Source organism: Mesocricetus auratus, unplaced genomic scaffold (genome assembly GCF_017639785.1).
Source record: "Mesocricetus auratus isolate SY011 unplaced genomic scaffold, BCM_Maur_2.0 Super-Scaffold_2245, whole genome shotgun sequence".
Taxonomy (NCBI): Eukaryota; Metazoa; Chordata; class Mammalia; order Rodentia; family Cricetidae; genus Mesocricetus; species Mesocricetus auratus.
The window spans coordinates 19,346,151-19,417,983 of record NW_024429180.1 but is presented as its reverse complement, the minus strand read 5'-3'; the positions used below and the strand labels follow the sequence as shown (position 1 = coordinate 19,417,983).

The 71,833-nt window shown below is 41.6% G+C and overlaps 2 protein-coding genes and 2 long non-coding RNA genes across 6 annotated transcripts; 3 read left to right on the top strand and 1 right to left on the bottom strand.

Moving 5' to 3' along the window:
• The first annotated feature begins 18,401 nt into the window (after nt 1-18,401).
• LOC121141248 (transmembrane protein 92-like) lies at nt 18,402-20,653 on the top strand. The gene is made up of 4 exons (XM_040748384.1): nt 18,402-18,500; nt 19,564-19,586; nt 20,216-20,411; nt 20,558-20,653. Exons 1-4 carry the CDS (start codon nt 18,402-18,404, stop codon nt 20,651-20,653), a joined length of 414 nt encoding a protein of 137 aa, XP_040604318.1.
• Nucleotides 20,654-23,225: 2,572 nt separating this feature from the next.
• Nucleotides 23,226-31,763, top strand: LOC110340900. 3 transcript variants are annotated; one of them, XR_002382732.1, is made up of 5 exons: nt 23,226-23,355; nt 24,985-25,169; nt 27,559-27,618; nt 30,421-30,598; nt 30,716-31,763. It is a non-coding gene; the product is annotated as an uncharacterized LOC110340900 (long non-coding RNA). The 3 variants fall into 3 exon arrangements; XR_002382734.1 differs by lacking the exon at nt 23,226-23,355 and adding an exon at nt 23,605-23,645 and having other exon boundaries at nt 25,070-25,169; XR_002382733.1 differs by lacking the exon at nt 27,559-27,618.
• A 6,260-nt stretch (nt 31,764-38,023) lies between these two features.
• On the bottom strand, nt 38,024-65,346 carry Ednrb (endothelin receptor type B). The gene is made up of 7 exons (XM_040749962.1): nt 64,619-65,346; nt 47,457-47,569; nt 47,120-47,324; nt 45,684-45,833; nt 44,732-44,865; nt 43,876-43,984; nt 38,024-40,567 (listed from the first exon to the last, which is right to left on the bottom strand). Exons 1-7 carry the CDS (start codon nt 65,096-65,098, stop codon nt 40,433-40,435), a joined length of 1,326 nt encoding a protein of 441 aa, XP_040605896.1. The 5' UTR covers nt 65,099-65,346; the 3' UTR covers nt 38,024-40,432.
• A 24-nt stretch (nt 65,347-65,370) lies between these two features.
• LOC121141546 lies at nt 65,371-71,601 on the top strand. Its single transcript, XR_005878498.1, has 3 exons — nt 65,371-65,640; nt 70,894-71,100; nt 71,311-71,601. It is a non-coding gene; the product is annotated as an uncharacterized LOC121141546 (long non-coding RNA).
• The last annotated feature ends 232 nt before the right edge of the window (nt 71,602-71,833 follow it).

Below are 71,833 nucleotides of genomic sequence, written 5' to 3'. Positions count from 1 at the left end.
AGGTTTCCTTTTGGCAAGTTTTATCTGATCAAATGAAAAGCATTTGTTAGTCTTATAAGTTAGTTAGATTGAATAGTTATGCTTGTTGATGAATTATTACCTCTTTTATTCAAGAAGTCTATTTTGTTCAAATCTAATCTTTATCAATTTTGATGATATCCATAGTTTCTCTTCTTCTGTACAATGCCACTTATTCATTTCTTTAGCTTTGGTATTTGATTATAGAAGTCTGCCCAATATTTGCTTTATGGTTTCTTCTGAAATTTTGTCTTATCTTCTAAAACTGTCCTAATATCTAGAGCAATATGTTTTGTTTATAACAGGCATTAGATCCTTTAATTACTCTGGGGAGGGATTTCCCCCATAGTGACAGGGAAAGAATGAACCAAGTTTGATATGGGCGCCTGATAGAGGCAACCCAAGGCTTTTCCAGATGGCAAAGGGTTACCTTGTCTGTCCCTTGTTGATCTTCATTCATTGGTCTAATGTCAACCTTTGCCTTTTCAGAAGTCAAGGCTTTCTGTTTAGATTAGAAGAAACATTGTTTCTAGGGATGCCCTATCTACAATCCCTTTTTAGGTGGCCTTGCCACAGTTAAAATACCTGACATTTTGACTTTCAATCTCTAGAAATCACCTCTCTTATGCAATAATCATCTTGGTTATGAGATTCAATATTGATTATATCTCAGATCCATTCCTCTCTGGGTTCTGATCTTGCCTTTAAAGGTCTAATTATCCTTTTTCATTGTGAATTAACATTTTTGAAAGACAGAGATTCAATTGTTATTTGTGTAGCTTCTGAATTTGGTATCATTCTATTTGCTCCTGAAGTCAATCTTTGTAAACAAACAAACAAACAAAAAAAAAACAGTGAAAGTTTCTTTTGGGCCCTGTATAACTTTAGTAAATGACTAAATTTAGTAAATTCTGTCCCAAGCATTCAAAGCTGCTGCATGGCATAGAACCAAGGTGTGGTCATCATATAGAGACTGACTTTGTACATCAGCATATTCACCCTTTTCAGGAGATTGGTCTTGGGAGATTTCAATGCCTTTAGCCCAATTTAGTTGTTCAGTGGTTCTAACCTAATCTTTCCACAAGGTCCTCCACTATAATTGAGGATTAGGTTCCAGTACTGCTGTAACCAAGTCTCTCCAGTCTTGTGGAACAGTTCTGTTACTAGTTGACCTTGAGTTTAACATCTTTTTTACAAAAGGCAAGTACATACCATATGAGATTATCATTTCCTTAAATTTCCTCAAATCTAACATTTCCACAGGAGGCCAGTCAGCTCTTGCATAGCCTTTGGGATACCTGTCATTTGGCAGTTGTTCCTGTAAGGTGACTAGATAAATTAAGATTGGTTGGTTGATAACCTTGGGCGGTTCCTCACTAATTTTATGATAGTGAGATTGATTCTCCTTTAAATTCCTCTAACTGGGTCTCAATATCTCTATGATACACTTTAATAAGTTTTTCTGAGACTTGTATCTTGGCACTCATATCAACCAACTTCTTTAGGGATAACACAAGAATTATCAAAGTAATAACTAACATTATGTCAATCTCAGTTAAGTTGATTATCCCTTCATTTAATTGTTCCACTTTTAAACCATCCAGTGTGTAATCAAACAGAGACCTAGTTCCCTCCATCTTAATAGTGTTTCTAATTTTTTTTTTGTTTCTAATTTTTTAACATGGGAAAAGACCTCCCTTTCTTTTTCTGTTTAACTCTTTTCTCCCTTCAATAATTCTGAATTGTCTCCCCAAATCTGAAGATAATGGTGAAGATGATGGTGAAGTGCGAGGCTGACTGCTGTTGTGTAGAACAGCAGAAGCCTGCGTGGATGTCCAGGCAGCTACCTAGTGTGGCAGCAGCTTGAGGAGGGGTCCAGGGAAAACCCATAACCCACTGGGAGGACGCCCATTGTCTGAAAATTGTACACGGGGGATAGTAGGGCAGAAGCAGGTATGGCAGGAGCTGTCCAAAGGCAGAACTGGTTGGTGATGAGGGGCCAACTCCAGCAGTGTTTGGAGCCCAAGTGCCTGTGGAGTTTGCTGCAGAGAGGCTGCAACAGAAAACTCCCAGACTTGCTTAGCGGGCTTGGGAAAAAACAAAACAAAAGGAAAACCTAGCCTGCAGGACTGTGACTCTGGCAAGAGCCTCAGCTCGTGTAACTCCAGAGTGTGCCAGTGGCTGCAAAGCCACAGGTTAGTGGCTTTTTGGGGAACTTGTGTCCCAAAAGTTGGAACCAGATGGAGCGTTAATCTAACTAATCTTAATTAATAAAAACCCAGAGTCAGAAATGGGGTAAAAGCTGAGAAGATCAAAGAGGCAGAGCAGCAGCCACCAGAGACTTCCTACCTCTCTCAGTTTTTCAACCAAAAGGAGCAAAACTCTGTATCTGTCCTTCCTTATAACATCCTTTCTCCACAGGCTCAGCCTGATCACTTCCTGTCTCCTGTCTGTACAGACCTCCAGACCTCTATGGTTAACTAATGGCTAGCTCCACCCTCTGATGTCATGGCAAGCTTTATTTTTCAGAACCCAAACAAAACATCACACAACAAATTAAAGTGGGCTATGGAACTGAACAGAGTGCTCTCAAAAGAAAAATGGTTAAGAAATCATTTTAAAATGTGCATGACCCTTAGCTGTCAAGAACATGCACATTGAAACTAAGATTTCATGTTATCCCAGTGTAAATGGCTGTGATCAAGAAAACAACATAAAATGAGGGGGTGGCATGGAGAACAAGGAACCCTCATGAACTGTTGGTAGGAATAAAAATTGGTATAGCCCTTGTGAAAATCATTGTGACAGTTATTTAGAAAACTAGGAATTTCTATCGTATTATTATCCAACCCTACCCCTCTTAGGCATATATGCAAATAACTATTTTGTGCTATAGAGACACATGTACAGCAATGTTCATAGGACATGGAAACAGCCCAGATGTCCATTGGCTGGTGAATGAATATTGAAAATATGGTACCTATACAGAGTTGTATTTTGTTCAGCTGTGAAAAGTGAAATCATGGAATTTGCAGATAACTCGATGGAGCTTAAAAACATTGTACTGAGTTAAGTAACCCAGACCCAGAAAGGCAAATATCTCGTGTTCTCACTCATACGTGAATTTTAGCATAGGATTTCTGTGTTTAGTTTGTAGTTTTGACAGAACCTAAGAAGCTAGAAAGGGACCATTAGTCCTCACCAATGGTGGGGGAGATAGATCTTAAGAAAGGGGGATAGTAGAATGCAGAGATATGGAGATGGGAAGGCGATAATGAAGAGGGAATTTTAAGTGGGGAGAGGTTGGGCAGATGAGTACCAGAACTTAATGGTAAGACCCTATTGTTGAAGACCCCAGACAAATTGGTCACAGGTCATGGATAGACTTGAGTTGGTACTGAGAAAGAAATAGATAAAATTCAGAAGGAAGATAATTCAATCCCTTTTTCTATGAATCTCTAGAGTGAACAGTTTTAATCTTAGAGTCTTAGTAAGAGGTGGGCTTTCAAAAGAGACATCTATATATTTATCTGTATTGCCTGTAATTTCTACTGAACTGATAGACCTACCACCCAGTTCTCCAAGACCAGTAATAAGATGAAAGCATCATGGTCTCCTGGGCTTCAGAGATCAGCACAGGTCCCAGCTGCAGCAGGACCATGAACCCAGAGATGGCCCTTGGGTCTGGATGTCACCATGGCTCCAGTGACAGCCTAGGCCATCTGGGTCAGTATTACACTACTGGCAGCATGGCCCCACACTCAGAAGAGATGGCCTCCACCCCTCACCACAGGTATGGGAGAGCCATCCCTGAATGGCGTGGGTGTAGTGCTGGTCCTGCTCCTCGCCTGAGTAGGGTGGCCCCAGCAGTCCAGACTGATCAAATTAGCCACTACACTGACCAACAAGACACCCAGCATCTACGCAACCCTGGCCTGCTAGAGTGTGTGAAGTCTTGTGGAAGCATGGCCGAGGGGTTTTCATTTCTTCGGGCAACTGCAATGTATACATGAGGAGTTTCAGTGAGGATCCAGGGTTGATGGTGTCCCAGAAGCCAGGCGCCTTGAACCTGACCGACAACTGATTACAATGAGCATTTGCAAGCAAAGCAGAGTGGATAAAAGGGCACACCACAGCCTCCAGTGCCACTAGGAGGAAGGAAGACGTGTTAGAGAAGCGACAAAGACAGAGGAGTGACGTGGATTTTTTGTTTTTTGATTACTAGTTTAAAACTTTTCTTTTGTGGGGGATGCTACAGTGGGTGAGGCGCAGATATGGAGGGATTGGAGAATGAGTGGTATTTGAATTGGTGTGCGTGATCTGAAACTCCCAAAGAATCGATTTAAAAATTGTGTTAAAGAAAAGAAACAGCGCCCGATATCGCTTGGGTCTAATTCCCAAAATGCTGGAAGCTGTTTATAGACCCTTAGACTCTAGCTGCAAGAAAAAGAACTGGTCCTTCAGTCTTCTCCACACGAGTACCTAGATTTCCCTTGGCATCGTTAAATCCTGGCTCATAAGATGCATTCCAGAAATACATAATGGAATGTTGAGGTGGTTTCAGAATTAATTTACATGACAGAGAAACTTTGTGAAATAGAAAGATGTAGTTGACTTTATTTTTCCATGTCAGAAGGAGAGGAGTTTGTTATATTACATTTCATTGAACATACCTAATATGTTCAATGTTCTCATGAACTTTTGAACAGTAAATGAGAAACACCGTGGAGAGTCTGAGGTCCCGTGCACCCTGTAGTAGGAGGGACTTTGGTAAACTATTGCAGGTCTCGTGTTTGAAGGAGATTGGAATGTGTCCCCCAAGGCTTCAGGTACTGGCCAAAGGAAAGTAGAGTTCTTAATACAATTGTAACAAGAAAATTACTAGGTAAAACTATGAAGATTCTGACAGTGAACAGGCTCCCGTGGTTTCACGGCATACTTCATATGCTGTAAAAATAGTCAGATGATTGTTTTATGTGGTATTTTAAGAAAGCTTTTATATTATGTTTCCTTTGGTCAGCAGGTCACTTCCTTGAGTGCCATGGATAGGTAAGTGATATGTAAATGGGAATTAGAGGCGCAGAGTCATAGATTTTGTCATATAAAGCAAGGTGACTTGAAAGTTTATGTTAATTGCCAAGTCTACAAACCCATGACATGACTACTGAAATAGCTTGTTGTTTATGTTTCTGGAGATCAGACACGAGGCCTCATGTATCCTAGGCTGGCACTAGGAGTTAACATTGTTGATGACACTGTCATTGCCTTTGCATTATGGAAAATCATTTGCTTTCGGCCCTGTCTAGGTGAATGCTGTAATGTTCTCTGGTTGATTGGACTGATCTGACGTTAGCAGCCTGCTACCACCTTTGGATTAAGAACAGACTCCAAACCATTATATCTTAGGGAAAGAAAACAAAACTTGTGAGCCTTGGAAATGTTACGACCGAAGTAACTTTTGCAGCATTTTAAATGTCACCCCAGGAATTCTAAAACAGGTGTATGTGGTTTGTGTCACTGTCACACTCCCAGTTTAACTTTATAGTTTCCATTCTTTACTGAACAACTATCTCAAGAACCTCCATATATCTCTCTGTCTCTGCCCCCCTCTCTCTTTTACTTCCTCTTCCTCCCCTCTCCCTCTTTCCTTCCTTCCTACATCAACATTTCTAGAGGCAAATAAGTTAACTAGTAAAAATGAATACTATGTTATGCCACTTGTTTAATATTTTAATATTCATTACTTTCTTTTATGTTTCCAATCGCTACCTTTCAGATGCTAAGAAATATAAGCACATAAAAATAACCCTGGGGATGATATATATTGCTTTCAATGCATGTCAGGGACTTTCTGGGGACTCAGCTGAGTCTCAGTGTTGAGAAAGTAATCTAATAATTCCTAAACAAAAGGACATGCGGTAACCTCAGAAGACAGAATATGGCAATTGTGAAACATAGGTTCAATATTGGCAACTTCGTGTGGCAGGCCCTTAGAACAGGGCTATTTGTTCCTAAAGAAATCAGGTTGAATAAAAACCGAAGTAAATGGCTCTAGGGATGCTCTGCATGCAGGAATCCACGCAACAAATCTTTTTATAATGTCGGTGCTGAAATTCCAGGTCAATGTAAAGCCTAGGAAGTGAAGTGTAGGTAAAACACGGAAACTGATCATGGGAAAATTGGATCCAGTCTGCAGGTGGTCTCAGCATAGGTGAATTTTGGTGATCAGTCCACGATGGTCATACCAGCACAGTGAAGATTCCCTTTGATTGGCAGCTTGACTGGATTTAAAATCACCATGGAAACACATCCCTTGGTGTGTGTATGAAGACATTTCCATAAAGAGCTTATGTGGCGGGAAGACTTGGTCTGAATGTGACCAAGTGGGCTGGGGGTGCAGACTGAACAAGAAGGGTGAGGGCGGTGAGCACCAGCACTCACCTCTCTCTGCTTCCTGATTGGACCCAAGGCCAGGGGCATCGTGCTCCTGCTGCCATGGCTTGTCCACCATTGTCCCTTCTTTCCTGCTGAGTCAAAAGGAGCCTTCCCTTGCTTTTGTCAGGTACTTTGTCATAGCAATGAAGAAAGTGACTGTCACAATCACTTATGTAAATGAATGCGTGTTCCCTTTTCTTCCCACACTTTCGTTACAGAGACTTTTTATTTCAAGGCTATAATCTTGACATCAGCTGTTGTCTGGGAGAAGAAAGACGGTGAGTCAGATAGTGTGGACACCAGGGTGGGACAGTTCAGTCTCTGACAGAGATTTTAAATTTATATTCATCCCTATGATGGCCTCATTTTAAAACTACTTTAAAATTACCTGTTCATTAACAGCATTTTCTTAGTGAAATATTTTTGAATATGCTTACATACCAACATGCTGATAGCAATTCTTACTACAGCAATATCTGTTTATTCACTCGGTTATTTATTGAGGACATCCTAAACACACATTGCATATTGTTTGCTGGGACCAAAATTATTCCTGTCTCCATGGAACTTACTTTCTAGATGGAAAGACTGACATTAAGTCAACATGGTAAGGATAATGTCGAACATGAAAAACCAAAACCCAAACCAAACACACACACACTCTCACACAAATTCACACACACTCACACACAAACACACACACAAACACACACTCACACATACACTCACACACACGGGGGGAGAGAGAGAGAGAGAGAGATCTGTGTTTATTAGCCCATGCCAGTTTTATGTCTAGTACTAGATTCCCAAGTCATTCTCAGGTTTCTTTCTTGTGGAAAGAATTTAAATTTTTCGTTATGTGATATAGTGAGTGAAGGCACTATTATTTCTTTGTGGAAAGGTCAGACAGGACATATTTACTTTTAATCTGATGAAGGTCACTTGTCCCCTGTTCTTCGCATGTAGAATTAGCATTGTGGGGGTGGATTTTTATACAGGTTTAAGGATCTTCAAGGAAGTAAATCCTGAAAATCCACTCAAGAATCTTTGTAATGAATCTGGATGTTTAAGGTCATTGGTTTCCATAATAGCGGAGTTAGGAGCAACCACCGGCCCACTCCCCTGAGAAACAATCTTCCCTAGTGTAAATAATAATTTAAAGTAAATAGATAAGTAAACAAATAAAATATCTGGAAATAGGATAAGGGGATCCAGTAAATAAAATAAGATATCCAGAAACAGGATAAAAGGAAGCCCTGTATTAGTAATGGCAGTGCATTTTGGGGCATTGGATCTGTGATCTCTCTCTTTTCCAGCTAACTGTGGTAGAAGTTCCACTCTGGGGATGCACAGATAAAAACACACGACTGCTTTCAAACACCTCTACCTCTACCCTAACCCCATGCGTAGGCTGTTGCATCTGCCCTGGAAAGGGCAGAGCTTCACTGTTTTTACTGTCTGCCTCTGCTTTTGAAGAGGATACTCGGGAGGGAAATGAAGTTGAAGGCTAGTGTTCCCATATTCAGCACAGGTTCTAAACCAGACAGCTCCAAGTTGCTCAGTGTGGAGAGTGTCAGGAGAGGCCAGGTGAAAAGGAGAGAGACCACGTATCTACCCTGATCACAAAGCAGAAGCATCGTTCTGAGAGTGAGGGCCACTCTCGCTGCCTCCAGCTCTGGTGGGCTGGAGATTTCACTCAGTAGAGAAGGGCTTTCTTACATACAGAAGACTGGCACTCTCCCCGAAGGGGGTTATGGATTTATATGGAGAACATGGGAATGTGAGTCTATATGTAGCCTGGGAAACAGAAGATCTGGGATTTCTTAGAATAAGTGAAAGAGAGAAATGAATCCTGGAGATCAGTGTGCTGGCAGACAAATATCCCTTGACTTAGGACAAGGGCATGTGGAACATTCATGAGATGAAAAGGGGTTGAGTGTGATTGCAGAGAGGAGAAGAGAAGGAAGTCCCTATGAGATTTGGGGGAAGCAGATCTCGGTACAGGCAGAGATTCATAGGGAAGAAGGGTGTATCTTTTTAAATTGTTTAATTTTGAACCTCTTTGCCATATAGCTCCTCAGATTTTCTTGAAGAACCATAGTGAGTATTTCAACCAGACAGTGACATTGATGGAGTCAGGGTGAAGAATGCTGTTCTTGTCTGACCACGCTCACCTTCTCTTTGCTCCCACTTCCTTCCTGTCCCCAAGAAAGTACAAGTCTGTGCTTTTCTGAAGGCAAATGACCAGAGAGCGATTAGCTCAAGGTAAGTGTTTTGCAGTAGTTTGACATTACATAGAAGTCTTATGAAATTGGGTCAACATAACCTAAAAAGTACAAAATGCTATATAATTCTTCTTTTTATTTCTTCACTTATTTACTTATTTATTGTGGGGGGGGCATGCGTGTGCATGCGTGTGTGCGCACAGGTACGTGTATGTGGGCGTGAAAGAACAACATGTGAGAATTGCTTCTTTCCTTCTACCATGTAGGTTCCAAGGATCGAACTCAGGTCCTCAGACTTGGTGGCAAGTGCTTTTGCCTGCTGGTGCCCTTGATAATTCACGATATTAATCTAATACCCAGTTGTAAACAATGTAGACATTTCTTTAGACAATGTCATGCTAATTAGCTGGGCTAGCCTTGAACTCATGATTTTCTTGCCTTAGCCTCTCCAGTGTCTGAGACTGCAGAGGGGTGCCCACTTTGCTTGGGAGTTAAACTAGAAGCATTGAATAAGCATCTATTAAAGATGCCGACTAATGAGGTGAACAGTAAAACTGATCAGCCAATTAAAGCACACCTTGCTAGAAGTGATGCTTAGGAACTTTCCCCAGAAAATATACATTTAGAAAAAACACACAAAAAGAAAGGAGGATGGAATGGGTTAGCATGTGTAGAGATTAATTAGAATAAGCAGAGCTTTTTGTACCTGAGTTTCCTTGCACGTAACCAGTCAGGCTTTGAGACACTAGACTGGAGGAGGTAGCAGTTTCTGTACTTAGGGAAATATTCTCTGACTGGCTGGAGATCCAGGGTGAGGTAGACAAATGTGTTATATCCAGAGGGATACAGATGCTAAGATTGTAGGAGCAAACACAGACCAGCAGAAGCTTTGGCTGGAAACTCAAGCCAAGCTTGATCTGTTCAGAACTGTGCCCACATAGCAGTGAGTGGGAAGAGAGTATGGGAAAGCAACTTTGGCTGAACAGCGAAATCAGCCGATGGGCTTTAAAAATAGGCAGTGTTATCATCTTATGCTTAGTGACTATGACTTCATTGGTTTAAGGTAAAGACTGAGTTTCAGAACTCCCCATGTGATACCAAACAATTGTCAAGGCCAAGAAAGACTCTTTAAAAAGTAGGCCTTTTTACTGTAAGGTTGATGATTTAAATATTTATGTATTTCGACTTTTAAAAGAATGTGAGTTGGGATATGTAATACGTTAGGGCACTAATAAAACACCTGAAATAAAAACAAGGCAAAGCAGTTCTCAAGTGGCTCTCAGCACTGGTTTAATCACCTTGGAGGCCATCTGAGATCACTAGAGCAACAGGAGATACTGAAAGACAGCAGCAAGCACCTGAGACACACATGCCCTCATTTGGGCGTTTGATCCAGCACAGAATCGCTGGCAAGCGATGCAAAGGGGAAACACGTGACGTAGTTTTCATTTTCCAAATGAAGCATACAGAAACTTCCCTTCAGAGATGACAAATTCTTGGAAGGAGATTTAAAATGGATATTTCCTGGGATGACCCTTATGTAAGGTCTTGAATGCTGACTTGTAGTGTCAGCCAAAGCCTTACAAAAGACACTGGCACGATGTTCATGTGAATGCTTCTCGCCCAGACATGTTGTGAATACAGATGTTACACACTTAAAGTAGGTCAGTAAAGCAGCTGCTGTCTCGGTAAAGAACCAAGACCCCAGAGCAGACTTTTTACTCTTAACCCAACTGAGGTCTAAACTAATTACTCCTTACCGTTAGTTTTCTAGTTTGTGGCTCACAGAGGGCTTGCTCTGTGTCCCCGAGCCCTGCTTTGCACAGGTACCGAGTTTTCTTGGAGGGGATACTTATTGAGATCTACGTCAGCTTTGGCTTAGTTTCTTAGTTTATTTATTATCCGGAGAAGGCTGACAAAAGTAGGGTGAGAAACTTTAAGGGAACAGGCTACATCAGAGACATAAGAGCAGCGAGGACCAGACTTCTGCTTTAGGGACTGAAGAGAACAGAGCTGAGTTGTCACCAGGAAGTGTGACACTAAATCTTCCTAGGGCATGGGTCTTGGAGCATGGGTTCTGTTGTAATCACCAGTGTAGACTATATGCTCTATAGGGATCAAAAAGAGAATTTATTCATGAAATAACTTCCAACCAGAGCTTGATAAAATAAAAGTAGAAAAGGAATTAAATAGACAGGTTTATTTAGGCATTAATTGGTTCTTTCAGTTTTGCCCCTAAATAGTCTTCTTGCTAATATCCTGCTTGTCTCATGCTGAGGGGTCTCTGTTAATTGTTTCTAGGTGCCTTGCCCCACTGGGATTCATCATAGGAAACTGTTAGATCCTCTTCTCAATGAAGAACAAGAAAAACAAATGAATGGCTCCCCCACTGAGGGTGTCATATTGTGAATCCTCAGTTTTGTGGATTACTATGTATGACTGGCAAGTTGTTTGATATCCTTCTAACTCATTCAGTTCATCTATAAAATGGGGATACTGTTGACACCAACTGATAATGTTGTTTTAAGAATGAGCTATTGCTTGCCTAAGGCTTTCCATAACTCTTGATACACAGTAATCACTTGGTAAGATTTAGCCCAGGACTGTAATCCCAGCTACTCAGGAGGCTGAGGTAGGAAGGTTGCAATGTCAAGGCTACTTAGGCAACTCAGTGAGACCTTGTTTTAAAAGAAAAAGTACAAAATAGGGTTTAGGTCTGTGTTAGAGTGCTTGCTGAAGCCCTAAGTTCAATATACAGTGCTAAACAGTAAAAAGAAAAGACTGTATAAAAGAAAGGAAGACAAGACAGATAGACTGAAAGAAAGAAAAACGAATGAGAGAGAACTATTTTGTATTGGTAGCATAGATGTTGTCTTCTCTCCAACTTTATCTTCATTTTTGAGTGATACACAAAGATTTCTTAGGCAGGCAAAATAAAAAAAGAAGCAGAATCCTTATATTAGCAATGTTATTATTACTAATATATTGAAGGTTTAAAGTGGGGAATCATTTTTCATCAAGAAAAACATAAATGTATTATTCAACGTATTTCAAATATCACATGGATTTTTTTAGTTAAACAGGGAGACATCAAAGAAATGTGTACTTGCAAAGTTTCCTAAAGTTGTGCAACTTTATGTCATGTGCCAAAACCTTGGAGGTCACATATCCTTTCTCATCTGCTGTCAGTGGAATTTTTCTGGAAAGTTTGGGAAGAACAATAATAATGCAGCAAGACCATAGGATCGATTTTGTGATAAGTAGACTCTTTCTCTAGAAGAGGCATATGCCACTGTAGTTTCCACTCTGACTAACCCCTACACCAGTCAGCAGTGGTGGCACTGACATGGTCCTTGAGACGACTTAGGAACTAGCTAAGTAGTCCCAGACACACATATAAAACCTTGCATGTTGACACAAAATGCTGTAGAGAGACAGCTGCTGATGCTCTACGTTCCGAAGAACAGCTGGAAGAAACCACCAGCTCTGGTGCTGATGTCAAGGCCAGCAGCTGCTGATCTGAGCTGGCACAGAAGTAGAAAACAGAATGGATCCTGAAATGTGGTCCTTCGAGGACTCTCTGTGACTATATCTCTGAATGAATCACTTGACAGAGAGGCTGTGCGTGGTGAATGTGCGCGTGAGTGGGCTGAGCAAGTCAGAATGAGTTTGGGATTTGCCGGAAGTGAGGTTTTGAGGAGAGGGACTAATGGTGGCTCTGCTGCATGCCACTGGTAGTGCTAGATGCCTGGAAACGTAGAGTGCACCCGTGAGCCAAATTAAAGAGACCCAGTGGTAAATAAACAGGCCGTGGTGTGCATGTCTAAGGGGAGGGGCTCATAAAAAGCAACCTAGACTTGCTAGTTGATGCCAGGGTCGGTTCTCAGTTTTCTGTCAACTCTAAGATATTTGGAAATGTTATCACCAGCTTCATGTTTCAGATTTTGTAGAGCAGGTACTCCATACTAAAGGGCAGCCATACTGAATGGATGCTACATTTAATCCTTTAGTCATGATGCATAGAAGCTTCTCTTGTGCGTGGGTAAAAGTGGAGGCAATCGTTGGAACTGGAATTTTAGTGTAAGGTTGGTACCTCCCAAGCACTTGTACTCATGATTCATGAGTACACGATGACAGCCTTTTAAAACACTGGAAGAACAGTTGGACATGGCTTTCATGGTACTCCTTCAAGCCCCCTTGCTTTGTAGATGCTTAAGGTCATCATTATAGGAATATCTGTTATGTGAGCAAGGATAAGTATTCAACTCGCATTTTGCACTTCTATTCAGGAAGAGTTTCCCATCGGAGAAAGTAAAACATGCTTTACAAAAACAAAACCAAGGTTTTAGTAACTTCCTAAAACAGAATCAAAAGGAAATTAATGTCCGCAGCATACCACAAAAACAAATTTTATTTTTCCTTGAGCTCTCCTGTGTTAGCTCAAAAGAATCTAAGTAATATCCTGTTATCACTGAGGATTCCAACAATCGTCTGAAGTGAGGCAGGGGTGATTTTGTTTCACCTGTACTTAAGAAGAATAGACAAAATATAAACATCTACACCCTAAGGCTTAATGTATGCGTCTTCAAATACAAAATATGTTCCCAATTCTCATACTTCTACCAAAATTATCATACACGAAAACTTGTTATAAAATGAGACAAGACTCATTTTACAGAGAAATGGATGCTGGGAAGGAGCTCCTCTTTTCTGTGCTCTGCAGAGGTACTTCCTGTGTCTCTGACACCAGCAGCCCACCAAAGGTTGAGCCTCCCATCTCTCTTCTTACATTTTATATTTAATGTAGGCTAATCAAACAGAGCCTTGCTTTCTGTGAATAAATGCCATTTTGGAAAGGCTAAGGTGTACAAGATAATAGAATCTGAATTCCCATGTCAATGACTTTGATATTTCTTACTCCCTTGACAAGTCAGCACATCTCTAGGGACACTTGATGGAGAGTGGAATTAAAACATCAGATCTAGGGCATGCAAAATCTTCAGTTAATCTAAATATAATTTTAAAATGTTACCTCTTTTCAACATGTAATTATTTAAAATATCCATATGGGTGCACACACCTTCTCTTGAGGCTGGATACGTGTGAGCAGCTATAAGTACAGCTCATGCTCATAATGTTGGTGGTTCTCTGTTCTAATATTATAGAGACTTGATTTCAGGAATTTGCACACAACAGTGTTGGAAGAGCCCCTACTCTGTTAATGTTCTTAGAGTGCCTAGGTTTGGTCCTCCATGTTTCTCAGTGTCCTCTAAATATGTTCTATGTTAAAAAAAGTTTTACACATGAAAAAGTTTTGCATCACTGGTGAAATCCGGAGGATTTTGATTTTGATATTAAAACATGATGCTAGCCAGTTCCTAGCCCATCATTCACTTTCATTGGAAAGGTGCAGATCTAAACTGATGTGTGAAAAACAGGTTGTTTATAATTTTTTATGTCTAAATTACCAGCCTCTTTAGACAAGAGTCTTGCGGCTCATTCTCTCAAATTCGAAGTGGCAATAAGACTGGTGGATGTAGAATTCCATGACCTCTCCAGGGTTCATGCCAGGCATAAAAGAGTTGTGCCAAACATTTGGTGATTGATAGCCCAGGAGCTGGAAAACTCTAAGGTTTGTGCAAACAAATGAACATGAGTGAGAAAAAGGTCTTTCCATATTCACTGTCCTGAAAGCAGAATTTAGGATAACCAGGCTATGCTGGGTCACATTCCTTCAGAACCTCATTTCTCTCTCATAGGGAAATTCCATGAGTCCATCTATGGTCACAGTCTTCCTTTGTGACAGTGTTGCCCTTTAATGTGGAAATTCTCAGGGTAACAACTATTCAAAAATATAACACTGCCACAACCTCATCCCACATCTGTCTTCCCAACATAAAAAAAAGTCTCTAGCACTCGGCAAACTAGTAAAGGGATTGGAGGGCTGAAGTCTCCAAAGACCATGTTCTCTCAGACACTATTTGGTACCTTAATTAAGTGAAGTCTCTGAAGTCCCTAGAAATGCAAATGACTGTGATTGTGTGGATGAATTTTTTCTGATGGAGAAACAGATGTTTACAGTGGCAAATGCATTGTTCATTTGGATGAGCTTTAGTTAGCTTCTCATACTCACCGAGTCTCATCTGTATTCCCTAGTGTCACTTGACCTAACACTCACTAGGTCTCATTTGTATCCCTTGGTGTCATTTGACTTTAGAAAACTGGACTGAAGCATCTGAGACCACCCAAGTCAACAATTAGAGGTAGAAATAGAAGGCAAGACACACTTCCGAGAGGTACCTTATGACCTACATAGCCTGCTGTTGACTTAAAGAGCAAACCTCTGCACATAGAGAATGAGACTATCTTCCAGACATATTCAGGGAGTAAACAACGCATTCCTCTTCACTAAAGTACGTCACACTGCCAATTTTTGGATGCAAGAGTTTACCAAAGAAAATCTGGAAGCACTAAAGAGTACTCTCTCAATGAGTACCATGTTACTATAACATTCAGCTTTCTGGAAGACGGATGAGGAATATTTTTAATTATCTAAATCACCTATAACTCACCATTCATGAAAATAAATGCTGTTTGTCCCCCCCTGGAAGTCTGCATTTCAAATTTTATAAGCAGAAAAACGCTGTTTTTTACTTGTCTTTGAGAAGAGATGTGATTGACTGCTGCAATTTTATTTTGAGCTCCCATCTTGAAGTCTCCTTTTCCCTTCAGAAAATGGCAGGCATAACCGGGAAAGCACCTGTCTACAACACAACAAGCTACATTAGGACTCTGCATTTTCCACACGTGCCTAGTGGCAATCCAGGTAAAGTACTTCGTGAGAACTTGGCCCACTGAATCATCTAAGTATGGCTCATAGGGGCTCACAGAGAGTGAAGCTACAATCACAGAGCCTATATAGGACTGATATTTAAAAACGAAAGTAAGTTAAGTTTTAATATCTGAGACATTCATTAGCTGGAAAATAATCCAATTATTCACAAATATTTCCTGTTTGATTTACTTGTATCTTAGGTTTTATTTTATTAGTTAGAAAACATTGTTTCATTAAAACTTAACTGCGTAGATTTTATCTCCCTTTTCTTCCTTCTAGCCACTATCATGGTCCCCCGGTCTCAATTTTAAAGCCTACTTATTATTATTACTGTTACATATGTGTATTGCATGAGTGTATACAAATATATGAATACAAACTGCTGAATCTGTTTTTGTTGCTTGTGTATGTTTTCCAAAACTATATGATTACAAAAGATATGAAGATAAAAGAATACATATCATGTGAAATTTGTATTTTCTATTTACCTAAACTATCCAAATTAAAAATGAGAAAGAGAAATTTTGTTTCTCAATTTTCAGAGTTGTGATTACATTCCCTTTAATTTATTGAAACAACCATGTGAAGCAATAGTAGAATACTATATTGAAGAGGAAATTAATGAAGGAACATTAAATACTTGTCCTATCATTTCTCAAATGCAATCATAATTTTCTTAAAAGTTCATTATTATACTTACGTCTGCTTCATTTTTTTTCACACAAGGAAATAGATGCACTCAGCAATTAGAGTGAATATGGAAGCTTCACTAGTCTTAGAATGAAATACTGAACGTTATAGTCCAGATAACCACAGATATTTATCCTAATTCCTATCAGGAATCCCACGTGACCTCCTCCTGCTGCTTGATGGCGCCTTTTTGACCACAGTGGACAAGTCCTTAACCTCAGTTTCCTAAATATGCCTTTAGTCTCAGTTTTTCTTTAACCAGAAAGGAAATGAACCAGTAACTCCCCAAAAAGTTGCAAAGGGGAAGGGATATTAATTGTCTCAATAATGGGGATGCTATGCTAGACTTTTTTCCCAACCCAAGCAGCCTTTTCCTACCTTCTTGGACAAAGTACAAAGAAATGCACTGTTTACAGGACCCCAACAGCCCCACCTCTATTCCGCTTGTTCCTTGGCTGTCTTTCTGAAATCTCTGCCTACCTCCCTTTGCATGCCTGTCATCTCTGGGCAGGTACAGCACCCCTCCTTCTGTGTAAGATAAAGGGGTACAGGTAACAAGGAATAATTCAGCAGTCTTGAGCTGTTCTCTCAAATCTTTAATTCCAGCCCTGGGAGGCAGAGGCAAGTGGATCTCTGAGTTCAAGGTTAGCCTGATCTACAGAGAGAATTCCAGGACAGCCAGGGCTACACAGAGAAACTCTATCTCCACAAACACAATCAACAGCAACAACCAAAAATATCTACCTATCAGCTGCTGGTGACCCACATCCAGAACTCAGAGGCAGAGGTAGGCAGATCTCGGTGAGTTTGAGGACAGCCTGGTCTATGTAGTGAGTTCCAGGACAGCAAAGTCTATATAAAGAAATCCTATCAGTCTGGCAGTGGTGGCACACGCCTTTAATCCCAGCACTTGGTTAGCCTGATCTAACAACAGCAGCAACAACAACAAAAATCTACCTACCAGCTGGTGGTGACCCACACCTTTAATCCCAGTACTCAGAGGCAGAGGCAGGCAGATATCTGTGAGTTAGAGACCAGGCTGTTCTACAAGAGCTAGTTCCAGGACATCCTCCAAAGCCACAGAGAAACCCTGTCTCAAAACAAAAACAAAACAAAATAAAAAAACAAAAGAAAACAACAATAACAAAAAGAAATCCTGTCTAAAAAAACAAACAAACAAACAAAAAACCCAAAAATTCAAAATTCAGGTTTGGTGGTAAGCACCTTTCCCATTGGATCATCTGACTGGCCCTGCTGTTTTTTGTTTTTGTTTAAGATCTAGTTATTTCATCAGGCAATGATGGTACATGCCTTTAATCCTAGCACACAAGAGTCAGAGGCAGGCAGATCTCTGTGAGTTCTAGGTCAACCTGGAGTTCTAGGACAGTCTCCAAACCTACAGAGAAACCCTGTCTCAAAAAACCAAAAAAAAAAACTTTTTTTAGTTATTTCATTTTATATATGTATTTATTAGATATATGTATTGTACAAAGTGCATACCTGGTGTCCTCAGAGTTCAGAAGTGGGTGTTCTCTCCTGCTGGAGAGCCATCATGTATGTAGATGCTGGAAACCCAACTCAGATCCAATGACAATTGCTCTTAACCCCTGAGTCATCTTCCCAGATTGTCTCTCTTCCCCTTGCCTCTCCCCCTCTTTGTTCTTCTCTTTTTCTTTCATTTTTTTTTGTTGTTGTTTTTGTTTTTTTGAGAGAGGGTTTCTCTGTAGCCCTGGCTGCCCTGGAACTCACTCTCTAAACCAGGTTGGGCTTGAACTCACAGAGATCTGCCTGCATCTGCCTTCTGAGTGTTGGGATTAAAGGCGTGTGCCACCACCCACCTGGCTCTTTTATACTGGCTTTGAACTCACTGAGATTTTCAGTGTTCTGGGATTAAAGGTTGGTGTAACCACACCCTACTCTACTTAAAAGCGGATCAGACGAAGGATTCCCATAGTGCATCTGGTTTACTACATAAATAAGCCCATCCCGAGTCCCAGTGTCTCAGACTCGAGCAAGTTCAGCTCCTCTCCACTTCTACCCTACCTGAGCTCCCAGCTCGAAGCCTTAGTCTGCCCCAACTCAGGTGTGCTAACCTCGTCCCCATTCTGAGGCTGGGCCACACAGGTGGAGGGAAGTTGTAAAGGTCGTGCCCTGTCACTCCTTCCTTGCACACGTAAACTCAGTAGCCCCCTAACAGAATGCCGGGTGCCAGAATGACTTTTGCCAGGTTCCTGGACTGCGTGCTCGCCTTGCTCCTCTGCCTGCTATCCAGTCTCCAACGAGTAATCGCCAACCAGGTAAGCAAGCCTTCTGAATCTTTTGGAGGACCATACGGGTAGAGATTTACCTTCTAGCCAGTCCCTGCATTACCTTGTCAGGAATTCCTTGTAACCACTGGCAATTTTCAAATTCCTTTCTGTTCTGCTTGGGCAAAGTGGATTTAGACAACTCACCTCAGAGGGAGGCTCTGGAACCCTGGGCCCCTAGTCTTGCCCGGGTTGTGTTGTTAGTGGTATCTGGCTCCACCCAGGGCCCTGAATGGGAACTTTGACCTCCGTTATTGTTGTATTTCTTACTTAGTTTCTCAATGGTAAGGCTGAGGAATCTGAGGTCTTGCTGGTGTGGGCTTGGCTTCTGTCCTTCCCTGTTCCTCCATGACTGGTGAACTTGGGAGTACATCGGCTCTCTCTGGGGCTTCTCTTCATGTGTTCTAGGGAGGAGGAGGCTCTCTGGACTTCTTTGATTCGTTGCAGCCTGTCCTCCGACTAGACCTGGCTGCCTGGCCCCAGCTGGGTGGCTTCTGACTTGGGTGGTTCAGGGAGGCAACGTTTTGAGTGTTGCCCCCAAGCTCTTGTCCCTCATATCCAAACTCTTTTAAATGTCTTGGGTTGGCAGGTTTTCCTGCAAACTGAGAGGTGGTCAGAACAAGCCTTTCAAATTTACAATCTTGGTTAAGAATCCGTTGTGGGGAGGAGGTAAAGTCCCAAGCCTGCTCCTCAGGACAGTTCACTGGCTGTTAAGGTTCACTGGAATTGAAGTTCTCTGCCCAAGGCCATACATGAGCCCAGATTCAAGGCACTCTTTCCATTCTTAGACCCCAGCATCCTCTGATGACCCATCTGTGCAACCCCTCTCTGGCATCCAGTCTGCCCTCAAACTATCTATATAGCCTTGAATGATTCTCCTGCTTTCTTGGGTTCTGGGACTGTGGACATGTACCACTATTCTGGTTTACCCACACCAGTATTGCCATTGCTGGAAATTGAACCCAACACCTAGTGTGTGCTGGGCAGTTATTCTAAGAACAGAGACCCAACTCCCAGTTTTGAAGCTCTGACCTCTGTCTGTTTTCTCCCACAGGTTATAATCAAATGCAACACCCTGTAAGTATGGGACTTAGGAGGGAATGGAGGGAGGGTGGTGTGGTCACATATGCCCTGGATAAGGGGGCAGATACCTCCTCCTCACTCTTCCTACTTTTTCTGAAACCATACCCCTCTCCTACCACCCAACATTGGGAACTGCATCATTGCAGTTCTGTAGCTGCTGTTAATCCCTTACCTTTCTGACCTGGGGGCCCCATGCCTACCCTGTAAGATTTAGTAGCATGGTCATTCTGCGAGAGGAACCCTGAACTCCTGGGTCTCAAGTTCACTCCTCAGTTCCTCCCAAAGCACCCAGGATGGATGTGTACCCCACACCCACCAAGGTTGTCTAGAAACCTGAGGGTATAGGTGTCTGGGGAGGCAAAGACCCTTTGTTCTGATACTTACGGTGGCATCGGTGTCTCCCCATCCCTGTCTGACCTGAATAGAAACTGCCCCATGGGATTCACATGCTGTGAGAGTGGATGCTGCCCGGAGAAGAAAAACATAGGGAATTTTTCAGATGACGATTTAAGGTAAGCCTGGGGTCATCCCTTCTGGATACCATTCACAGAAGGCTGAAATAGGCTGGGGGTGGGTGTTGGAGAGTGTTATAGGCACTCAGGGAGATATCATTCCCTTCCTAGGATCTTGTTCATTGTCTTCATGGTCATGATACCGCTGTTGTTCATCTGGAGCTTGGTGAAGCACTTCTGTTTCAAGTGCAGAGAGCCAGAGGAGAACCTCAGAAGGAATCTTCAGATACCTCCAGAAGCACCTACCATTGCTCCCATAGATATGATGTGGGTCAACATCTTGGATCCCCCACCACCCTATGTTGAGGTAAGTCTTTCTATCCCAGTTCCTAATTTGTTTCATAGCTGGCTATCCAACTTGTTGAAGTAACAGTTTGGAGAGGGCTGCCAACCAAGTTCATCTTTCCTTACCCAGGCCTGAAGCAAACTGACTATGCTTTACTCCCCCGGCAGGTCATCTTGAATCCTGAAGAACCACCTCCTCCCTACAGCCTCAGGCCTGAGGACCCTGCTGGTCAAATGAGATGCACTTACAGCACAGCCTTTTGAGCTACCTCACCACAAAATTTTTGGATCAAGCCCAAGACTTCATAACTCTGGAATGACTCTCATCTTTGATTTAATTTATTGTTTTTCTCCCCCTGTCCCCTCCCCAACTGCTGAGCTCGATTCATGGTCTCTGTCCCAACTCCGAAGCTAATGACTGTGGAGGGTGCCTACAATGGGAAGCAGAGATCATTCTAGTGGAATGCAGACCTTGACTGGACAGCTGGCTCTGCCGTCCTACAGAAGCACTTCTGTGTCTAGGGGAGATAGGAGACTGAACTGCCTGGACTCCAAGCCACCTTTCCGACAGGACCCCACTGTACCTCCACAGCCAAGCTAAAGTTTCACTGACTAATCTCTGACCAGTTTGGAGGCTAAGCTCCTGCCAACTCCTTCCAATAGTGACTGAAGGTTTTGACCACCTGCCTGGGAGGATTGTGCATCCTAGCTGTCATTTACTCTTGGGAGTAAAAGTGTGTTCAGAGCAGCTTTGGTTTGTAAATAAACTTCACCATTACATTTTAAGATGTGTGTGTGTGTGTGTGTGTGTGTTTCTCTACATAGAAGAGCCAAATGCTGTGGTACAGTCCTATTGTCTCAACTATTACAGAATCTGAGGCAGGAGGATTATTTTAAAGTCAGCCTGGGTGACTTAGTTGAGATCTTATCTCAAAATTTAAAGAGGGGAAGAAGGGCTGAGGAATGTGATATCAAACTTTCCTAGACCCTGAGTTAGGTCCCCAATTCCTGCCCCAACAATTCTAAAAGGATATGAGCTGCTGGGAGCAGTGTGCTGGTGGTTAGGTATAGGGGTTGTTTTTCTTCTAGACAGTTTCTCTGTGTATCCCCTACTGTCCTAGAACTCTTGTACACCAGGCTAGCCTCAACCTCAGATCTGCCTGCCTCTGCCTCCACCCCCCAAGTGCTGGGATTAAAGGTGTGCCCCATGACTGCTGGTTTAGGATTTTATTTTTAATCTATATTAGTGTTGCGTATCTGCATGTGTACCTGTACCCTTGTGTATGCAGTACCTTAGGAGGCCAGAGGGGGCATCATCCACTGGAACTCAGGTTCCAGTAGTTAGAGCCACAGTGTGGGTGCTGGGAACTGATCCTGCCTGGGTCCTATGGAAGAGATGCCAGTGCTCCAAATGCTGAACCATCTCTCTAGCCCAAACTTCTGTGTTCTTTAGCATTGCACGAGTTTTTTCTCCCAGGGAATAAGCCTTGCTTTTGTATATTTGAAATATGTGTGTTGGAAATTTATAGGCAGATGTAGAAATATCTGAAGGGCTGGGATATAGCTCAATGGTAGTGTTTTTTGTCTAACTGTACAAGGCCCTGGGTTCAACCATTAGCACTGGAATAAAAAATACTAGGTGAAACTTGATCAGTTACAACTGGTAATTTTCAGCTTTGTTATAAAGACAGGAGCAAATAAGACTGACATGTGGCACACATGACATATACATGACTCTGAGGAATAAACACGCAATTGACATGAAAAGGCCTGGATATCTGTGAACATAGGAAAGGCATTTGAAGCTCATGTGCTCAGCCTCTGGAACTCGTGATGGGCTCTGGGAATACACTGGGTGAGAAGCAGCCAGCTGCAGCCTAGCTACCTGGGGACTGGATGAGCAACTTGCCCAGGAGTGAGAATTCATTCATTCGTCATGGCGATTGGCAACTCAAATTCATGAAGGAATGATGAAAGATAGTAAGTGAACAAAGGAGGAAGTGGGTGTGTAAGAGAATGAGATCTGCCTCCAAGTGTTTGAACAGAAACACGCACCTTGGTTAGAACCTAGAAGCTCTTTGGACCACCATAAAGGAGTTCCTGAGGATACTGAGGGACTGGGGGGACACACAGTGAGGATCTAAGGGAGCATGCTCCTGTGGCAGGGAGAAAGCTGCAGGTGCTGCACAATTGATGGAGTGATGACAGCAACATCTACTGTCATTACCTCACCCTAGAGCTGAGATTCAAGGCTCTAGTTTCTGCATCTAACATCATCACCTCTCAGTTTTCTCATTTAAACAAGAAAGAGATGAGCCCCTTTCTATGTGTCTCTGGTAAGATATGCCTGCCTCCCTGCCTTCCTTCCTTCCTACTCCTCTTCTTGTTTTTTTTGAGACAGGGTTTCTGTGTATAACCCTGTCCTGGAACTGGCTCTGTATATAGACCAGGTTGGTCTTGAACTCAGAGATCTGTCTGCCTTTGCCTTGGAGTGCTGGTATTAAAGGTTTGTGCCACCATACCAAGCTAGGATATACCTTCTGGCACCACTTTGAGAAGGGCTGGTTGGGAGGAAGTGAGAGTTTGCTTGAACCCTGCAGCATTTCTTGGCCCTGTCTCTAGTTAAGTCAACTTGACACAAACTGGAGTCAGAGAGGCAAGATCCCTGTGAGAAAATGCCTCCATAACATCTGGCTGTAGGCAAGCCTGTAGGGCATTTTCATAATTAGTCATTGATGTGGGAGGGCCCAGGTCATTGTGGGTGAGGCTACCCCTGAGCTCAGGAGGCAGAGGCAGGCTGATCTCTGATTTTGAGACCAGACTAGTCCACAGAGCAAGTACCAGGACAGGCAGCAAAGCTACAGAGAAACCCTGTCTGGAAACATGCCCCCCTAAAACAAAAAAGGAAGAAAGCCATCTAAGCCTGGTATGGTAGCATTTGCCTTTAAAACCTGCACCTGGGAGAGGTAGGTTGATCTTTATGAGTACATGACCAACCTTGAATAAACTGAGCTCCTGGACTGTCTGGGAAGAGGGAGAGGGGAGAGAGGAGAGAGGAGAGAGGAGAGAGAGACAGAGAGACAGAGAGACAGAGAGACAGAGACAGACAGAGAGAGAGAGAGAGAGAGAGAGAGAGAGAGAGAGAGAGAGAGAGAGAGAGATTGAGCTCAATGCCTCTGCATCAGCTCTTTCCTCCAAGCTCCTGTCCTGTTTGAATTCCTGTTCTGACTTCCTTCAACGGTGAAGATGTGGAAAAGTAAGCCAAATAAATCCTTTCCTTCTTGCTGAGGTGGTTGTGGTGCACGCCTTTAGTCTCAGTACTCGAGGAAGCAGAGGCAGGATGATCTCTGAGTTCGAAGCCAGCCTGGTCTAGAGAGCGAGTTCCAGGACAGCCAGGGCTACACAGAGAAACCCTATCTAGAAACCTCAGTCCCCTGCCAGCTGCTCTTCTATGTCCTCTCCCCCTCTTCAATTCTCACTCTTTGTTCCCACTTTTCCAGGACATTGCCAACTGGGGCACTGGTGACCTCAATTCTGCTGAAGCCCAAAGTCCATTTCCTGATCTCGCCTCTTAGCACTGGATCCACATGCCAGTGTCCCTGCTCCAACAATTTCCCCATGAGTGACTCTACTCTGCCTTCCTTCTCCCAACAATGCTGACGGCATCTAGTAAGATGCAGTCACCTTTTCTGCTCCTCTGTCACCTCTGAGTGACAGTGGACCTGAGGCTCTATCTTCGGATCTCCTGTCCTAATCTGCGCTCACTGCCACAGTGCTGGTCAGACTTCCTGTGACTTTCTTATAGAACTAATATGCCTTCCCGGTGAGAAATCACTCCAAGCACTTAGAGATTGATACAGGAAAGCTGTAATAATAGTGAGTGACTAGTTCTGGCTAATGGAACAAAAGGGAACCAGCCCTGAACAGAAATTGTTGACTAATAACCTCAGATCATGAGGAATTGTGTCAGGCTGTATCAGGCAATCACTCCTAGCCTAATCATGTGTGCCCCACATGTGGAAACAATACACAGAGTTACTGAAAACAACCGACCCTGCTCCAGTCAAACCATAAAAAAAGCTGTAACTTTCTAGTATATTCCATGTATGTTATACATGTCCATGTCCCCAGACCCTCGGAGTGCTCCCAGCCTTCATCCCAAGGAAGTATTGGAGTTCCTCACTGTTCCCATAAAGCAACTTCATTTGGTTGAGATTGAAGTCTGTCTGCTTCTCTGCCTTGTTTTTCTTACAGAAATCCCCATCAGTTTCTCTCGGAGACTCTAACCTTCAGTTATGTTAGAAGCACAGATTCTTTCTCTCTACCATTTCTTTTTGTTTTTTTTTTTTTTGAGCTTTGGAGGCTGTCCTGGAACTCCCTCTTGTAGACCAGGCTGGCCTCAAACTCACAGAAATCCACCTGCCTCTGCCTCCCAAGTGCTGGGACTAAAGGTTTCAGCTGCTGCCACCACCTGGCCCTCTCTCTACCATTTCTGCCAGCTACTATACAACATATCCTGTGCCCTCCCGTAGCAAGTTTAGTAGATCTTTTGTAACATCCATTTGTTACTCCTACATCAGTTTCTCCTACATCAGCTTCACAGTTTTGTCTGGTGAATTGGGGATCTTTATCTCTGGCTAAGACTACCCTGCTGAACTCCAGAAGAACTTCTCCATACAGCACTTCCCCATTGGAGCCTCTGGAGGACCCCATGGCCAAAAGTGCATTCTGGCTTCCTGTTGCTCTTCCCCAATCCGCTCTTCCTGATGTCTTCTCACAGGTAGGTACTAAATAAAGTCCAGCTGTTCAGTTTAAAAACAAACAAAGTCAGACATTTTCTGGCTTCTCTTTTCCTCATTCTCTCATTCCTCAGTTATACCCAAAAGCAGACGCACATCTACCTCTCGCTATTTCAGGGTCACAGTCCATATCAGGTCACTCCAGCCTTTGCAAACAACAGTCGACAGGCTATGTACACTACTCTCAACAGGCTATGTGCTAAGGACTCTTCCCTAGGTTTCTGCCTCTGCTGCTGTCTCCATCCTGCACCCTGCAATTCAGATAGGACTTCTGGCTTCTTCACACCCACAATGAGCTCCCTTCTATGCTCCAGCCCTGTGTGTAAGCTTGTATGGGCTGTGAGCCAGTTTACCTTTTAAAATTTCACCAATTCAAAAAGAGGGGAGGAAGAGCAACTTTCCCAGGCCACCCAAAACCCTTAAAACCACCCTACCACCCTCCATAAAGAATGGATTTCAGTTTCCAAATCCCCTCTTCACTAATGGAAAGTCTGACTCTGCGTGTTGTGTATGTTGGGGGCTCTTGCATGTTCAATAAAACATCTGCTTACAGTGACTGTGATTTACTTCCTCCTATTAATTCTTTCAGCAGCAGAGACAGCAAACCTAAGACAAGACCCCCAGACAACAGCACTAGGATATAATACAATCCTAGCGGCAGTGAATGTGTGTGTGTGTGTGTGTGTGTGTGTGTCTGTGTATCTATGTATTAGAAGTATTAGAATTTTTCTTTTAGTTTTGAGATTATATGATAACATCATTTATTCATTTATTCCCTCTTTTTGAAGTTCAAGGTCCCCTTTTTCATTCATTATTGCTGTATACATACATGTATATAATATATATTCCTGAATGTGTTTTTTGGAAGTTAATGTTTTTATGCTCAACATTTTTTAAAATGCATTTCCAATATGACTTATTTATCCTGTAACAACTAGTGCATTTCAACTGGGCTTTGATTTCTACAATTGCTGATATATATATATTGGTTTTTACGAGACAGGGTTTCTCTGTATTGTTTTGGAGGCTATCGGTCCAGCCTAGCCTCGAACTCACAGAGATCTGCCTGCCTCTGCCTCCCGAGTGCTGGGATTAAAGGTGTGTGCCACCACCGCCCGGCTGCTGTTGTATATTTTGTGAGTGCACACAGGGTAAGGTCTAGCAGTATATCTCTTGACAGTGTTCACATTTATTTTACTTACTTTTTTGTTGATTCTTTGTGGGATTCACATCATGCATCCCAATCGTATCCATCTCCCTCTCCCTTCATATCTGCCCTCTGCCTTGCAACCTCCCCCATGGAACCAAACAAAATTCAAAAGAAAAATAACAGCAAAAAGCAAAACAACCAAACTAACACACACACACACACACACACACACACACACACACACACAGAGTCTCAGCATGGAAGCTATAGTGTGACGACAGAGGGAATCACACAGTGTACTCTTTAGTTCATACATCTTGTATGTTTTCATTGCAATGAGTCATTGTTCTGGTTTGAGGTCTCCAGCTGCTGCTATGCTCTCAGCACTGGGAATTTTGTTGAATATCCTATTGCTGCCTTGTGTGCTGGAGATCCTGCCCAGGCCCAGACATCATCATGGTCCTGGGTGTCAACAAGGCCACCCACCTCGGCCAGTTCCACACTGCTCTGGACTCTTCAGATCTGCCTCTCTCTCCAGCACATGAACCTTTCTGCCTCTCTCTCTCTTCCATTTCTCTACTCTATACCTGATCGCCACAATGGTGAGCCACACACACCAGGCTGCTTGTAATTGATCTCTGACTGCCCTGAGGGAGAGTCCTGGGGTAGAGTTGTAGTTATCCTCCATGTACCCAGGCCTCATGGTGCTGACCGACCTCTAAGTAATTATTTTTTCATTAATTGTTGCTATATACATATAAGTTTGTTTATACACATGTAGTCCTGAGTGTAACCTGCATCAGTCTGTATAATGTTACTTGTCTGTATATATTTTTGGTATTGGCTAACCAATTGGTGTGCTCTGCCCTGGGGAAGACTATTTCTTCATTCCTTAGTTGCCTATAGTTCTTTGTGCAGGGTTGATAAAAAGACAAGTTGTCTACCTCTTCATCAAAATCATCTTCAATCAAAAAATTCTGTGACTATTTTGTCTTTTGTCTGAGAATAACAAATAATTTGGGGCAAATACTTGAATACAACAATATGTTAAAAAAAAAGTCAGGTCCAGACACTGTGGGGCTAGTGAAACTGGCTTCACAAAAAACTTAGCACATGGGAGGTTTGAATAGCTTATTCCAAAGCTATGGTGATACAAAGATTTATGAGAGCATTTGTAATCCTAGGTAACTAATAGAATCTCTTCTTTGCATTTTTTTCAGGAGCAATTTGTAAACACCAATAAGGAAAATTCTCCTTACTTCAACAATATTTTTCCTAAGGTATCTGCTTCTGGATCTGCCAGCAAGATATCACCCATATAATGGGGAATTATAGATTGAAGAAAATGTTTACAAATTATTGCTAATGGCTGTTGTACAAAATGTTGACACAAGTTGTGGCTGTTTACCATTCCTTGTGGCATGACCCTCCACTGATATTTTCTACCATTTTGAGAGTTACTATAAATGGGCACTGTGAAGGCAAAATTTTCTATATCCTGTTCTTGTAAAGGTATACAAAAAAGCAATCTTTAAATCATTCACTATAATAGACCATTCTTTAGGTAGTAAAGAAGACAAGTGAATTCCAGGCAGTAAAGAGCCCATTGGCTGGATCATCTTATTAATAGCTCTCATATTTTTTTTTACCATTGTCTATTTTCTATACTTATTTTTAATGACAAACATTGAAGAATTCCAAGGACTGGTTGATTCTTCAATTTGTTGAGTATTTAGCTGCTACTGTGTGTAATTTTGCTGATGTCAGAGACCATTGTTTCACCCATACAGTTTGGTCAATTAACCATATTAAAGGTAAGGATGTTGGTGCCTTTGAAAGATCAACAGTCATTGTGCTCTGCTTATATACAACCTGTAAGGTCTATGACTGTTGTTGATAATACCTTTTAATATTTTTCTCCAAAGTATTCTTTATTTATAGTTTGTTTCTGAGATTGGAGGAATGTTAATCTGTGTTTTCCACTGCTTCAACAAATCTCATCCCCATAAATACATTGCTATGTCAGCCACATATGGCTTTAACTTTATCTGTCTTTCTGGCCCTATACATTCAACCCGTCTTGTACTTTGTTTTACCTGAAACAAAGTTCTAATACCTAGAAGTTGAATATTTACTTCTTGAAGAGGTGTTGTGAGATACCCACCCCTCCCACACCCGTAGCACTGACCACACCCATTTGGGGTGGTCACAGTTGTGGACTGGATGGAGGGCAGGACTAGATCTGGGATCCCTTACCCCAGTGCTCTCTGTTGCTTCTGGTTGGGTCACAGAGAGCAGCCTGGGTAGATTCTTGGAGGTGACCTTCAGCAGTCACCTTCCTTTTGTGTAAGTACATTCTCCCGGAAAAAACTTCACTTAACCTGTACTGAGTCTAGTGAATCTTGATTCCCATGCAATAAAAAGGTCAATCTGGATGCCAGCATTTTGGTGAAATTATTGCTACGTCTGTGCCTGTGTCCAAAAGACCTATAATTTCGATGCCATTTATTTGTATTTTTAGTTTCTGTCTCTGATAATTTGTAGCAGATTGCCAGAAGACTTGCTTTCTTGTCTCTCCTGAAATTGTTGTATCTGCTGAAGCTGATCTGTCCTTGATCATATCTAGAGTAGTGCAGTTTTAGCAACAGGTATTAATTCTTTTAATTGCTCTATGGATGAATTTATCCAATGCTGCCAGGGAATGATTAAACCAAATTTGATATTGGGGTCCATAAGAGGCCTACTAAGGCATTTTCTGATGGGAAAGGGTTACCTTTCCTGCCCCTTGTTGATCTGCATTCATTAGTACAATGTTGGTCTTTGCCACACCTTCACCAAGAAACTGCTCTTAGGAAATATCAATATCTCTCGCCCTATTTCATTTTTCTTTGGTCCTAGCTTCCTCTTTTCCACCATGTTCACCATTATAACTGAGGAACAGCTTCCAATATTGATGTTGCCAAACTTTTCCAGTACTGATGGATAATTCTATTTTGAATTGCCAATAAATATCTACTTCGCATAGGGTGAATGCATATCATATGAAATGACTGGTTCTGGTGTGGATTCTGTATATGTGTTTCTCTTATTGGTTGATGAATAAAACACTGCTTGGACAGTAGCCAGGCAGGAAGTATAGGCGGGGCTAACAGACCAGGAGAATTCTGGGGAGAAGACACAGAGGAAGGCCATGAGAGAGATGCCATGTGGTTGCTGAAGGAGTAACAGATCTGAACATTTCCTGGTAAGATAAGACCATGTGGAAATACTTAGATTATTAGAAATGGGCTAATAATTAATAGAATGCTAGCCAATAAGATGCCTGAACCATCAGCCAAACAGTTTCTAATTAATATAAGCCTCTGTGTGTTTATTTGTGACTGAAGGGTGGTGGAACCAGGCAGAACAGAAACTCTGTCTACACAGTTCCTTAAATCTCCTCAAACCTAATATATCTATAGGATCCCATTTGAGTTTTATGTAACCTCAGGGGTGCCTATCATTGGCTGGTTGTTCTTATATAGTAACTGGATAAACTAAGATTGGTTTTTCTAATAACCTTGTGCTCCCCCTCACCAGTTTCATCATTAAGTGGTGTGGCAGGTTCTTTTTATAAATTCCTCTGTCTGTGTCTGAGTATTTTTCTTATTTTCATTAGTAAGTCTTTATAAGGCTTGTATCGTATCAATAGAAAGTCTTTTTAAAGCCTGTATTTTATCAATCAAATTTTCACATTGGCAGAGTTATCAAACCACTTTTTAAAGGAGAAAATAGAACTATGAAATTGATAATAATTATATTTGGCATTATGTCAATCCCAGATAAGTTATCTGTTGATTTTTCCCCCATTTTTAAGCCACCCATTAAGCCACTATACAAAGTCTAACTCCCATTCCTAATATGGGAATTTTTTTTTCTTTTTAGTTTTTAAAAATATCTCCTAACTCTCTCTTCAAAAATTTCCCATGTATTTCACCAAATCTGCTGACTTTGCCCTTTTTCTACAGCAGCAACATCAGCGGTGAGCTCAGTGTCCTCTCTGAAGTTCCTGAACCCTAGTCTTCCCTCTGTGGTCCCCGCAGGCAGTGCTGTTGGCTGGAGCAGAGCCCTGGAAGAAGAGCATCAACCGAGGTGGTGCCTCAGTGACTTCTCCGCGTGACTGTGGCCCGAGTTAGAAAGCCAAGCGTTTTTACTTCAGCTTAGCAGCTGTACCGGAATCTACTGATATCTTAATTACCATCTGTGCCCTGCAACCCCTAGGTCAGCATCCCCACTGTTCATCTCAGGGCCTGGTGGGATTCCTGGTCCTGCTTGCTCAGCCTCTGCCATCAAGTGTAGGTTTTAACTAAGTCTCTATTGTTCTATTTACCAATAAAGACCCGTGAGTCACATGCTGGGATGAAGACCTGCCAGACCAGAGAAGCTGAGAAGCAACCAGCTGACCTTCCTTTCGGCCAGAGACCCAGCAAGGGAAGCACCTTTCCACTTGTCCCAGACCAAAAGGACTTTGAATCTCTAAGTCTCTCCCTACTCCTTCCTGTGTGTCTCCTTATCCATATTCCCGGCTCCTGTGTCCTCTCTATATTAATTCCTGTCGACTAGCTGCTGGATCCACCCCTGCACCAAAGTCAATCTTATTAACAGTCTCAACGATTCACATTGTGATCAAATATCCCACAAAAGCAACAGTGGCACAAAGTTTATGGGAGTAACCAACTAATATCTGTCTGACTTAACAGCCACTCTATGACACAGAACCTATACTGAACACTGAGTGTATGACCAAGAACCTGAGACTAGATAGTTCAGAGACCTAGGGTAAAACTACATATTACTGTTAAAAAAAACAATCAAATGACTCCCAATGACATTCTGCTATGTTCATAGATCAATGTCTTGCTCAGCCACAATTAGAGAAGCTTCTTCTGCAACAGGTGAGAACAAATGCAGAGAACCACAACCAGACAATATACAGAGAGTGAGAGACCTCAGAACACCCAGCTCTGAGAGGGATGTCCATTAAATCCCTCCTCTCAGTACTCATGTAACCCTGTTGAAGAGGAGGCAGGAAGAGTGTAAGAGTCAGAGAAGATGGAGGACACCAAGGAAGCAAGGCCTTCTAAACACTAGGATATACGCACATATGAACTCCCAGAGTCTGTGGTAGCATGCACCGGGCTTGCACAGTTCTGCACCAGATAGGGTCCTAGAGCACATCCCTACATTCCCTATCCATAACCCAGAAGCCATGTCTATTGATAGATACTTGCCAAGGACAAATTAGTTTCTCCAAGGGAGTGCCATTGAGGAAACAGACCACTCTTAAATGCAGGCACCAGATGGCCAACACAAAACAAACTCAGGGGCGTCTTTGGAGGTTCTTTGTCTCCTAAAGTTTTTTAAGAGTATCTTTTTAAAAAACTTTACAAGTCCTTTGTGTATATATTATGGCTTCCAGTTTTTTTTTTAATGGGATTTCTGTGTATGTGCCTCTGTGTCTATATGTGTTGCTTGTGGTTTTTCTTTGGCTCTTTTTCCTTCTCTTTGTTTTTGTCCTATTTCATTTCACATGTTTTTTACTTTATTTTATTTCGTTATTATCCTTAGATTCTTGCTTGTTCTCCAAGGAGAAACAGGGTGTGAATTTGAATGGAGAAGAACTGTGAGGAATAGGGAGAGGGGGAAATCATAACTAGAATAAACTGTATGAAAAAAATCTATTTTCAATAAAAAGAATATTTAAGATGCTAAAGTTAATATTAGTAAGTTGCCTCAGTTAAAAGCCTAACTAGTCATTACAATGCACAGTAAGGACATAATGAAGGATTATTTTTATTGTGGACTGTGGTCCAAAAAATTATTCTGTAGGATAACATTTACTTTGTCCAGCCTAAGTCATCATACATTTTACTAGACTATGTTCTGTAGCAACACTACTCTGGAGTTTCTGAAAGCCACACCTCTTTGTGCAGAGTTACTGGCATCTTGTAAATGTCTGTACTTTGTTTCTGAGAAAGTAACTATGTTGCCATATGGTTTATATAACACAATTTGTCTGATTTCAAATGCAAGCTTAATTGTTTTTAGTAAATTGACAATTTTCAATCCTTGCTGCAATCTGTTCTTGGAAAATCCTCATCACCAGGAAGCCACTTGGGATCAGTACCATTTCCAGACTCCAGTCTTAGATTATCAATGATCTTTCTTGTTCATGCTTATTTAAGGCACTTCATAATGTGACCATAGAAGTAGTCTTTATATCTAAATTTTGTGTCTGGCTTTACTTAGCATAATTTTTTGAGACCCATTCATGACATGACATTTATCAGGTCTTTGTTCCTTTCTGTCGATGACAGAATTCCACAACATGGATATCCTACTCTATGCTTCTCAGCCAGTTTGTGGATATTTAGGCTGTTTCCAGGCTCAGGATATTGTAAACAAAGATGATAGCAACTAAAAACAAAACAACACAGCTCTCAGTTCAAAGGGAAGACAAGACAGTTTGTTCTGGAGCAAAGTATCAGTGACTATGCCTGGGTACAAAGATTAGGGTTACCCCAAATGCCATGTTCCAACATGGCAAAAGTTTCATGATGTTTTTATAGTAACAGAATAAAGATTTTCATAAATCAATGTATTTTTTATAATACATTGAAGGGACATCAAGTAGTCATGTTTTAGTCAAGGAAAGAAATCTCTGCTATAGGCCCAGATGTTATCTGGTGACATTCTTGATCTTTGGGTTGGTGGAAACTCATGGTCTATTTGTATGTTTCATAAAGTATCTACTTTAGTTACAGGATGTTAGAGCAAACACAGAGGTGGCTAATGAATGACTATTACAAGGGTTAATGCCTTAAACCAGTGCCCAAGAGGCAGAGGCAAACAGGTCTTTGTGAGTTTGAGGTCAATTTACATATTAATTCCCAGGCTTCCAGGCTAGCCTTGGCTCTGTCTCATCAAAATAAAGGGGGGAGGTTGTGTGTGTGCTTGAAATAATGACTGGTGGTAGTTCAAAATACTTAGTTTCTGGATCTGTATAGCCACAGAAGTTCTAATCTGCCAACCTTAAAGAATTCCTAGTGGAATGGTGGCTTTCCACCCCTGGGAACTTGAATTGACAGTGCCATGAAGAGTTGTGTACCGATCTTTATGACTGTATGCATTCATTTCTCTTGGGTGAATACAGAACCGAATTACTAAAACTTTATATATGCATGCAGTCTTCTATGCAACTACTTGTAGGTATGTTTTCAGGGCTGACCATTTGGTGCTGGATAAACACTTGGTGGACTCTTGCCTCGGGAGGACCACTCCTTCCGCTCTCAGTGTCCCTTAGCTGCCTGTAGCTCTTTGTGTAGAATCGAGGCTTCATGCGCTTTAAACCTTCCATGTTAGCATGTCTGTCGGTATTGTCCTTGTTCAGATCATGTTTAGGCAGCCATGCTGGAGAGACTTCATGCATGAAGTGTCTGACATTTCTAGGACAACTTAGTATGGTTCCTGTGTTTTTGTAATCTCACACCTTTCAAAGAGACCAGGTCAGTAAACCATGAGTATGTGTGTGATGGAAACAGAAGAGGGAAATATTAAATGAGAGGGGGAGAAAGGGTTCATAAATGTGACAGACTCTGAAAATCCCTCATGGAAGCCCTTGCCCTCCCTGGGGAGCAGAGGGGGGATGGAGTGGGGGTGAGGGGTTGGGAGGATTGGGGGATGAAGGAGGAGGGGAGGGAGAGGGAACTGAGAGTGATGTGTGTAAAAAGTTAAATAAAAAAATAGGAAAAAAGAAAGGGATCATCATTAATAGGTGGAAATGGTACAGAGTGGTAAGAGGAAAGTGTGATGATAAATACTTACGAAAATAGCACCATGGGCTCCATTTATTTTTATGTCAACCAAAGTGTGGTAACTGGCAACTATAATCTCAGTACTCAGGCTGAACAAGCGGATCATTGCAAGTTCAAGGCCAACCTAGTGAACACAAGGCTACTTAGTGAGACCTTGTATAAAATAATATGAAATAAAGAAAACACACACACACACACACACACACACACACACACAGTTCTTTTTGAGATAGGACTTTTCTGTGTAAAAGCCCTGGGTGTCCTGAAATTCACTTTGTAGCCCAGGCTGGCCTTGAATACACAGAGATCCTCCTGCCTCTACTTCCTGAGTTCTGGGATTAAAGGCATGCCCCCTTCACAGGAAAACATATTCTTATACAACTATAATCCTAAACTTTCCCCAGATTGCCTAGAAAGGAATGGTCTTAGCTGAGTGAATGTAAAGAAGCACCTGCAATCCACATGTTAGGGGCTTTACAGGATTTCCAAGGTATGGACTTATTTCAGAAAACATTTTGCATCTGGTTAAAAAAAAGATTTCCTGATCTAGTGGTGAGTTGAAAACATGGCTTATGAAGCTGGAGGTACCATGTCTGGTTCCATGTGAGTGTCACCTGTGTGTATAGATGTGTTTTTGTATGTCTGCCTGTGTTGGGTGGAGTGAGGGGGAATAGATGGTTAGAAATTTTCAGTTGTCACAACTTAACTGGCATGGTTATGTGCAGACCTGAAGACTTATCAGCTCTAAGCATGAGGTCAGCTTACTCCTGTTTAACATGGGATAGAAGGGCTAAGTCCCACCCCCCTACCACTCCATTTTCACGCTGCTTAGTTTTCAGCAGTCTGTGAACAGGAAGGAAAACACAGAGTATTCTGGCCTTGGCTTTGCCTGTTAGTAACTTTTTCCTTCTCTTCCATAGCTTTTCTATCCTTTCATCCACATTTCTGAATGTGCTGTGACAGCACTGAGGGCTGTTTCCTAATTTTTCAGTTAGTTATAATTACGTGTGTTCCATTTTCGTTACTTTTTAAATTGCAGACCATACAGAAGAGGGCACATGTCTTTTTATTTAAAGGTAATAATTAGAAGTTTATTGTAGAAGCATGTTGTCTGGTACGTTATATGCAAAACAACAGTGTAAATTTGTAAGTGACATCTGTAAATACAGATTCAGTCACAGAAGATAGTTAGGTATTTTTTCCCAAGTCTCAGTTGTCACCAGTTTTCCAAGTGTGGCAGCAGTACTTATTTGTATTATAATTTCCCTTAACTTTTATTGAGGATGTATGTGTCTCTGAACATAAAGCTTTACTGTGGCAGAGTTTGAACTTCTTATCATCAGAATTATATCATTGCATAGTAGTTGACAATGGGGTTGGTCAACCACTCCCAAGAGATATTTGATGATGTTTGGAAATGCATTGGCTCTCACAACTGGAGAGGATGCTATTGGTGTTTAGTGGACAGAGGCTGAGTAGGCCGCCAAAGATCTTACATGTACAGGACAGTACTCATGACAATTTGCTGGATCAAAGTTTTTATCATGACAAGCTTGATCAACCAGGAAGACCTTCTATTTTCCATTTTATTGGCATTCTATATGGTCTAGTAATTTAAAATATTGCTATTGGAGTTTGAGTTGTTTTCATTTGGGGACTGAAATAAACAGTGCTCCTTGTGAACATTCTGGCACTTGTATCATGATCCCATGAGAAATCCTCTATAAGTGGATATTTCTGGTCCTAGGACAAGTATTTCTTTCCTATATTAATTACTAAGTGCTTCTACTAAGTGGATGAATGATTTTTTTGCAGCACATTGAGAATGTGTTTCCTACCCCATTACTGTCCAGACACTTTTTAATTTATTTAAATCACAGAGTTGATTAAAACAGTGTTATTTTTACAAGGTATTTTTTTTTTTATCAAAGCCAGGAAGCTACGAATGTCTATGTTTTTTTCTTGACAGGGAAGAAATTATAGGGAGATTAACAGTTGCCTTTTTAAAACCAATATTTAGAGATTTATTGTCATTTTTAATTTTTTATGGGTATGGCTGTTTTGCCTGTATTATGTCTATGCACCACACGCACGTCTGTTGCCTGTGGAGGCCAAAAGATGACATCAGACCCCTTGGAACTGGAGGTACAAGATGGTTATGAGTCACAGTGTGGGTGCTGGGAAATGAACCCAGGCCCTATGCAAGAACAACCATTGCTTTTAACTGCTTAGCCATCTCCCCAGATCTTCACAACCATCTAATATAAGTATTTTCTTGGTGACATCATTCATTTATTGCCAGGTGTTGTCAGCCAGTTGTGAGTGTCATTAAACATGCCACACAATCTTGCTGTTTTTAATTTCTTTTTCTCTCTTCAAGTTATCCTTTGTCCACTCTTCTGCTTCTTATTGGACTGATTGTTTCTTAGACAACAGAAGTATTTGCCACTTCATCACGCTGACATCAGTCACCGAGTTTCCTGTGGTGGATTCACCTGTTTCCTGACCTTCTTCTTGATGTCCTTCCTGAGCCCAACTTGGTGAGCACAGTTTGGCAGAGCCCCTTCATTCTCTTTGTTGCCACTGTTGGCCATTGGAACGCTTTGCTTTTGTCTTTTATGCCATCAAACACATTTTCAGTTTTTCAGCACAGTATCAGAGTCCCCAAGTGTTCTTTTGATCATTAAGCGCCTTGATTTTGCTTTCCTAGTCTTGTTACTCTGGGACAATTAAGTCTAATGTGTTGACTTTTCCCCTGTGCTTGCTCAGCCTCCTCACATTGTATTTTCCCATCAGTCATCAGTTCTGTCCTTCACTACAAAGTTTCCCAAAATGCCTTTGGGCTTCTGACACTCATTCATACTTTAATATGCGGCACCAAAAGTCAGCCTAAAAATTCTCTGTGCATGCACAGACTGGAGACGGCATATGACCCTTTCAGTGGGAACCCTGTGTACTCTCCATGTTTGTATCTGAATGATCCTTCATCTTCAGACAGGCTATTTTCTTCAGGTAGAGTCTTCATCGTCCTGCCCAAGATGTACCCAGCTCCTAGTGACTTCTAGAAAGGGTGAGGGCTGGAAATCTCACTGTTGATGGAGTTCAGTTTTCCTCAACCCTCAATTCCAGGAAAAGAACAAATCTCACCTTCTGCTGTCCCTGTTGTGGCCATGCTGACAACTCTACATATAATTTGTCAGTCTTTAAAAAAATAAGCCACCTGTCCTTTAGAAGATGGTGTAGCGCTCACGAATTACACACAGCAGTTTGGGATGCTAGGATCTAGTCCTTTGGACTTGCAGTTATCTGTTTTGTAGTTAGGTCATTCTATTTAGTAGTTTTAGTTTTACTTGCACAATGACTATGTTATATAGCAGGAGATCAAATGTGAAATTTCCCACTTTTAAAAAGATTTGGGGTTTTGGAGTATTTCAGACTTCAGATTTTCTCATGAGGGGTCCTCGGCCTATAATAATTTCATTCTACCATGCACACACTCAACACTAAAAGGCTGCTTGTGGAATGCTGTGAGCAATGCCCAGTCTCACCTCATCCTTAATGCAACACAGCAAGACTCAGAGGCGGGAAGCCTGCAAAGGAAGCTCCGCAGGTAAAGGAAGGTAAAGACTCCTGGTGACTGTCAGTGGCGAAGGATGGCCACACGCGTTCAATGAAACACAGCAAAAGTCGGCATTTTAATCTCCCTTTCATTCCTTGATAAATGTATATTTAAGGTAAGTAATGTTCCTTTACAGCATCTCTATTCCCTTTCACCGTTTACGTGGTGTGAAGTGATGAATGCCCACATGGTAAAAGATAAGCTGCTCTTGGAAATGATTTGAATGTTTATTGGTTTGTTCACACAACAAGGAATCAGCAACTATACCAGCTGCCGCTTTAAGTGACCATAGCGAAACAAAACACAATCACTTTACATGGCTATATTACACTTGTATGTTAGACACAACAAACCCAAGTTTTGATGAAAGCAGTGTTCCTTTGGCTGTTGCACATTGTCGATACTGAAAAGCATTTGAACACAGACCAACATTAACACTGGTAATTGAGGAGAGAAAAACGTGTTAAAATCACTCACAAATCTTTTGACCTAGAACATCCTTGTTAACACTATTCTTATGCATTGCTATGTTAAGCATCTAGAATATTAGAAAATATGCTTTAAGGTTAGATGGTGGCATGTTTTCTCATCTTAATTTTTAATTAGGCAGAGAGCATCTTTGTTTCTTATCACCCTTTATCTGTATGCTAAAATTTTGTTCCACAGATCCACTGGATGCAATTTTATTGCAAATACTGTATGAATAGTATTTTTATGTCATTTTGTAATTTGGCAAGATGATTATTGCTCATGAGTATGACATTTAAAGGTAAAGAGTGTTTGGGTTAAACAAGAAGAACATTAAGATGCAAGAACTTAGTACACAGGAACAAAATCAATCTAAAACTTAACAGGAATCGAAAATACATTCACACCGTGAAAGTGTTGGAGGCCCATAACTAATTTAAAACTTAGAATCTGGGGTGTCTTTTATGTTGAAAAGTATTTGTAAAAAATGATGATGAGGAACCCATAAGCAAGAACTGCGGGCGACTCCTGAATAGAGTCCTCGCGACATGCCAGCTTACTGTCGTCCTTTCTTTTTGACCTCATTGTCATATTTGGGTTCATTGTATTGTCACAGTGGATTTTGGCAGAAAACTGTATTCTTAGCTCATTTTCAACATGTGGCCTGGGTTACTAAAAGAAAAAAAGAGGAAATTCGGTTATATTTTAAGACAAAGTTAAGGCTCTTGGGCTGGATTTGTTCCCCGGTCACTCTGAGAACGCGGCTCTGTGGTTTGCTGGAGCAGACCCAGGACCTTTCGCTCTGCTATGACGCGGTAGTGACGAACGCCCGGGCTAAGAATGGGAATCTTTCCCCCACGGGCTTCCTCCTACCCCACCCACCTCATTTCCTCTCTCTCGGTTCTCCCTCGGGCATTCTTCACACACTGCTCATCCGGAGTGAGCCCACGGTGCTTGGTGAAAGCAGATTAAGAGTTCAGAGTGTCGAGCGTTTGCAGTCCCCCAAAGCAGTGTGACCTCTAAGTTTTAGAAGAGCACCCTGTCCAGATCACCTTTCTTTTGACTGTTTCCAGAAATAACATAAAAATTGGCAATATAATCCCAAGATAGCTGGTTGCCGTGACTAATTTCTGTGACTCTAAAAGATGGTATTTTAACTATTTGTCATATTGTTCTGTGGACCATTTTAACTACAGCACGCCTGGAAGATGCGCCTTGCTTCCTAGCCATGTGGGCACTGCACCGGGAAATTCACATTCTGTCTCTTACCGGGTCACTGGCATCTCTTTGTCAGAAAGCTATTAACGCTGGGACCTGCCCATTGTTAAGTGTTTATAGCTAAGTATTTACAGATGATGAAGCGAACCAAGTGTAAATTAAGCTTCTACTGTGGGAGGATAGTTGAAAGGACCATGAAAAATCCTAGGTAGTGTTCTGTTCTGTTCTGTGTTTTTCTTTAGTGCCTGTGAATGGGAAGGTCAGAAGTCTCAGTGACAGCAGCTCACACATCCCCATTTTCCTCCCCTCTGTGACATTTGCTCTTGGAATGTAAAGAGCATAATGATCTTCAAACATCTAGACTCCATTTTGCTTTCTTATACCCCTTTCTGATCATTTAGGTGTTGTGATGACCCAAAGAGTACACCAATCACATTGCTTTCACATTTCACATACAGTTTCAAATGTAAATGGCGTGACATTATACAGAAAACGTTCACTAATGGATTTTTAAAAAGTTTCAAATTGAGTAATCGAAAGTTTATTTGAAACTTTTTTTCCAATCTCACACTTTTCTTTACTCAGATTCATATGACTGGATGATAAACCCCTTAACAGAAGTCTGGAGTGAACCCGTTTTTAAATGTAAGTGGCATACGAATACATTGGGAGCTTGTAAGAGCTGTGTTGAAGTGCTGACTAAAAATCTAAGTGCTTTCCCATGGAGGCTTCATCCAATTTCATTGCTTTCTTAGGCTGTAAACAGCTCATGAAATATCAGCTGTTACAAGTTACAACCCTTAAAAATAATCCCTCTCGCATTTCTGCATGCCTTTCTGCAAACAGGTTTCCATTTGATTTGGCAAAGGTTTCAGTTTTGTTCTAATGATATCTGTCCAAAATAAGGATAATGAGATTAAGCAAATATTCTTCCCTTCAAGATGAGCTGTATTTGTTGCTGGAACGGAAGTTGTCATATCCGTGATCATTAGCTTTGAACTTCAAGCAGGACTGCTTTTCCTCCAAGGACTGTTTTTCCTCAAACGTTTGGCACCAGCAACACAAGCAGGACTGTACGGAATAGGACAACTGGTTATGCGTTTACTCAGTCATAGGCCACCACTCTTCCTGCTCCCGGGGCTCTGACTGTCCTTGCAAGTGTGGGATTATTGCGCCCCCCCCCCGCATTCTCATTTTTCCCCTTAAAAAGGATGTAATTAAGGTCAGCAAGATGACTCTGTGGACTCTGTGGGTAAAAGCACTTACTATTTGAAGCGTGATGACCTCAGTTTGAGTGCCATAACTCATGGTAGAAAGAGAACAGACACCATTGTCTATGTGAACATACACGCACAACACACACACACCCTGAAGAACTTGTGCACCATGGTCTGCATACACCTATGCTCATACACACATTGCATTCACACAATAATAGTACAATAAAAAAACTGAAAAGATGTCTGCATTGGCGGCATGTGCTGATTTTTTGCAACTAAAAAGTACAAAGAAAAAAATCTTAATTAACATTACCCAAGAAACATCTATTCATTTTTTTGGTGTGTGTGTAAATGTGTATGTATGTATGTATATGTGTGTATGAATGTGTATGTATATGTTTGTATGCATGTATGTATGTGTGTATGTATATGTGTGTGAATGTGTATGTATGTGTATGTATACATGTGTGTGAGTAAGTATGTATGTGTATGTTTATATGTGTGTGAATGTGTATCCATGTGTTTGTGTATGTATGTGTGTGTATTATGTATATATGTGTGTGTGAATATGTATGTATGTGTGTATGTGTATGTATGTGTGTATTTATGTGTATGTATGTAAGTGTGAATGTGTATGTATGTGTGTGAATATATATGTATATGTGTGTGAATGTGTATGTATGTATATGTGTGTGGATATATATGTGTGTGTCTGTGAATGTGTATGTGTGTATGTGTATGTATGTGTGTTTATATGTATGTATGTGTGTATTTATGTGTATGTATGTAAGTGTGAATGTGTATGTATGTGTGTGAATATATATGTATATGTGTGTGAATGTGTATGTATGTATATGTGTGTGGATATATATGTGTGTGTCTGTGAATGTGTATGTGTCTGTGAATGTGTATGTGTGTATGTGTATGTATGTGTGTGAATATATGTGTGTGTGTGTGATGTGTATGTGTGTATATGTAAGAGGCCAGAGGAACATGTCTCTGTTGTTTTCCTCCAGTGTTCTCTCCCTTATTCCCTTAGACAAGGTATCTCATGGAACCCGAAGCTCACTGTGTCTGCCCAGCTGACTGCTCAGCTTGTCTCTGGGGTCTCTCTCCATCCTGTGAAGCTGGCATTACAGGGGTCGGCAGCCACGCCTGGCTTTTTACAAGGTGAGGTGGAACTCAGATCTTCCAGCTTGCACAGCAAGTGCTCTTTCCCACTGACTCATCTCTTCAGCCCCCAAAGCCACTTTTGACACTTTTCTTATTTACTAAAAAAATTCTTAATGTGTGACAGCTGTGATCGTCGAGCATTTCCTGAGAACCGAAACATTACCACTGTGCATGAGCGTGTGTTTATATGTCTATGTAACTTGTGTATGTGCCCCGTTACCTGCTTCTTCTCACTTGACACTGACACCCACCTCTTCCCGTGTCACTAAGTTTAGTATTGCCTTGCCATTTTTAAGATACGTGTTATTCTCACATGCCCTTTCTATATTATTCTGAAATAAATGTATGAAGGATGCAAGCATCTTTATTTTTACCACTTTTCACTGGAGTTTTTAGATTTTAAAACTTTGTTCATTCTGTTATTTTATGATACACTATGAGTCTAAGGAAATAGAAGACTTTCTGTTTGCATTATGATAAACTATACGTTCAGGGAAATAGCAGGTTTTCTGTTTTGTAAAGAAAGGTGTTGATTTGATAAAAGTTCTCGTCTACCCCTAATGTCAGAGTTATTAATGGACAAAGACAATTTTAACTTTTTTAGTATTTACAGTGAAATTAATTTTGATTATTAAATAATGAAATGCTAGAGACAATAGTTCATTCTCATATGAGGAGAGGCTTATTTTACTTGATATTGTATTAATGAAAGAGTGAATGACTGGATGATTGTCACACTACCAACATCTGAGTAAGGTATAATTATATCCTACATGAAGCAACATACTGCCACTGTACATAGAAGGTAGAAATGATTTTAATTTTTTATGCTTGTTATTCATGTGTGCATGTACGTGTGTGTGAGGGTGTGCATGTGTGTGTGTGTTGTGTGTTGTGTGCACATACATGTGTGTGTATGTGGTGTGTGTGTTGTGTGTGCATGCATGTGTGTATGTGTGTGTATGTGGTGTGTGTGTTGTGTGCATGCATGTTTGTATGTAGTGTGTGTGTGTGGTGTGTGTATGTGTCTGTGTGTGTATGGGGTGTGTGCGTTGTGTGTGCGCGCATGTGTGTGTGTGTGGTGTGTATGTGTCTGTGTGTATATGTGGTGTGTGTTGTGTGTGCATGCATGTGTGTGTGTGGTGTGTGTGTGCATGCACGTGTGTATGTGGTGTGTGTGTGTGTGTGTGTTGCATGTACCCGAGAAGGCCACTGAGTGTCGTAATCTGTCCCCCTCCACCTTATTCCCTACTGGTCTCCTACTGAACCCAGAGCTAGGCTAGTGTCTTCCCACCCAGTGATCCTTTTGTTCCTCTTACCTCCAGCCCTAGAACTATAGGCATGGGAGCAGCTATGTCTGATACCTTTCTCTGGTTTTGGGACAGGATCTTATTATGTAAACCAGACTGGTTTTGAAATCACAGAGATCTGCCTGCCTCTACCTCCCAAGTACTGGGATTAAGTGGATATGTTACCAGACCAAGCATAGCATGACTGACTTTTCACATGTGTTTTGGGGACTTGGACACTCCTGTAGAGCAAATACTCTTACCTGTTGAGGCATCTCCTAGCCCTTGACTTTATTCCCATAGCCCATAAAAGAGGCAATTAACTTATTTATAACTGAAATTGTAGCTGAGCAATAAAAAATCTACCAAAATCAGAGGAACAGTACATCAGTTTCATTTTTATTTGATTACATGATATTGATTATCAGTGCATGTAACTTTGTTAATCTTAGCAATTCCAATAGTATTAGTGAGTGGCTGAGGCATGGGTATTTTACTGACAAGCATCTACAAGCAAATATTTACTATATTTATATGCTTTGTATACAAAAGTGATATCTAAAAACATCATATATGTTTCAATGCAGTGAAAATCAAAAATTTGCCAACTCTCTCTAGATAGAACTATTAGTGGTTCTGAGGGCTTATATTTGATCCCAGATCAGAAGAAATACTTTATTTTGGACTATTCTCTTACCTTAAAGCAGTTTTTGAATCTTTTGCTCACCAAATACAGAGCGATTGGATTAATACAGGAATTCAAAGAAGCCATGTTGATGCCAATGTAGTCCAAAACCAACAAAAAACTGCAAGAAGCCCAAAATGTAAAAATTATGTTTCAAGTATATATTCAATGCACACCTTTGTGTTTTCACGAAGAAAGCCAGAATTGCCCACATGCAGTGATGAGTTTAACCGCTGATTGGCTAATAGAGGTATCTGTCGTCACGTGTCCTCCTGCTGTCTCCCCCTCTTCTGTCTCTGTCATCTACGCCGCCCTCTCCTGCCTTATCTTCCATGTGCAGCTCTCCTTTTAAAACTAAAGTTCTCGTTTGGAAATGACAAGACTTTCAGAAGAGAAAGGATTCGTGTGCATAATGAAGATTCAGATCTGAGACTTTTCCTCTTGCCACTCACTCATCATTTTGACAACCCTGTGCCTATATTCCCAAGGTTTTCTTGCATCCCCCTTTCATTCATCCACCTAAAACAGGCGTGAAGGTAAAATCTGAGTCTTAATTGGCCTCTAAGGATAAGAAACTAGAATCCTTTCTGCCTGCCAGGAGGACTGGTGGGGAGACATCTGGATGGCAATTACATAATTCTTTCTACTTTTTCTTTTAAAAATGTTAAGCCGGCATTCAGATGGGCGAGTTTCATCACAGGGTGTCCTCACGTGTCAGCACACCTTGCTGGCATTCACCTCTCTCTCAGCACCTTCCTGTGGTGCCCTTTGTCTTCTGCTCGCTGGTTTCCCGTTCCCTCCGATAGTAGCCCCTCCCCCTTTCACGTCACATACGTGTGCCAGGTCCATGGCATTCTTCCTCTCTTACCTCAAAAGTTCACATCTGTGAGGGTCACTCTGGTCATAAAGAGTGAGCTTCAGGACCCTGCTGAGGTGGAGGGGAAGCCAGCAGAGGGCAAAAACGAGGACCAGGCAGAACACCGTTTTGGCCACTTCTCGTCTCTGAAATAGAACCACAAGCCTTTGTAAATCTACACGTTGGTGCTCACAGCACATGCTTCCTCACGCAGGATATTTAATAGTATTTACAGAAGCAAAGACTCAGGTCAATGAACATTCAGTTAGACAGTGTGAATTAGAATTAACATCACTGGGGATTCATCTTTAAAAAGTAAGGGTTTGGGGGATGGACAGACTGCTCCGCCCCTTAGAGCACTTGTTGCTTTTCAAAGGACATGGGTTCGATTCCAAGAACTCACATAGTGGCTCACAACCATCCTTCACTCCAGTTCCAGGGGATTTGATGGCCCCTTCTAAGCTCTATGTGTACCAAGCATGTGATGCACATGTGTGTAGGCAAAACATTTATCCAACGTGAAATAAGCCTAAAAATTAGACATTATACATACATACTATATGTGTGTGAGTGTGTGTGAATTTGTGTGTGTGTGTGTGTGTGTGTGTGTGTGTGTGTAACTGGACCAGGGGCGCAGGTCTGCAATCACATCACTGAGAGGCAGATGCAGAAGGAACTCAATCCCAGGTCATCCCTTAATTCAAGGCTAGCCTGTGCTATCTGAGCTTCTATCCTAAAGCAAAAGAGCAACAAAAGGCAATGGTTCTCTCTGGATCCTTTTAGATGACATGCACAGTCTCTGACTAATATAAAATGTCTTTTTGTTACAACAGCAGCAGAATGAAGGAAGAAAGGGAAACTATGTTCTAGTGTCTGTTAGTCAGTCATCATGCCTATGATCATGAGTTTCGTCTCTGTGACCACCATTATGGCCAGGATACACCACATCCTTGCGTTCTCTTACCTGCTTTAAGTGATCATTTAAAGCGATTTGCATGCCGCTCTTCTTTCTCAGCATCTCACAGGTCATCAAGGTATAGAAGATTGCAGTAATGGCTAGTGGCAAGCAGAAGTAGAAACTGAACAGCCACCAGTCTTTGGCTGTCTTGTAGAACTATGAGGAAGAGAGAATTTTTATGATTATTATCTTCTTTAAAAAACCCTAAGCATCAAATGTCAACTGAAAACAAAATAGGTTCATAAAAGTACAATAATTTTCTAACAGATCTTTCATATATTTCATAGAATCTCTTGGGTCATATATGCTGAACACATAACTAAAGGCCTACATTAAATGAAATGAACATTACAGAATATATTTCAATTCTTGGGGACAGTGTAGTAAGATTTAAGCAACTGAACAACATTCTTATGTGAAGATAAAACATTCAATAATCAAATATTTGACATTTTAGGTATTATTAGTGTTAAGTATGTAGACCCTTCACAGTATTTGGGTAAAGATTTCCCTCTCTACTAAGTGTGTTTAGTATGAAAAACAGGTGTGAAGAGATCTGTATTAGCCATTTGGGGAGTCCATAGTGTATACATGTAATGTCAATTTAGAAAGTGCTTGTGAGTTTTACCTTTCCTGTGTTCTTTTCTGCTGTTACCTTTTCAAAAATATTACCAATCCAGATATAGTCATGTTAGAAAGGATTTTATGTCCCTGATGTGGTACTCCCCTTTTAGTAAACAACCTCATTCTCTATTTCACAATGTCATTCACCTTTGTTCTTTTACTTATTATTGAATGCATAATTCATAGAGTTTATGTAAACCTTTTCCATGTAAAATAGAAAATAGTCATTGGTGATAATTAGGCCAGCCCCCTTTGCATTAGCCAATTCTGTTGGGGAAAAAAAGCCTCTTATACTTAGGATCTATCTTTTAGAGACTAATATCCCCATTCTTTCGCTACTTTCTGATCAAAAGTTCTTTAATAGATGGCCCCACACACACACACACACACACACACACACACACACACACACACACGAAGGGATGAAGGGACAGGCTGCCGTTCCAAACCCATACTATCAGGTATCTTCAGTTTAAACGTAGCTTAAACAGTCTGCTTCTCTGACAATGTTGGGTTGTCTTCTGTAGGTTATACAGTGGTGATCTATCTTCACGATACTTTAGATACAAAAGTTACAAAGCCACAACCATTCTTGTAGGAACCTGATTTATCTGGATCCTTGCTATCTAGGGTGTTCTTGTAGAAGTAATTATCCTGATTCTTTCAGGTTGGGTCATTAGTAATGGTTAACCTCACAGTCTTGGGATCCAAACTCTTAATTTATGCCAAAGGTAGTCATAAATCAATAGCTTACCAAGGTGGGGAATAGTTAAATATTTATAAGGAAAGTGCAGAAAGAAAAAGCAAGGTAAACTTACCTGCATGAAGGCTGTTTTCTGAACTGGATGAAGCAGGCAGACCCTTAGAGACTTTCCTTTGTAGTCTGTCGTAATCATATCAAAACCTACGGCTTCAGGGACAGCCAGAACCACAGAGACAACCCAAATTAAAACAATTTCTACTGCTGTCCATTTTGGAACCCCAATTCCTTTAATTCGACTCCAAGAAGCAACAGCTCGATATCTGAAGATGTAAACAGAGTTATTTTTTCAAGCAGATGGAGTTCGGTTTTATTGAATTGCATAGCTAACCCCCTAAGTAACATAGCAGTTATATGATGTTTAGGATCTCCTTGGCCTACCAGTAGACTCTTACCTGTCAATACTTAGAGCACATAGACTTAGCACAGTGATTCCCACAGACGCCTTCTGTATGAAGGGCACCAGCTTACACATCTCAACTCCAAATGGCCAGTCTTCTGCAAGCAGCTGCATAGAGGAGACATAAAGTTCTGTTAGAGAGGCTCTCCCAAGGCCGCCTCTGAACTGACTGCTTAGTGCAGGTGAATATCAGGCAGTGTGAAGGACTACCCTTTGAAAAGCACCGATATATAAAACAGGAGACTATGTTCAGAATAACACAAGTGTAGCCAGTTTGCAAGGCCATTGTGTGTAGATGGTGACTTTGTCAGGGTCTCATCTGCAAGGCCATTGGCTCCAGTTGCTTAATGCTCCTTTTAAAAAAAAATAGAATGTGTGCATTTCATAAAGCCTCAAACCTCAAGTCATGACATTGTTAAAATATGAGTTTGTTAAACAAAAAGATAAATAGTCTTATGCAGAGAAGACTGAACTGCCCCTACAGGACAGTACTCTGTAGAGAGCATCATGCCTACTCAAGGTCTCGTTTTTTACCAGTAGTCCGATTACTTAACTAACTCAGCCAGAGTAGCCACACTGCTCTCTGAACACATCAAGTGTCTGCCTGTTACATGGTATTCGGTCTATGCCATTCTTTACCCCACAGTCTTGTCATTAAAGATAGACATGTCTCCTCTCACCTTCTTTAGGTCTTACTCAGATCTCCTCTCCCCACAGGACCTACCTAAATCACACTGCTACTCCAGCCACTGGCCAGACCTCCCTACACCCTTCACCCTCCTCTCCATTCCTTTTTATTATAGTTCTTACTAACTGTTATTTCAAATAAAAGTTACTTTATTGCTTGTTTAGTTTTTGCTGTCTGACTCTCTGGAGTGTGAGACAGAGTCTGAGTTCCTCAGTTGCTTCCAATGGTGTCTGACATACAGCAGGAGCTTGGCAAATATTCACGCCACTAAAACACACAGGTACCAAGCAAAAGGACATGGTTCTTTCTCTTTCCTTATTTATACATGTATTTCTCTTTATCTGGCTTCAACATCTATTAATGTAGCCTTTTTTGTTCTTAGACACCGGGTACCCCACACTGGTAAATGAATCACTTTAGGAAGACATCTGGGCCTAATATTCATGATATTTTGAAAACAAAGAAAAATATTTGTAATCTATGGGTTTTGAAAACTGTTTTTTAAAAATAGCCTTACAAAAGTGAGTTTGTCAAGCTCAGCAGATTGTTTTGTCACCAACATGACACCGCAAGCTACAGTATGTGTCTCATTATGACTGAGATTGGAAGAATGGACACAAAACCGATTTAATTCCTAAACTGGATATGAATAATTACACAGACACATGGAACAAAGGTTGGGAGACTTTCCGCAAATGTACTTAATGTAGGGGTTTGGAAACTTACGGGGCCAGGCACCTTAACAAAGCCGTGGGGGAGCCAGTGCAAGCCAGTCACTGGTGGCCAGAAGGTCATAAGGAGTGGTGAGGACTGGGATAGTCTCTGTCTGATAAGCATCATGTGCTATTTGTTAAGGAACCTCAAATATAAACATTCCTTAATTTTTCTAAAATCAGAAATTGCATTTTTATATGAAATCATGTGATGCATAAAAGGTTTTGCTCAGCTCATATTTTAAAAAATGATATTACATAATGTCTATCAACTAAATAGACTCTACAACATGTATTACAGCTTCTGTAATAGTAGTAGTAACTTATGATTAGTTAATTCATTTGATCACTCTTTATGGAGTATTTACTACAAAGATTATTCTAAGTATGTGGCAAACTACTGGCTCTTACAGAGCTTACATATAATGAGGGTGATAAAAATACATCAGCACTTGATACGATGTCCAAACGAAGTAGCCAAATCATGAGAGTTGATGGAATGTGAGGTGTTTTCTCCACGAGCTTCCCAGTGAGCTCTCTGAAGAGATGACACTTAAGTATGCAGTTGCTAAAGTAATGTGCAAGCCACCCCAGAGCATGGCTAGGAAGGGAAATGGGCAAGCACAAAGTCCTGTGGTCAGAACAAGCCCAGTGAACTGCAAGAGTAGCAGGAAGCCCTCAAAGCTGGAAGTGCGTGAGTAGCCAAATGAGTAAGAGTCCAAGGTCTAAGAGTTCCAATGTGTCTTCAACAGCATGCACTTGCAAGGCTCTGAACAGGAAAACGTTATAATGTTACTTTTAAAAGTCAGCTTGATGCTTAGATTGTGGTCAAGAAAAGAAGGATTTGTACGAAGAGGTGGTGGGCTGGACAATTAGGTGCCTCATAGTGATATATATATATATATATATATATATATATATATATATATATATGCATGTCACAGGGAATTTACAAGATTAGTTTTCAGAACTGTGCATTGCTAAATGGTATACCAGATGTCCACTGGTGCTGAGAATTCTGGAAACCTTGATTCCCTGGTAACTTCTTGTAACTTGTGAGGCTACCAGTTATATCCCTGTGATCTTTCCTCTTATATAGGCCACAGTCATGGCTGGAGGGGGATTTGAGGTTGTGTCCCCACCCTTACCAGTTGTTACTTTTTCCTTGAGGTTCTATTTCTCTACATTTTTAGCTTGTGTGGCATATTAGGCACCTGACTCTTCCTTGGGTTTTGTATAAAAACACAGTGAACCAGCCAAGAGTCTTGTGATCATGGTGGATTGGCTGGGACATCACACCTGGTCAGACCCCAGAGGAATACCTGAAGCTTCAGGAGTGTTCTTTGTTCTGGCGATTTCCCAAGGTTTTCTTCTCTGGGAGTGGGGGGAAATCTACCCTTGGCACAAAACCCTTTTGAGTCGTGGAACTTCTAAGCTTCAATGTGCTTTTGATTTGACTAGTTGTGTGAGCTACCCATTGTATTTGGTTTCTTAGGTTTCAAACACAGGTACCTTCAAGGCCATTTGACCAAAGGTCTCTTGCTTTGAGGAAGTATGAGGTACTACTGGTTTTACTCTTTTGTTCCTCTTCTGCAGGAATCACTGTTTTGTGTAGTGTGTTTTGTCTGTCTCCATGTCTTAAGCAACTCCACTTTATTCCTGAATCGCAGCTTTCAGAGTTGGACTGTTTTCACTTAGGAGCCCATGAAAAGAAAGGAGAAAGATCTTCCTTTGTAATGCTAGTTGGTCTCAGTATACTTCATGTTCTGGAGGAAAATGACTGAGAAGCAGGACCTTCAGTGATTATCACATCCTTTAGCTATGAGATTTGTTGTACAAGGTAAAAGGAAAATGGGAAGAAGTTCTTTGCATAGATGCCTTCGTGTTACTTTATCAGAAAGAACCCGATAGGTGCAAATGCACAGATTTCAGCAGGCAACAACCCCAGTCTAACCTCCCCACACAAAATAGGAGGAAGATGGAGAAATAACTTATGTTCTGTCATCACAACTTTTTCAAATAGTGCTGGGAATTGCTCTGCCCTAACTGTCAATCAAATCATCCTTTTGGGTGGATACTCAGGCTTTTTCAAACATTCTATTAGCTAAATAACCCCAGTGGTTCCAGAGAAAGAAAGAGAGAAGAACAGATATCCCATTCATATATCAGATCCAACACTCCTGCCAGACCACAGGTAGCAGGAGCTCCCTAAGGCAGAATCCAAGTGAGATACGAATAGTGGTAAATTGCTGTATCTTTAAAATGCTGTAAAATTATGCAATGCCCATTGATGGAACTTCAACTGGAGAAAAACTAAAGCATCTTCAAATAGGAGATTAAATAAAATTATTGGGAGTATTCCTCAGAATTTTTGGGCTGCAGCTATTGGGCATACCAGTGTTACAGAGATTCCAATCCAGAAAAATAAAAGATAAGTATGACTTTCATCAGTCCAACTACTCCTGCGATAAAAATAAAATGGAAAAAAAAGTGAATGGTACTTTAAGAACTTGCATCTCACACACAGTGGAAGTTGCTCTTAAGTCTTATAACAGCAGAGGTCTAGAGGAAGATTTGAAGAACAACAGAAAATGTAGTAGCACTTATTCAGAATATTGTAGGAAAAATGGAAAGAACCAAGAGAATGAATAAAAATGACTCTTCCTTAGATAACAATCAGTGCCCTTATAGAAAGGATGAAGACATGGGAGGGATTGAAGACTGTCCTAAACCAAAGAAGCCACAAGAGTGGAAAAACAAGATAAAAGTCGTATCAACAAGGACAGAATTAGAAAGAATTTCTTTTCTTTCTTGCCTCCATTTTATTCATTTTTAAATTTATAGTCTTGCTATATATTAATTGTACAAAGTAATGGAGCTCACATTGACATATCTATATTGTACATTGGCTATGTCTACACCCTTCTACTCAGGGTCGTCTTCCACCCATCACCACTCTAGTAGCTCAAGTCCCTCTTAATTTGTCCTCTCCTCCACTCCCCTTTCCCCATCCTGTGATTTTTCAAGCTTTACTTAGTGGTTTCTATGTGAGTGACAAATGGACTGCTTTGTGATTAAATAACTGAGGAAGTATTCAAAGTCATGTCACCAGGAAATAACACACTTCAAGAAGAACACAATCTAACAGAAAGACAAAGAAATGAATCATACTTTAAGAAGAATGACTTCAAGAAACTGCCAATAAGTCATGGAATACGGTATTTCTTACTACCTTGTGTCAGCAAGAGTAGCTCCCAGGGATAGGATCCAGTTATAACCATATTAATGAACATAAGGGAATCTATCCCACCAGACACACACACACACACACACACACACACACACACACACACACACACACAGAGAGAGAGAGAGAGAGAGAGAGAGAGAGAGAGAGAGAGAGAGAGAGAGAGAGAGAGAGAGATCACCAAACTGTCAAGCAAGATATGCTCATATTTGCAGTAGGGCACAATTGGTATGGTAGTAACCAGCCACTCTAGATGCTTATCTTGGTTACCAGCAAATACAACAAATAAAACATCAACCAAATGTTTACAACACAGTGATTATAGAACCCCTATTTGGCCTAATCTGTAAAGCCTATATAAATCTAAATCCTATAGTCCCAAGATCAATTTAAATAAGCAATTGGGGTATCCTGTTCATTCTAGTTTGGTACTTGTTTGTAGGGGGTTTGAAGGAACCCTAGAGTTAAGGACATGTCTGGAGAATAGAGAGAACTTGTTTATTGGGATATGTGACGTCTTCCCTTTCACTAGTTTCAAGAAACTAAGAACTAGGCCATCTCTCTAAGATCATTTTCATCACACACACACACACACACACACACACACACACACACACACACACACACACATTAGAGCCAGGTAGTAGGAATTGCTGATGAACTTTTGGCATAGATGCTAAGAGTTCGGGTGCTCATGGAGCTTGTCTTGAGAATAGTGGAGCCATGTGGATAGGAAACGCTGGCGCCTCAGTTCTGACCCAGCTCCAAACTCAGTTCTAAAATAATTGCTCCTTGCCATTGAATAAAAAGACCTCAAACGACTAGAATGACACTGGTAGATCCTATGTCTTACAAATAATTTAGACAATAATATTCTGTCTAAGCATTCTCATTGATCACAGGTGAGTACTTTATTACTGACTCTTCAAAGAAATCCTGAGGAACATGATGTCTGCTGTTCCCATTTTTCAGAAAGGAAATCTAAGGCATTTAGACATTTATTAACTTGCTATGATGATTTTATACATACACACACAATTTAGAGTATATCTCCCTTCTAAAGATCATGCTTTTTTAAATCTTCCCTTGGTTGAGGGTAGACTTAATAAACTATTTTTAATGAATAAAGCATGACAAACAGAAATGCATGTATGTCTCTGAAAAGTTGATAAAAGACATATGATGACCTTGTCACTCTCTCTGGATTCATTTGATCTGGAGGAGACCAACTGCTTTGTTACAAGAATATTCAAGCATTTTTTCTGGGTGACCAGCACGGCAAAGATTTGCAGCCTCCTAAAACAAAGGAGCAAGGTAGTGGCAGGTATCTGAGCTAGCAAATGCTTGGTTAAGGTTTCCAGGGAGTGCAGGGCTGTCCACTCTTTTGAGCGCACCATGGCAAACAAGCTCATGCTGGAGTCTTCCAGCTGAGCCACTTCTGAATCCCTGCCCCAGGTCGAGATAACATGTGCTTTACTGTCTAAGCCTTGAAACTCTAGGATGATTTGTTCTTCTTCATCTTAACCCTGTCTGGCTCTAGTCAACAACTTACGTAACAGATGCACATCTGCACCCAACTGTGTAGTCTGTGCTTATGACCATGGTGATATCTGCCTAACAGTGTTTACAAAAGCTGGCCTTACAGAAAGAGCATGCATGTTTAGATTAAATAAAACTGTTTTGAATCCCGTAGCTGTGTGTGAAATATCTATCTGCAGCATAAGACTGTATCCTAATCATCCAAAGTGATGGTTAACTTTAAATACCTACTTGATTGGTGGGCATTGTGGGGTGTGAGGGGCTCACATAACATTATTATTAATTAATAATAATTATTATTATTATTTTGAGACAGGGTTTCTCTGTGTAGCTTTAGAGTCTGTCCTGGAACGCTCTCTGTAGACCAGGCTGGCCTCTACCTCTCCAATGCTGAGATTAAAGATGTGTGCCACCACCACCTGGCACACACCTTATTTTTGAGTGAAATGGCATGTTTGGTAACAGTGTTTGACTCATGTGAGATAAACAACCTACAACCAAGGTACGTCCCAGGCCTCAAATTAACATATGAATCTTGGGATTTTGTAAAGTAGATTGCTTTCTGCAATGTGAGTAGGCATCATCCAGCTTACTGAGAGCCGGAATAGAAACAAATGCAAGAAGGACAAATCTATCTTTCTTTCAGCCTGCTTGCTTGAGCTTGGACTTCTCTTCTTTTCTGTGGTGCTTGAACTAGAAATTAAACCAGTAACCCCCTTGGTTGACAAACTGGTGGACTCAGATGGAGATATACTACCATGTTCCAGCTTGTAGATGTCGGAGAGTAGGACTGCTCAGGTAATAATACCCTTAGTCAGTTTCCATTCTGTATGTTATCTATCTATCTATCTATCTATCTATCTATCTATCTATCTATCTATCTTCTATCATCTATCATCTTTCATCTATCTATCATCTATATATACCATCACTTTCATTTATCTGTCATCTATCTATCTATCTTCATCATCATCTATTATCGGTATCATTATCACTTTTCTATACACTCATTTGTTTAATGATTCTTTTTGTTAAGAGACTTGATTTAAATCTGAAACTGTTTTATTCATATTCAAACATTTGGATGTTTTAAACATTTTCCTTCTTTCTCAAACCACATCCAAATATTTTAATACTGCCATCTTGTAGGTGGGTACAGTCATCAAAAGAACCAAGATACATGAGTGTTCAGGCCAACAAAGAGGAAACATGCTGACCAATGAAAATGAGCTCTGTCCTGCATCTAGGGTCTGCTTTTAGCTTGGTATTATTTTTGGCTCAGCTGAGACATTGGACTATTGCTCTTCATACCACTGGGAGGCCTGCAGCACAACCTCTGACCCATGTTATCACAGAAGACAGGCAAACATAAACTTGAAACTGTAACAGTGCTGTTCCAGTTCAACAGAGAGATACCGAGGAGCCTAATCATAACTGAGCGATTACAACTCTCCAGTCTACAATTCTGAAGGGAAGAGGGTGCCAAAGAGGAGCACATTCGTTTCCACCAGGCTTCAGCATCTCACTCTTTCATTTCTACCCTGGCAGCTGCTGTTCTGAGAGGTCAGAGAGGACAGAGTGCACGCCGCTGCCCCCATCATTCTGTAGTAAGAGGAAACTTCAGATGGTCTCTAGCGTTCTTCCTCTACAAAGCCCCAAACCAACTTTTTAAAGGACACGCTTGACCCATCGTTGCTATCTTATCTAAAGTAAGAAGGCGTTTGTGGAGACCCAGCAAAGTCTGTTGCCTTCAGGCAGAATCCATGCCCCCTCCTGATGCTCAGCTCTGTCAGTCACGTGGTCTCCGGTGTTCATCTTTGGGCAAGCCAGTATTTGGGGCTTGTTGAAGTTGTGGAGACAACCACTTCCTTAATGCTTGAGCCTTTATGGAAAACCTGTGTTTGTCAGAGGCCGACTCTTAATGAAGACAGTTTTTAAAGCCTCTTGAGTAGATACTTTTAGAATTTTTAATGATATGTGGAGTCTCAGTCTTTCACCAATCTTTGGACACTGGTACACTTTGGTGAAAGAAGAAACAATTCTATTTTTAAAGGCAGCAACAACACATTTCTTATTTCCTATTTTGTTTTTATCTCTGAGCTTTACCCCCCCCCCCCTTTCTTTTTTTTTTTTTTTCGATACAGGGTTTCTTTATAGTTTTGGAGCCTGTACTGGAACTCTCTCTGTGGACCAGGGTGGTTTTGAACTCACAGAGATCCGCCCACCTCTGCTGGGATTAAAGGCGTGGGCCACCACTGCCTTGCTGGGCTTTACCCCTTTAATTGGGCAATTTAAGGGTTTAATGTGATGTTGAAGATGAATCCATTGTGATTTAAAAAACGATTAGTCTTGGTCTGAAGCTATTACAGTAGAAGGAATGCAAGCCTAGCATGGTGTGAGATCCTGGGTTCAGTCCCCATCACAAAAGAAAAAGAAGAGGATCAGTGTGTAAAATACTTAAATAGTATTAAGTATTTAAAGTACTTAAAAAAAAAAAGCAACCAAGTTTAGATACATAGTATCTTCTTGTCACCACAGTGGGCCAGTGAGCAACAACTCACTGGTAGGTTACACTGGTTTCTACTTCATTTGTCTTACCTAACTCAGTAACTTTTGTTAGTGATGGGTCCTCCAGGCACCGCACTGTGGTGTTTATTTGACAAAATGGCACACTGTGTTTGCACTGACCTGTTTCCCCTAAGGCTTGCTTATACTGATTCCACAGCGCACTTCCTCTGGGAGATAAAAGCAAACAAATAAGCAGTAAATGGAAAATGACACCACCAGACCGATTATAAGAATTATACTCAATAATGGCTATTTCCAAATAAGTTATTTTGATGTCAGATTATAAAATTATTTTCATATTACATAGCCATAATTTTTTTTCTAAAAGGGAACAGATACTTTCTTTAAGGCTATTAAACAAATACAAAATCCTCCCAAAAAGCTTTACATTTTTCATTTCTCTTTTTAATTAAAGTTGCATTCTTGAGTAATCAGATGGGGAGGGAGGGGCCTGCTAACACCCAGTTCATACCGAAAGGAATCAATCCCATAAAACCAGGAAATGCCAAAGCTAATCATCTTGCACAAAGAAATGCTCACTCACCTCATTAACCACACATACCATTTTCCTCTCACATTTTTAAAACTGGGAGTGTCCTGTAGATGCTTTATGATGCCTAGAGTGCCCAGAACTGTGCCTGGCACATAGTGGTCCCTCATTAAATGCTTGATGAAAAAAAATTGAGTGAACACATGACTGAATTTGACAGCGAGACAGAAACTGATGCTAAGCCTTGTCATAATGCTTATGGCCTTATACTCTAGATGTATTCTTTAGTGAATGGAGAGGACAGTGACTTTGCTCTTGTATCTTCTACCTAGCTGGCAGGATTGCCTGGACACTGAGCCAGGACCTCTGGGATGAAGGCCCAGTGGAGAGCTGAGGTCTAGCTGCGTTCCAACTTACGCAGCTGACAGGAAGAGGTGAAAGGTAATCCTTCTCCCACGGCTGTCCTCCCACGGAAGACCTGTCAGGGATGTGACTGACAGGAAGCAGACTCTGCTGCTTCTCACTGTGTCCAGAGACCTGTGTTCTTGGAAAGACTCAGATTCTGGTAGACACAGGTGGTAAGAGACGATCTCCACGAGGAAGGGTGAGCAGTGTGCAGAGGAGATGACAGCCAGTTGCTTCTGTTCTGTGAGCTGGGGACATGTCCTTAACATGCCTGGCATTAGAGAAGAACCTTACTGTATAAGCAGCACGGCAAGGGACTGATGGGGTGGTTACACTTCCAAACTCTGGGAAAGAAAATATCCCTCTTTCCTTTTTAACCTCAGTTTCCTGAGCAGATAAGTTTTATTTTGGTGGGAGACTGGACAGTCTCACTTGGGAACTTCCATGTCTGAACTGCTTTTATTTATACACTGAAAGAACTTATGCCAACCGTTTGGTTTTGTACCCCTGTCCTCAGGGGCAAGCATGCATTAAAAGTTCTTAGCATAGATCAAAATGCAGTAGCCTCTTAAACATTAAGCTATGGGAGCTAGAAATATGAGGCCAGAAATGATATCAACTCATGCCTCTCAGGACAGCACTTAAGTAGATCCCCACGTGTACAGTGACACCTGTAGCTGTGCAGAGAGGAGGCCCTGAGAACCTGTTTTCTCTATTCACTCATCAAAACATCTCCCCCAACCCCGCACTCCCCCCCGTGTCTGAACAGGAGGCTGCCTTTGTGGTGACAAAGTGCTTCCAACAAATCTCTAGGAGCATCAAAAATAAAAAAATACTGAAAATGTTTCTTAGGAGAAATTCAGGTTTACCTTACTGTTACCATCAAAATGAAATTTATTTCTAAGTCTGTAACAGGTCAGGAAAAAGTAGATTGCCTAGCACATGAAATACATTGCATTTGGTCCTTAGCATGGCATAAGAAAAATAAAGATATTACTGTCCTATTATCTGAACTTAAAAGCATATCCAGAGTTTGTGCCTAAAAGATTTCTTGACACATTATATATTCTTAAGAAATCCAGCTAAGGGAAATAATAAAAATGGTTAGGTTCATTTATCTTTAGTTGGATCTCCTAAGAAGATCCCCCCATAATGCCTAAAGAGACTGGAGAATTGGGTTCTTTACAGCCGCAGGACTCAGAATAGAGCATAGATGGGATGAATGCAACAAAGGTTTTTAAGTAATTTCATGCCACAGTTAGACCCAGTACTGTCTGTGTAATACCTTATGGGACACTGATAATCTTCTCTCGGATGTCTGAGTTCTGCAGAACCTAACAGCCCTTTAAATCACTGGGTGATGGGAAGAGGCTGTGTCCAGTGTAAACATTCTGAGGTTAGTTCATCTTCTTTCTGGAATCCACAGTGAAACTGAAGCAGGGCAGTGGAGAAGGAGCCCCAAAGAGGGGAGACTTGCTTGGGGAAAAGCTTCAGTCAACTCAAGAACGATCATTATCAGCCCTGTCTGTCCCTGCCCTCCATTCACTTCCCCACATTCTGCCCCGTGCTTTGGTCATTTTCTTGTTCTACATTCTCACTGGGGAGTCTCCAGGGGAAGAGTGAGAGCTTACTATAAGCCACCAAGAATACAGGAGGCTGAAACTGGCCATGTTTTGTCCAAGGTGTAGTCGACTCAGACGCCACGGGGGGATGTGTCCCCAAACACAGCCAGCCTCTTGAAGACTTCGCAAGTTTCTGAAGGAGACTGTTTCACATCATAAATTACAGCTAAAATCTTATTTCAGCTCGGGCTTTCTCTGTCAGCACACTCTAAATCACTTAATCATTTATTAGCATTTGACATGTTTCGCTAAAAATAATCAACTATAGCATATTGGCCCCACAAAGGTAACCTTATATGGTTTTCCTTGTGAAGTGAAGAACTGAGTTTCTTGGCCTTGACACAGGAGCTTGGCCATGTCATCGTTTAGTCTAACCATGAAAATATTTTCAATTTTGAACAACTCACTCTACGTGAACAAGTAAAGCAAATAATGTGAAGTCTTTGATAGATTACAGTATCGAAAGAAACTTTACCAGGCGTTTTTAGGGGCTTCGATTCATGAGGTGTTCAAGTGTCAGATCAAAGGCAAACATAAGCTTTCCCTGTGAAGACCCTAATGTTTGCTAAGCATGTTGTCACAGGAATCTGCAGCCAACATGTGAAGCAGTTGACTGGGGGTGTGACGCCTTGAGTTTCTGGGTTACAGGAATCTGCTATTGATCTGTTATTTGCTTTGGCCACACCCTCAAACAGAAGGGATCGAGCTTTCCCACTTCTTTCTAGTTAGACATTTGTGAGGACTGGAAGTGGAAAAGCCCCTTGATCTGGTGTCCTTGGCATGACATCACTTCTGCACAGGCGTTCATTATCTGTTTACTGCCTGGCGGAGCCACTGTATGGAACATGTATAGAGCTGTTAGTTGATTCCAAGTCGCCCATGGACAACAGCTTTCCCGCTTGTTGGCTCTTTTCCAAAGGGAATAATTTTCATGTGCTTACTTGGGGCTTCTATTTTTCTTTTTTAAATAAATGAATTTCATTTTTGGCACAAAATGCTTTTGCTGTTACAGTATCTTTAAATGCCACTAAGATATAACTGAAATATCTCATTTACTTGACTGGTAATGAGAGCATTGGTATTAAACTTGGAGGCCCACACTCCCCTCCCAGAGATGTTGAGCCCTCCTCTATTGCTGTGTCTTTATACGCTTCATCTCTACTGGGAGGAAAACTGTCACCTCAAAAGTTAACTCTGAGCCTGGTCCCTCAGTGTTTACTTTTCCAATTGGTCAATTTTACTCAAAATTGTTAGGAACAAGGGATCAGGGTAGGGTAAGGAGAAAAGTGAATTTGTTCCTAATGATAAAAGAAAATGCCTGACTACCTGCCACAGTCACCCCATACCTCATTCAAAACTCATCTGAGGGTTCAGTGAGGGACTCCTACGTTTTGACAGGCCAGCATTTTAATGCTGTCTGTGCTCCAACATAAGTATGAAATGTTAAAGATCAGAAATGTTACCTGCTAGGACTGTGCCTCCATAGTTCTCTCTCTTACGGAGACATATCCAGTCTTAACAGCAAGGCCATCTAAGAGCACTCCAGCGTGTTATCTACAATTTTCAGCTCCTGACCACCACTGCATATAGACTGCATTTAGATAGACCCTCACCACAGTAGTTAATATAGAAATCCAGTGTGTAAGCAAGTTCAAGTTGCTTGCACAAAAAGGAAGCTGTTATTTGAGAATTATATATATATATATATTCAGTTATTCTTTTAAGTACAACACAAAAGAGAACCGCATTTTGAGTGAAATACTGAATTAATGCAAAGTCTCATTATTTTCTCAAGAACCTAAAATGTACCTCCAGTCAGCCATCAGTCTTTAAAAAATGTCACTGCTAAGACACACCAAATCACAACAATGAACTGTCCAACCAGTAATAGTAAAGCACTTTAGCATGCAGAAGTACTCTCAACTCTTTTGCTTTCTACATAGTTTTGATACCGGGGCTACTACAGGAGCAGGGCAGTAGGTTCTCAATCACAACAAAGTAAAGGTCTCACGTTTTAGTACAAGTAGGAAGTACCTAGTAGCAGGTTGTGAGTAAGGAGAGATTAAGCCTTACACTGGGTTTTTGAACGGCAGCTGTTAGTTCAGGTGTATATAAACGCACTATGCCATTGTGGGCTTGGTGATTCACAATCGTATCACAGATGTTAACATGAATATAAACCTGGAGATACGACATTGTACAGTAATAACACAATGCAAAATTGCAAGTACAAATTGACTTAGCAATTGCAGTTTTAGAGATTTACCCTTGAGAGGAAGTTACACATATACGTGTGTTCAAACTTGTGTGTGTGAATTGTCATTGTTTATAGTCATGTTTGCAATGACAAAAGATGAAAAAAAGAACGCTTCAAACATCAGCTTCCCTTCTTGTTTTACTACACAAACACAAACTTTCTGATAACTTTTGTTGTTTGCTTTCTATGCACTAGGCCCAGGACCAGATGTTATCTGTCTACTTATTTATCTACAAATTCATATGACGTTTAGTATCATCTCCTTGTGTCATTTTAAAATATACACTGTGGATGATTAGATTTTCCACATTTTCAGCTGTTTTGTGTTCTGGAATGTAAGCACGGCCCCATGCATCTCGATGGGAAGGATTCAAAGGACTTATTGTTTCACACATAATTTACATGAGTGTTTGAAGTGTTTAAAAGTCTCAGCTTGCTCAGTCTCCTGAAACTCTTCCTTGGCATTCAGCACAGGGTCCTCTTGATAAAGGACACCACGGAGCAGAATGGCCCCAACTGAAACCTTCTGGAAACCCTGTCCTATAAAGAAGCATGCAGGGTGTGGTAGATTTCCCAAGATTGTCAGCTCCTTGCCAGACTTCATGCAAAACCTTGCCCACATTTTAGACTGGCTTCATGGATTGACAGGAGTTATGACATTCTGTGGTTTGTCAGTATTATTGAGCTCTGTATTCATTAACCTCCAGATGAATGTAATAGATTCAGAAAGATACTTCTGAGCTGTTAGGAAATATCAATAAAAGAGCTGAGGGACTCTGACTCCCTCAAAATTGCATATATTAGATTTCTAAGGAGAGTTTTAACAACCTGTTAGAGATTACTTAGTTAGCAACTCAAAGCTCTCACCTTGGAGGACATTTACAACAGCAGTCATGGTTCACTAAAGGTATTCTTTAGTAATGATAATATTAAGTGATCTGAAATTCTAAATACATGTTTTTAAGTTACTATGCTGCCATTATTATTTAGGGGGACATAATGACTTTTAACTCATCTTAGGTGTTTTGGTAAAAAGCCTTTAGAATAGCACCCACTAGTAGTATACATTATAGACTATCTGAAGAGGACTCCCAGACTTCAATTCTGACATTTCAAATGAATTCTGGAAATGCTTGCCATGTGTCTTACTTAATGTGGTCATATGTCACAACTCCACCTATGCACTCGGGCTGACGCCCTGAGAAAGCTCAGGGTAGAGGAGGACATGCTGTATTTTAGCATTCTTGCTGTAGTGTGTTAGGGAAGCTTACAGGCTCTCAGACCAGATAAGCTGGCTTCAAGTCCAGAGTAATCACTTTGTAATGGTGTGATACTAGGCGAGTTACTTCGGCACCTCATCAGTGACTTAAATCAGGGTTGATAGCAACGCATCCTGTGTCATGTCATCCAAGTAATTTAATTAAATAAAATGAGTACATAGTGACCAATAAATAGCGGCTACTGTTGTTGCCTCAAACTACCCCAAAGGCACCAACGTAGGACTTGTAGGAGTTCATGTTGACACTCATAGCTGTGGGACCCAAGTTTCAGACACATTTAGATGACTAACTGTTTAGTTGTATGATGACTCATCAGTTTGTTTCAGAAGTAAAAACACAGCTTTAGTACATTGAATAGCTTCAGGCTAAAGGATGTAACTTCCCAGGGAAATAACAGAGGGACTTGGAAGGAAACCCACATGCTCAGCCAGATGTTCTCAGGGTTATTGAGATAGTCATTTCACCAGACAGAAAGCAGAGTGGTCTCAGAAGAGTCAATGTCTATCTGGTCTGGTGGTAACACAAGGAGAGAAAATGTTCTCAGCCCTGCCTTCCACACAACCATGCAATGGCTGGCTGATGTCAGGAGGTTTCCAACTTGGTTAAACATGTAGGCCAATCGAGGCTGCTCCAAATAGAACTTCCATTGACTTTCTCTGCATACCTAGCAGAAGAAAATTATGCTCTCCACTTTGGAGAGGAATCTAGACTTGATTAATTTAAAATTTCCCACACTTTCCACCGTAAAGTGTCTCAGCCACCATGGAAAGACCTAACTTGTCACTCTGTAAGAAGTAAGTGGTTCACTTCTGATCCCACCAGAGCTGTGACTGTACCTAAGGAACTTTTCAGGCTGTAACTCCAGGCAAACCCTCAGAGTTTGTCAAAAGCATTTGCTGTCCCAGATGTTTTGCAGTCCTTCTTTGTATTTCTGCTAGCACTTTCCTCCAGGGTCTGGATCCTAATCTATGTCCCATCGCTAAGCCTGAGAAATGTCTGGAATTCTCTTAAAATGTGGCTACTGGAATTAGGCTTCCCAGAGAACGATGAAGGGAAATGTCAAGGGTTGTCTTGTGATAACGACTCATGTCACTTAGGTTGTAGTACGCTACATGAACTTCCCCAAACTAACACTATCTTCCCATGGTGTGGAGGTCAGGGTTGACCTTCAGCAAGTCCGCCAAGTACAGTCTCATTCCTTTACACTATGGTTGTTTTTATGTGTGACTTTCTGTTGCTAACAATGGGAAACAATGCCACATGTTTGCACAACTCTAAGCATCCCTGGCATTTGGTCAGTTTTGGTTAAGATCACAAATTTATCATAGGTGGGCACTAGAAGCATTATTGGCAAATGGAAGATAATGAGAGCCACAGGTACCTAACTTCTGAAACTACCTGGAGTCACACTGTGGATGTTTATATCCTGCCTGTTCTCTGAGCCTATTTCTTCTGATAACTGTGGAAATCACAGCAACGTTAACTACTGAAACTTTTATAGACCGTTTTACAGAGTTCTTCTCTGTCTTGTCCAGGAAGTAAGTGGAGATAATGTCAGGAGGCTTACATTTGGGAACCGGACATCCTGGATCCTGATCCCCATCTCCACGTCATGAGGGGCCCTTGAGCATCCTATTAGTCACGAATAAAATGGCAGTAACTCGTCTATTTGTGGGTTGCTAGAGTGGATAAAGGAAGGAACATGTGTAACTCAACATTTGGACCAGGGCATTTATTTCATGAAGAGTATCCAATGCTACTTGCAGCCAAGAACTAGAGTTTCACTTACTCACCAGTCTGGGCCTCTTTCCTAAACCCTTACTGGACCCCCTACTTTCTGGGTCCTCAAAACAATGCTCTCTACAATTACCTTGCCCATGAATCATCCGTGCATCATCTGTTTGGGGAAGATTTGCATCCCTGACAAACTCCCAGTTTATGGACCTTACTTTTAGGAGGCTGTACCTAGAAAGGCTGACGTCCGGACTTGTGATTCTCAAACGTTAAATTTTGTCATAGTTACGTAGAAAGGATTTTAAAAATATATAACTGTATCAACTACTCCAGAGCCGGTGGTTCAGTATGGCTGGGCTGGGAACAGTATGGCTGTTCTTTCCAATAACAATAACAATAACAACAACAACAACAACAATGTTACTGCTTAGAAAGCTACACTTGTCTGAGGCTAAGAAAAACAGCCCAGACGAAAACCTGGTTCACTAGTCATTAGGAAGAGAGGAACAGTGTCCTTCAGGAAGCCCTCCCCGTTACTTTAAAGGTGGTTCCGCATACTAACCGCCCCCCCCCCACCCCGTCCTGCTTCCAGCCCCTCAGATCAGGGGCATTACCTTGTAGACATTAATGGGGATGTCGATGATGATGTGTAGTAGGTCTCCCAGAGCCAGACTGGCGATTAGGATATTGGGACCATTTCGCATGCACTTGTTCTTGTAAATGATCCTCAGCAGCGTGGAGTTCCCGATAATGCCTAGCACGAACACGAGGCAGGACACAATCGTGTTGATGTATTTAAAAGTCTTGCTGATCTCAGTATTTCGCTGGCACGGAGGAGGGAAGGATCTTGGCGGGACTCCAGCCCCCCTCCCTCCTTTGGTCACCTCCGCAGGTGCTGAGGAACGTGTCAGACTGGAGTTGGAACCTCTGGTCCAGGAGGTCTTGGTGGGTGGCGTCATTACCTCTCTACTCCCCAGAAGAGACGGCGTGGCTTGGGCAGGTGGGAATCCTCTTTCCTCTCCCCAAACTCCCAACAAGCCACAGGCCAGCAGCAACGCCAAGGCGCGTCCGCACTGGCTTGCTGGTGGATGCATGTTACAGCTTGCTCCAGTGGGAGTCCGGTAGTCGCTCCGCTGCTTTCAGTCTAGAGACCAACAGGGGAATGAAGACGGGGCACTTTTGTCAGCCACCCCAGCCACGCCTCTGCAAACACTCACACTAGCCCTGTCGCCACTACCCGCGTAGCAGTAACTTAAGTTTGCGCGCCAATGGGGAACTTGGGCGCGCGCCACCCGCTCGCCCGCCCGCATCCAGTCTCCTTCCTGACCCTGCTCGCTGGGTTTTAATCCCCAGCTCCTGGCGCTGCGGTAGACCAGTCGCAGTGGGGCGGAGCATTCCGGCAGGGGTGTTCCAGACAGGGGAGGCTGAGTGTCCCAGGGAAAGAACACTGGTGTTTGCCGGGAAGAAGCCAGACCGTTTTAGCTAAGCTTCAGGACCCCAGAATGAAGGCACCTAGCGGCCAAGGGCGTGCACCAATGCACTCAGCACGAGCTGAGAGAAAGTCAGCTTCAACTTATGTGTTTTCCAAGCGACTTCACTGAGTCGCTTTTCAACCCAATCTCAGTGTGAATCGCCGGTATGTGTAATTTTACTTATTTTAAAGTCCCCAAACTATTAAGGCAAGCGGGAATCCTGAGGGCAAGGTCCAGTCTCACACATTTTAATTTCAACACTAAACCAAAATGATTAGTTATCTAGGAGGAATCGGACAGCCCAGGCTCAACCACCGGCAGGGAACCTCCTACCCAGGTCCTCTAACCGCTTTGGGGGCTTGCAGCTCGCAGCGGGATCCCAGCTGCTCCTTCCGTTCAGCTGTAGGCAGCTCTGGATCTGAGCAAAGACTGAGGGAGCGCCAGGCAGTGGATCCTCAGCAGCTCACGGGGGTCTCTGCTGTCCCCAGACAAGTACTTTTATTCATTCGTCCCTTCCCCGGCACCACTCACCCTCAGACTCCTCCCGAGTTTTCTGAGCGGCCCAGCTACAATCTTTCCCCTTGGGCTATGCCTGCACAGTATCAGCTGCCCACTGGAAGGGGCAGTCCTGGCTCGGAACTGTCCCCACATGAAGCTGTTCATTTGCCGTTTAACTAAGATCCTAACTCCTAACGTATCCCATGGTACTCCGGGAGCTGGAGATTAGGACAAGGCTCTGTATTAACCCGATTTTGAATACCCTGACTTCTCACAGAAATGTGCCATAGTGGTACTTGAAATCTGGGTTGGCCTTGGGGAGTTGCCTTTCGTTTCTTTCTTTGCCCTTACGTTTCAAATCAACACGAAGGGCCAGGATCCTTTCTCCTCAGGCGGAGGGATTGCCCAGGGCGAGCGAGGATTGAAAAGACCTCCTTCATTATGTGCAAGGGTAGCTCTTCCTGGGTATTGAAGTGTCATCAAGTCCATACAGGGATCTTTCTACTGTGCCTAAAAGGGACCCGGGACAAGAGATCGGAAAATGATCAGGAAGCAGACTCGCATATTCAACCTGATGCTTATTTTACCAGACAGCAACGAAACAAATTCTTCCTGTTCACTCTTGGGCTCGGTCTTTAAGGCCCAGAAGGGAATGCTATACTGGTCTGCTGGTGCGGTGCCGGTGGTGTGTTACTCTGCTGTCCGCAAGATTCTGCGGTGCCAGTAAAGTTTAAAAGGCAGAAGAAATCACCCCACACATAAATTTCTCCTAGCGACCAGGGACTTCACAGCCAGTTAACCGGGGTTTCTCCCGTGACCCTTTTGGGCTCACAACCAGTTCATTGTACAGCTAGGACCCACATCTTGGATGATTGTCTCCTATCAGATGTTTCTGGTGAAGCTGGAAACGGAACATGAATGTCTCTTTTAAGAGGTTAACTTTAAATGTGGAAAGCTACTAAGAGCGAGGTTTAAGGAAGGAGAACTATGGTCTGGGTGTGAGTGCTAATCCCAAATCTGGCAGTTTTGCAGACAACTTTTTATCCCTTGGCCTCAGTGAAGATAAGGTCAACGCTGAGGTGCTTCACAGTGGACTCGAGTGACAACATGTAGCGTTGTGCAAACGAGGGATTCTGTGAGTGGTTTTGGAGTAAGGATGTGCCCAGCTCACTCCACCAACGGCAGTTTTGAACCTGCCCTACCTAGCCAAGGCTTCAACCCTGTGCTCAGGACTCCCTGGTGGCTCTGTTCCCTCCACCTCTCTCTTTCTCAGCATCTCTGTCTATGTGTCCTTCATGCAACAGGAGTGTCCCCGCTAGTTCCCACAGGGGTCTACCCGTCTCTGTTTTTATAGCATTTTTCTGGGCTGCTAACTTAATTTCATTGCCCTGGATACTTTAGGTGTCAATTTTCCACAACCTAGAATCACTTTGGGAGGAAACCCTGACTGGGTTAATACCTAGATCAAACTGGCCTGTGGACACATTAGTGGGGAGCTCGTCACTATATTTATGGAGGTGGGAAGAGCCACTCGGACTGTGAGTGCACCTGTTTTCATGGGCTCAGCTCCGAACTGGACAGAATGAAGAAAACACGTTGGTCACACACAGCGAGCACGCCGCACGCCTCGTAGTAGGCAAACTGCTCTGCTTTTCCTGTGGATGTGATGTGATTAGCTGCTGGAGATCCTGCCTTAGCTTGGCCTCAGTGATGGCCTTGAGCCTGGAGTTGAAAGCCAGACAACCCTGTCCTCCCCTAAGCTGCTTTTGGTCAGGGTTTTTCATAATCAGAGTGAAAACTAATAGAATTGGTAACATCTAATTGAAATTTAACCTTAAATACTTAGCTTTACTGTGTAAAGGTAACTATGTGAAACGTAAAGATTAAATATTTGATCCTCATGGATGATCATCACAAAGTCACAAGAAATTAAGCCTCGGTTTCTCAGTGTGTAAAATGGAGGGAAATATTAGCTTTGCTGGATGAGGTTTTTTTCTGGGACTTGTGTTTTCATAATTTGGAAATTATTTTTAAACAACAGAATGAGTGAAATTTATTGAAAACTGCACATTAAAATGAGATTAGGGTAAAGGGAAGGCACTTGAGTGTTGGAATCCACTGGAAGGAACAAACTTCCAGTGTCTTCCTCCTCTTCCCAGATTGGACTACCCTGCTGTAGACACAGGTTTCTCTTTGCATTTCTACATGATATCTCTTATTAACTTTATTGATGAGTTTACTAGTTCTGTGAAATTTCATTTGCATACTGAGTGAAATACACCAAAGTTTTTTGTTTTTTGTTTTTTGTTTTTGGTGGGGAGGGGTTTCCGAGGCAGGGTTTCTCTGTATTGTTTTGGAGCCTGTCCTGGAACTCGCTTGGTAGACCAGGCTGGTCTCGAACTCACAGGTATTCACCTGCCTCTGCCTCCCGAGTGTTGGGATTAAAGGCGTGTGCCACCAACGCCCGGCGAAATACACCAAAATTTAAGAATAACTTTATTGAAACTTTTAGAGTTTATCCAACTGTGTTTATGAAAGACTCATTCTGGGAGAGTGTTTCCATGTGAAAACTTTTTACAGTCCCTTTCGTGAAGACAGTCTTCTTGGGGATTTGTCTAGATTCACATAGGCTAAGACAACCTTCCAAAGTCAAAAGGCAGCGATGGGCAATGTCCCAATATCCCCTTTAAACGCTTCGGCTAGAAGGAGCTGGAGACAAGGTTGAATGCACTTCAGAATTTGTTCTTCAAAGAGGTTTGCCACAGGGAGCTAGCTCAAGGCAAACATTTTCCCCTGGTGAGAGAAGAAATGAAAAATCCTTTTAGCCACAAAAAAGCCAATACCTTCATATAATCCCCTTGATATGGATGTACTCTTTGAAACCTATTTTGAACCCTTTAAGTCATGGGTGCTGAGGGACAAGGTGTGTGAAAAGAGCAGACAGAAGCATTGGCTCAGTTGCTTCTTCACACATTCCCGGAGGACCAGAGCCAGTGATCAAACGGCAGTTGAGTAAGAGGAGAAAAAAAAAAAGATTTAAAGTCACTGTATGAACTAATAGCAAACAGCATCAACATTTATTTATTCCTTCCTTCCTTTTCTATTAAGTTTCTGTAGCTGTGTTGGTCTAATTGTTAATTAAGGCACTGTTTGTGAACAACAGAAAGGACAAATGCACAAGTTGAAGAATATTTTATTACATTTTAATTTTAGTTTATGTATGTGTAAGTGTAAGTGTTGTTTACATGTATGGGCACATATGCCATATAGGTCCTGGGGCTTGAGTTTAGTGTTCACCCAGTCTTAGTGTAAGTGCGTTTACTCACTTAGACATCTTACTGGCCATTTAAAGACGTCTGAGAAATGTGTATACCACCAATATATGCGTAATAACCCATTTTGCCAGGCAGGTCTTGGTATATAGCCTAACTGACATGGAGCTCCCTCTGCCTACCAGCCTGGTGCCATCTTTGCTCTGGAGTTCTGGGACTATAGGTGTGTATCCCAGGGGCCGTGCTCTCCTGAGTGCTGCAATTACAGGTGTGCATTCTAGTGTCCCCTTTTCAGATCGCATGCTCTTGCAAGACAGCAAAATTTGAATCCTTGGCTTTTGGTATTATTTTTTGCTAAATCATTCATACGGCATTGTTTCTGTCTTATTGACTTATTTTATACACACAATCAGATTCTGTAGTTGGCACATGGCTTGTAATTAGAGGTATAGTTATAAGAGAATCTAAGATCTGAATATCTGTCAGTGAAAATGGTTGCTAGCTACAGTCTATACTTCCAATATAATGAAGGTTTGGTAGGCTTAATAATCACAAGGAGCAAAGCACAATCAATTCTTTTCTGCTTACAGGAAATAGTAAAATCAGAAAAGCCACACGTCCTTTGTAAATAATTTAAAGTAAGTTGTAATTCAGCTACTTTAGGCTCTAATATGAATTCTAATGATTTGTTGTAGCATTTAAATAATTTTTGTGTTTCGTTCTTTACCATGTTTTTGCCTAAATTTTGGTAAAAGAAAATTATGTATGACTATAGACTTAAAACTGTTCACAGAACTATTTGACACAATATTAAAAACATATCCGGAATTCCAATGTGAGCACACCCGAGCTTCCTGTGAGTGCCAGTGCATAAGGCATCTATGAAACTTTATATTATTTAGTCACAGAGAAAACACTGTTATAGTTGGAGGTTCAAACAATTCAATCACAAGTAAAGCACCAACAAGGGGCATTATTTCATGCAGTGTGCCATTTGCAATGAGTTTCTGCAATTATTTTCTTTGTTTTCTCTTTCCCCATTCCATTCTTCTGATATCAGAAGTGGTCAACGAGGTACAAAGCATTCAAGGTTAGAAAGAAAAAAATAGAAAAGCTTGGCATAATTAACTAGCAGTGAATAGAAGTCTGTTTTTTAAAGAAGGGAAGAACTCTTTGCAGTTCAGAATAGAGTATCCTAGGAGACATCAAGTAGAATTTCCACAGCAGGCTTATTTTCCTTATTCCAATTGTATTTAACCAACTAGACATTTCAATGAGCTCTAATAATGGAGACCTTGGCCGTCAGCGTCTGCTTCCAGGCAGAAGTGGTGGTACACGCTGTGACCTTGGCACTGAAGCAGGAGGAATGGGGGTTTGAGGCCAGCTTCCCACCAAAAGGTTTCTGGTCATGCTTTGGAGTTAGCTGTAGGGGTGTAGAACTACTTGAAGCAGGACTTAAAGGGAAACAAGGATTTTCCTGGATGTTCTATTAACTGTACGCTATATGAACAGCGACCTCTACAGTCCTCTAAAATGAGTAACTCAGAGTGACGGCACACTCTTGTCTTGGTGAAGGAACCACTGGGACTTTCATAGCTGTTCCATAGTCATCGGATTGTTTTTGTTCTCTTTAATGTGCATGCACAGGAAATTGCCTGTTCTCTTTGGGGCTCTGAAGACAAGAGAACTAGCACTGCCTATGGAGAAGCTGATTCTGAGGTGGCTTCATCAGCAACTAGGTTATCAAAATGAAACTACACACACCATCTCGTCGGAAGTACCTACAGACTCACTTCTTATGAGCACAGCCCAGGAATACAAGGCTGCCATAGAGGAAAACTGCTGAGGTGGCAGGTACCAAGTAGCCCATAGACAGGCAGGCAGCGTTGGCAATGGGGAGGAGAGAGGGTGGCTAAACCTTTGAATATCTTCATGGTATATTCTATGTATGAAACTCTCCTTACGCAACCTGGTACCGTGTACAATGATTGCATACTGATGAAGAAAAATAATAGTGTCGTTCATTTTTTTACTTAACTGTATGATGTTAATCTTCACTATCAGGTTACCTGGATTTAGAGTCACCTAGGAGACACACTTGGAAAGGTCTTGAGAGTTTCTAGAGATGTTTGCTTAGGATGGAAGTCCTACCCTGAATGTGGGTGGTGCCATTCTACAAGTGAAAAGAAGAGAAAAAGAAAGAGTGAGCTGAGTATGAACATTTGTTTTCCTCTCCTTCTGGATTACAGACATCGTGTCCTCTGACTCCTCACATTCCCATCACCGTCCTTTCCCTCATATGACCGACTGTGTCCCCTCAAAACTGTAAGCCAAAATAAACTCCTCTTTCCATCAGCTGCTTTTGTCAATTAATTTGCCCTAGCAATAAGATACATTATTCATATTTAAGCCAAACTCTCTTCCAGAAATTAAGCAGCTTAGAGTATCAAGAATGGAAAAGTGCAAATTGTCAAATCACACAACTGTCCATGTGTTTTGGGGTTTAAGAAACTGATTTATTGCTCTTCCATCACTTCTACAATGAAATGGAGAATACAGATATCAACCAAATAAAGTGTAGCGTAAA

Excerpts from the sequence above, each read along its gene's own strand:
- LOC121141248 (XM_040748384.1), top strand. The coding sequence starts at position 18,402 with ATGCCGGGTGCCAGAATGACTTTTGCCAGGTTCCTGGACTGCGTGCTC. Across the intron at positions 19,587-20,215 it reads ATAATCAAATGCAACACCCT|GATCTTGTTCATTGTCTTCA; the intron begins GTAAGTATGGGA and ends TTCCCTTCCTAG. Across the intron at positions 20,412-20,557 it reads CCCCACCACCCTATGTTGAG|GTCATCTTGAATCCTGAAGA; the intron begins GTAAGTCTTTCT and ends CTCCCCCGGCAG.
- Ednrb (XM_040749962.1), bottom strand. The coding sequence starts at position 65,098 with ATGCATCCACCAGCAAGCCAGTGCGGACGCGCCTTGGCGTTGCTGCTG. Across the intron at positions 44,866-45,683 it reads TAAATGATCACTTAAAGCAG|AGACGAGAAGTGGCCAAAAC; the intron begins GTAAGAGAACGC and ends GTTCTATTTCAG. Across the intron at positions 40,568-43,875 it reads GATTCAAAAACTGCTTTAAG|TCCTGCTTGTGTTGCTGGTG; the intron begins GTAAGAGAATAG and ends TATTCCGTACAG.